We start from the raw sequence: 72,089 nt of genomic DNA, 5'->3' as shown, positions 1-72,089 counted from the left end.
ATCAGTTGAGCTTGAGTAGGCTGAGGAAGATTGTGCCTAAAGAGCACCACTTATATAGTGCTCTCCAGGCACAAACATCACCAGGGATACAAACTTACAACAGCCGTGCTCGTCATGGTTATAAGTTGCAGTCTAGTGTGTTAGAAGCTGTTTGTCAACATATTCATAAGCCTAATCTGTGTGTCCAGAAGGACAGCATTATTCGTTTGAAATTGTTCTAGTAGCAGCTTGTTCTGTCTGTTTGGCCCTGGTTGGCCATGGTTTCATATCTTGTGTCACAGTATACTAGTAGTCTTTACAAGTTCGTTAAGTGCTTTCGCAGTAATTTCCTCTTATTACCGTAGTGCTAGGATTATCATTTTCATAGGTGTTGTTTCTTCTCACTCCATTTCTCTTCATTAGTATCTTTCTGGATTTTTTTTCATTAGTACAACGTAGCTTCCTGAGGAGTGTTGTGCGAAAACTAGTTCGAAGTACTATTTTTTGTTCATCATTTCTTCCATATCACATTTTTTCTTTCTTCCATGTTCTTCACTGCCTTCGTATCCACTCGTTTTTTGAATATAATTAAGGCCTTTGTGAAATGTCGGTTCACCTCGTTCTGTTGATCGCAATTCTAAAAATGATAATAATAATCCTGGTAGATTTTTCGGGATCTCCTGGAGAGAACCCGTGTCCAGGTGGCGCGATACCTACAAGCCCACCCAAACGTGCCACTGTTGGCTGCTGTTAAGCGCCATCACGACAATGATGTGACGACAATCAGTTACACGTCAAGCCTCCAGACTTATGGGTGAACTTGACCTACCCGACTTGGAGACTGCCACAAAAGTCATTGTCAAGAAAGCCTGGCCGTTATCCAAGGTAAGCCTCTCCATGGCCAGTTCTGGAGACGAGCTTCTGCCGCTCGCTTGGACCTGGGCTTGAGTTTTAGCTGGCTAAAATCGCCAACGATCAGGCCTGCGACAGATGGACTCATGCTGGCTGTACAGGATCAGGCCATTGCGACCAGGCACTTTCAGGTCACGGTCATTGGACGGGGAGAAATTGTGGACATTTGTCGAGTTTGCGGCACTCCCGGAGAAACAGTTGATCACATTGTGGCCGGTAACCCAGCCCTAGCCAAAACACTATACATCGAACGGCATGACACGCTGGCCAAGTGGGTGCATTGGGCACTATGCAAGCGGCATGGTCTGGGTCGGCCGGGAAGCAACCCACTGAAGCATCATCTTGTGCCTGTTACGGAAAATCTTGACATGAAGCTCCTGTGGGAGTTCAATATCCCAACGGATACCCAAGTGCGCCACGACCGTCCAGACCTGGTGTTGCGGTCCAGCACACAGGTGCTGCTGATGGATGTCAGTGTTCCATAGGACCAGAATGTGCCCACAAAAATCGCCGAAAAAATAACAAAGTACACTCCCCTTTGCCAAGAGCTGCGGCGCATCTGGCATGTGGATGATGTCCGCGTTGTGCCCCTCGTTGTTGGGGCGCTTGGTGGACTGACTGGTCCGTCCCTGTCACACTTTGTGTTGGCATTGGCAGGCACTCTGCGCATTGAAAGGGGCTGAGCAATGTGCTATCTTGGGCACGCTGAACTTCATCAAGTCGGTTCTTGGCATTCGGCATTAGGCTCCTCATGTTAGAGCTAGTCTGTATAAACCTCCAATACCGCATTTGCTTTGACATCCATGAATGTGCAGTAGGACGGTCCTCACAACCTTATTTTTCTCTTGCCATTTCAGTATGTCCGGCATTCATCTCTTCCTCTATTTCTACAGGTCTATTCCTGTACTGGTAGTCAATTTTTGTGATTACTATTTTTGTATTCGAATATGTCCTGGCCTCCTCCATCCTTTTGTATTCGAATATGTCCTGGCCTCTTCCATCGTTCTGCATATTTCGGTTCGTGCCTCAGTTTCTGCCTCGGCTTTCAATATTTTTGCTTTGGTTTTTACAATCCTTTTTGCTTCGGTCTTCATTGCGTTGGCCATTTATCTATTTTTTTCTCTCATTACCCTTGGTCTCTTTTGGTCCGGTGATGGGATTCTTATCTCATGTCATCACGTGAGTGAAATAAAGCCAACTCCATAATAATGTCAGATGTCAAGTAAAGTTAATGCGATTAATAGTATAAGTGAAGCGGACATTACAAAAATGATGAATGAGAATACATGTATCTAAGATGGTTGTTCCTAATCGATTTTCTTGAGACTATCATCAGGGAAAAATCGTCTCACAATAGAGGCTGTACGGAAAAACAAACTACTTATAGGTTATAGGATAGTGGGAGTATACAAGGTGAGGTGTGAAGAAAAAAACTTAAGTGGGAGAGAAGACGAAAGAAATTAGCAGAAAAGATGTGAGAGGGTTCAGACGGTGTGAGCTACTACAAAAGGTGAGTGAAATGAAGGCGTGGAAGCAGGTGAATGTGATAGAGTGAGGAAGTGTGAGGTGTAGGTGTATGCGAATGAAAATGTCACAAAATTGAGACTCTTCACCTAGCATTCACACACATATTCATTCGCATACACCTACACCTCACACTTCCTCACTCTATCACATTCACCTGCTTCCACGCCTTCATTTCACTCACCTTTTGTAGTAGCTCACACCGTCTGAACCCTCTCACATCTTTTCTGCTAATTTCTTTCGTCTTCTCTCCCACTTAAGTTTTTTTCTTCACACCTCACCTTGTATACTCCCACTATCCTATAACCTATAAGTAGTTTGTTTTTCCGTACAGCCTCTATTGTGAGACGATTTTTCCCTGATGATAGTCTCAAGAAAATCGATTAGGAACAACCATCTTAGATACATGTATTCTCATTCATCATTTTTGTAATGTCCGCTTCACTTATACTATTAATCGCATTAATAAAGTTATTGTCTCCTCGTCGCCTTGTCAAGTAAAGTCGGCGGAATAGCGCGAGCTCCGGTGTGGGGAGCAAACCCTTTCCATAATAATAATAATAATAATTCAAAGTACCAGTCGGGGAAGTGAACTGCCTGAAAAGAGAAAAAAAGCGCCAGACCCACCAGGACTGGAACCTGGGACCTTGCTTGTCATTAGCAATGCTCTAACCACTGAGTTATGGGACCCGGCCGAACCTAGAAGGCGCTGACAAGTTATTCAATCCAAAGGCAGCTCACAACACGTGGCACACATACTGATGGCACTTGGGTCTTTTTCCCTCCCCAGGGGATCAACCACGGTCAGTTTCTGGACCCTACCAGAAGTGAAAGAAAGTGATTGCATTTTTTGAAAGGTTTGGGAGAACATCAAATTCAAAGTATCAGTCGGGGAAGTTGTCAGCGCCTTCTAAGTTTGGCCTAAAATACTAAGAACTGTCCTTAACATGTAGATGCACATCTGCTGGGTTTTCATGTTCAAAAGCCAAGAGACTTGAATAACGACTGATAAAGATATTTCCTTTGTAATCCCCATAACAACATCAACGTCCTTATCATTTTTACAATACCTGTCTTTGTACAATACCTGTCGTTGCAAATTCTTTGTTATTGTTTTTATGTTGAAGTTTGGATTGAGTTTCTTTCCTTTCTTCCTCTTCCTTCCCCTATTTCTTGTCCCTTTGGTTTTTGGCTTTTTTCACTTTCTCTTTGCTGTCCCACCCATGGAAATATTTCCCGGTGGGTCTGGCTTATCGCCTTCGAAAGAAGTGAACAAAGAATACATAATAATATTCCGTCTGTATATCGTAGATAGGGTACGCTGCACGTAAGCAAACCGCTTGTGGAGCCGGCCCTTGTAAAACACGAAAAAAAAAATCGGTGTGGGTAGTCATGTGGACACACTCTCTCTCTCTCTGGACACGTCGAAAGCTTTCCACAAAGTGCGTCATCATTTCCTGGTACAGGATCTGTTTGAGGTTCGCGTAGCTGGCAGGGCATTGTCATGGATTGCCAGCTATCTTAGCATCCGACAGCAGTATGTCCGATTTGGCACCCTCCAACGTGGCATGAAGTCGTGCACATGTGGTGTTCCACAGCGCTCAGTTCTTGCCCCCTGCTGTTCAGTGTCTATACTCGAGATGTCCCATCGGTTGTAGAGCCAGCAAAGTCAATCCAATTTGCTGACAACATTGAGGATCAATTCAGCCACACGTCAACGGATGTCATCTCAGCTAATCTGTTCACAGCAGTCACAAAGCTCAGTGACTGGCTACATCAATGTGGCCCCATTCTCAATGACACAGCGAGTCATTTCCTAGTAGTGTATGTCGGACACAAATAGCCAACACCACCGATCAAAGTCACCAGCGACAGAACACCCCTCCCAGAAGCCTCCTCATTCAAGTATCTCGGAGTGACCGTGGATAATACTTTGACATTAAAGGAGCACATTGATAAAGCGGCAGCCAAGATGGCTCAGAAGGCCGGAGCACTCTGGCGCGTAACCCGCTGCCTCAGTGAAGCTGCAAGGGCATGGTACGTGACCTCCGCAGTACTGCCAGACGCCCTATACGCCTCGCTCTCTTTCAGTGGCTCACTTTCGAGTGCTGAGACGAGGAGTCTGCAGTTTCTACTGAATCGGGGGAGTCCGCACTGTCAACGGTGTGCCCATGCGACACTCTGCTGAACCTTTGCTGACCCGGCTTGGAGTTTTCCAGGTGTCGGAGCACTTCCACCCGAACACATTAGCTCTTGTGTGGAAGAGACTCAACTCTGAGACATTGCAGTCCGTCACAGAACTAATGAACCAACAAATGGCCAGAGAAACCTGCCTTCAGCAGCAGGACGAACTCAGTTTCCCAGTTGCAAAAACTAACGCTGGTTAGTCGAGGTACGCCTTCAACGGTATGCAATTGCTCATTGACTGTGCCTAATGTATTCCCTGTTAAATGCATGCAACAGTAGCAAATGCAATGTTTGACAATGGACCCGTAGTTTTGATCCCCAGCTGACTATCACTTCCAGTGTAAACACTTTTTTCTCTTTTTTCTTCCCCCTTCTTGTTTGAAGCAGCGTGTACGGTTGTCTAGGGCTGGTCGTGCATAACCGTAAACAATTGTAGTAGAGTAGTAGTGGAATTTATTATTTTACTAGGGAACTCTCAAAAGGCGTTGCCTTTGAACACTGCAGGTAATAGAAAGTAGTCACAATGAAGAATATGCATTTAAAATGGGACCCGCTTCACGTCTCAGGATGGAAATCGTTAGGAGTCTTCCATCAACTTGATAATTTCATGATTGGGTTTTCCACAGAGTACTCAGCCTTTGTCAGATGTTGAATGCATCTGTATCTGTGTTTGTTTGTCCTTTGCATATCGCCAGTCATTAGATGTCCTGTGACACCTGAAATTGTAAACGGCTACGTCACATCTTCAATGACCAGTGTCACTGTGAGATCAGCAAATGTATCCTGTCTGCCAGGATATTTTATAATGGGACATTCTACAATCACTTGTGACGGCAGTGGTCAGTGGACTACTAGTGTTTCTCTTCCAACTTGTACATGTAAGTTGCTTTATACTTGTGACATGTACAATGCAACGCGGCATTGACTGGTGAGGATTTGAGGAAATACAGCAAAACATCTTCTTCTCGCTCCGCATATACTGGCACACACACACAGGCATAGACAGCAATAGCGACACACACAAATGGGACAACTTACGATTATATTTTTAAAAAACGCTTTTCAATATTTTGTCTTATGAAGGAAGCTTTAGTGCTTAATCAGCATATCAAATGAAGCGTAATGAAAGGTTTGATCCACCAATCATATTTTGAGCGATTTATGTATTATATGTTGCAAGTCCATCTTCTGATTGGGTGATTGACAGTGGAATCATGTGCGGCCTTTTCCCCGCCATCGAATGGCTTGATTGTAAACACCTCCACGTCGCCTTATGGAATCACAGTATTCGCATGCAATGCTGGATACAAAATGACTGGAAGCAGTGCAACTGTATGCTTGGCAAGTGGCACGTGGTCAAACACAGCGCCAACATGCACAAGTAAGGTTTGTTTTCGATCAACACACACAGTGATTTTCACTTGAAAGTTATGTATGCTGTCTTTAACATGCCAATCATTGAATTTTGACAATGTTATATTTCACTGTACTCGTATCATTATCTCTGAAGATTGCCTCTTCATGATAATTCGATAAACTTTTCTGAAAGAGTAGTGTGTCTCCGTGTATCGTTAATTCAGAAGTCACATGTAAACCTCTCAGTCCTCCCGCAAACGGTGCAATAGTGAGCAGTTTGAATGACGTTGGTGGTGCAACATACTTCACCTGTAACTCAGGATTTACATTAGTGGGCAGAAGTGCATCCGTATGCGACAAATTTGGATCATGGGCAGAACCTGTGCCATATTGCCAAGGTTAGCATTCTGTTCTCTTTGCCGTATTGAACTTCTCTCTAAAAGAGACTTCTATTCATGAACATACTCTTGAAACATTCAACACACAATGTTGTATGTTGTTTCTAGACGAGTATTTTGGGGTCATGTCTTCGACACTTCTAGACTTCTTTTCTATGTCCAGTTGTATATTTTTCGAAAATGGCAGCCTCATTTCAAGTTGAAATCGTTTTTTTTGTAATCTATCGGTTATTTGTAAGACAATATCCCTGGGGGTAGGTGATACAGCACCTAGTACATTGGTATACTTACCTACTTCAAGTTGTTGTGCGATGGAGACATGCCCCCGCTTAAATCTTCCAAACATCTATCCGAAAAATGAAACCAACATCGGAGAGATCAATTTGGTCACATGTTGTGGTAATTGCCTCAGTTACTGTTTTGAGCCACATGAGATGCGAGTGCATGAATTTATTATGTTTTGGAATTTGTCGTTAAAGCAATTCATTGCGCTGCCAATCCAACTCCTCCTGCATATGGTGCTGTGTCTACTGGTAGTAGAAATGCTTTCGCGACTAGAACATACTCATGCAATATTGGATATCAACTTTCTGGAGCAACAACAACTGTCTGTCTAACAACTGGAGCATGGTCTGGAACACCACCAACATGCACCCGTCAGTACTCCTTTTTAACTTGGTCCTTCCTTAGTAGTTCTAGAATAGCAGTTTGTGAGTGTTTAATGTTACTCTTTTCATTGCGAAGTGACTATGGAAATGTAGATAGACATGATGAAAAGAACAATATTTATACAAGCGTTTCGAGATACGAAACGCAAATAGACATCTGCAAAATAAGAAAATCCTCCAATCCCACCCATGGCGCAGCCTTATCAGCCGGGAGTTCGTTGCTCAACTCTTGTACTAAAATTGTTCAAAACGTTCTAGAAGTTTTTTCTTGCTGGTCAAATCAGCGAGTGAGGGAGAAATTTATAAAGAAAGGCAAGGTAACAAATGAGAATTGAGACTAATACAACAGGTGTTTAAGCCTGAAAAAAGTTGCATGATCTAAAAAAGCAGGCTGTCAGTCCACAATATTTTGATAAACACTTAGACACTTTGGCTTGAGATGAAAATAGAAAACAATAATAGATGGAACTGAAAAGCTTTTATGAAAGCTTGCTCACAACCCTGATCAGTTTTGTGCATTAGGAAAAGAGGATTGAGACCCGGGTTCAGCGCTCGAGCAAGCGCTCTCCACACACGCTGTTCAGAGCAAATGATGGAAACTCATTGGTGAAGGTGTGGATTATAGAGAACAAGAGTCGTAAAATAGCAGCGATTAAAAATATTGTGCGTTCATCTATTGCGTGGATGTCATCGCAGCAGAGAAGGTTCAGCTTTTTCTTAAGACTTCGAAACGCACGCTTCCCGTGTGCATCCACAGTCTACATAAATTGTATCCTTCGATTATAAAAAAGGGTGACAAAAACCACCGGTTTCAGGGCTCTCCGAAAGGAGTGTACTTCGAAGTAGAATGAAACCACGCACATCTACTCAAGTACCTCAGCCGAACATGAAACGATTCCCCACTCGTTTGCTCGGCGTTTAAATACTGTCCTTCCACGAGTTTCTGACACTTACTCTGTCTTCTGCACAAACTGGCAACTCCATCAAGAAAACAATGCTCCCAACTGAACAGCGTGGAACTGTAATGATCTGATCTTCAGGTGATGAATGCAAAACAGTAAGGAGAATATATCTTTGCACCAACGGAGTTGACACATAGTTTCCAGGCTGTGGCCGACCCACTGTCGTCATTTCCTAACGCGAGAGAGAGAGAGAGAGAGAGAGAGAGAGAGAGAGAGAGAGAGAGAGAGAGAGAGAGAGAGAGAGAGAGAGAGAGAGAATGCACACGAGGATAGAGAATGAGATTTGTAGAGGGAAATGAAAGGGAAACATAGAGCCTTTGATGAATGTTCTTCCGTTCTTATTGGATTGACTGCAAATGTCTGAATGTTTTTTCGTGACCTTTCCCTTTTCCTTAAACCATTTCCTTGGGTAACATGTCCAGAGCCTCCCATGCGTAATGGGAAAGCGACCACTGTCCCTTTTAGTGGTCCACAGCAATACCAATTATCCTGTGACACTGGATTTCTACTCGTTGGTTCCAGCACAGTCACGTGTCCTACTAATGGTAGCTTTCCGACACTTCCCATCTGCCAAGGTATATGAATACAGTAATAGGCTTCCACAAGCAATGCTACCTCCTCCTAGTGAACCGTCTTGGAATTTGGAATGCAACGCCCTCTTGAAATTAGCTTCTATATCTTGTCAAGGGGAAGGCGGATTCTTTACATCTACCAAGTTTGCTATAGACCAATGGTTCAAGTGATAATGTCCGATTATTAGCGTTGTGAAGTCCTATATTCCCTGTTTTCAATATCGTATTGAACACGGTGGTGTGTACCGTCCTCCAGGCACTCCTGTGCAATTCTGGCAAGACTTGACGAATGCACTAGACACTGTCGTCTCCACACTTCCCACGCCACCTCTGGTCATTGTTGGAGACTTCAATGTCGATGTAAGCTCTCGCGACAGCCCCCCAGCTAAACAGCTTGCTGCACCTGTGTATTTCTTTCGACATCAAGAACCAAGTGGACAGTACTACCAGAGGTCGACCCAAAGGCAGCCAAACAACCCTGGATCTCGCTCTGGTCGGAGAGGATCATGTGAACTCTTGTTTCGTAGTACCTTGTACAATCAGTGACCACTTCGCTCTGGCACTTGATTTGCGACTCACAACGTCCTGCACACCGACCGTGCGACGTGGCCGTAACATTGCAAGAATTGATATGGGTCAATTTGCACATGACCTTCTAAATAACGATCTAGAGAACTTCTGCTTTGCGCGGATGGAAGATGAAATGTGGGATATTTGGCTGCAGAAACTTGTCGCTGCCTTGAACACTCATGCTGCTATCCGTCTACACCGCGCAAAAGCCCCTACCCGGAAATCCTTCCAATGGAAGACGCCAGCTCTACATGACCTAGTCCAGCGACGTGACGCGGCCCATCGACGGTGGAAAGCATCACCTGCAGACCCGGTTCTACGCAATGCCTTCACTTCTGCCCGAGACGAAGCCAAGCGTATGTCACGACATCTCCGAGCCACCTACTTTAGGGACCTTCTTGCTGCTAGTCAGGCCAACGCACGAAAACCCTGGCAGACCATCAACTACCTCAGCGGTCGTAACAAGTCCGCAGTTCAACCAGCCGTCAGTGTCTCACAGCTCAGTGACCAATTCAGCGGTGTTGTGTCAGACCCAACTAGTCCACTACGTCTCTCAGCCCCATTGGGTCCCACGAAGAAGGAATGCCTCGAAGAATTTGCTCCAGCAAGTGTGCAAGAGATCGCTAAGCTGCTCTCCAACATCGACGTGCGCAAAGCTGCAGGCAGCGACCAGGTTCCAGCTGCAATCCTCAAACACTGTTCTCCTGTCCTTGCACCGTCCCGCACCATACTAATCAATGCATCTCTGGCGTCTGGTGTTGTTCCTGCATCTCTGAAGATTGCGGATGTTCGTCCGCTCTTCAAGTCAGGCGACAAAGCTGTCGCTAAGAACGATAGACCAATATCGTTATTACCAATATTTTCCAAAGTCCTAGAACGGGTAGTCCACACGAGACTCTGTAAGTTCCTCTCCAAAAATTCCTTATTCCCCGCAAACCAGTTCGCATATCGCCCACTTCACTCCACAGAAAATGCCCTGACATTGGCTGTAGACAGATATTTGGAGGCAGCGGATCAGCAGCGCCATACAGGTCTTGTACTTGTCGATATGAGCAAGGCCTTCGATAAAGTCAAACACCAATTTTTGGTTAAAGATCTATTTCAGCTTGGTATTACTTCAACGGCGCTCAGTTGGTTCATGAGCTACCTAACTGACCGCCGTCAGCGAGTCGTCCTGAGCAATGGCCAGTCGTCCGCCCTCTCTCCCTGTGAGTGTGGTGTTCCTCAGGGAAGTGTGCTGGGTCCTCTCTTGTTCTCCATCTACACAATGCAAATAGAACAGATCACAGCTCCAGCCCACTCACAACTGTTTGCTGATGATATCCTGCTAGACGCCTTCAGTCAATCTGTCGAATTCTTGAATTTAACCCTCTCCCGTTCGGTCTCCAACCTGGCCAACTTTCTGGAAGAAAGAGGCTTAATACAAAATCCCTCCAAAACCAACATTCTGGCCCTTCATGCGTCTCGCAGGCAGCCCTTGTTACTCGACATAGAATGCAATGTAAATCCCCTAGCTCAGACCACAAATGCTCGATATCTAGGTCTACATCTCGACTCCCAGCTTCGGTGGGAGACTCAAGTTGCAACTATTACACGGAAGACCTCCCAGAAACTGACGGCGCTGCGAGCCATTCGCTCCTGCTTAACTGAGCAACAAGCCCTGCTATTATACAGATCGTTAATACTGCCAGACATGTTATATGGATCTAATGCCTTCTTCTCGGTTCTCCCTGCGCACCAACGGCATCAGCTTTCGGTCCTCGACAAGCGATGTAGCCGCTGCGTTGCCAACCAGCCATTCCCCTCCCACACAGATCCCATCTACACCCGTCTAGGCCTCATTCCCATCATCCAAAACGCCCACTGTAAACTCCGCCTCCTCATGCTTCGTATCCACACCGCCAGAATTAGTAATCTCCTGTCCAAGCGTCTACGTCGCCAGACTGAAGGCGTCACTCGGATGAACAATCCAAATGCATATGTTGTCCCTGCCACCAGGCGAGTCTCTGGTGACTGTCGGCCGCTCGTTTCTGCTGTTAGATTATGGAACGCCCTGCCCCAAGAGTTCAAGTCCCTCGCCTGCCATAGATCATTCAAGAGACCCTTTAAAGGTTTATATTTATGGCTAGCCAGCATCTAGGCTTGGACTTGGAGTCGTGACTCTACTGTGCTTTCTTCTTCTTCTCATTTTCTTTTTCTTCCCTTTCTCTGTTTCTTTTTGAGTATTTGCAGTCTGTGTTGTCTGTGTTTTTCTCTCTTTCGTGGAGGCTTGCTTGTTGCATCCTTGGCTCTCGGTCGTTACTTTATCGCCATCATTATATTATTGGGCACCATTGCCCGTTTGGTTTGCGATACAAAAATACAATTTCAACAAAAACAAGAACAAAACCACACAAGTTCCACATTTGCAGCCTGTAAACACCACTTGAGTTTGTCGCGTTCCGTTAGGTACAATCGTTTCTCTTTTGTAATTCAAATATGAGTGATCGAATGGCTTGCAATTACAGTTTACATCAATTTTATAGGCTTAGTTCTGCGGCAAACTACATGCTTGTATGTGGAGACCACATATTGCATTCAAAAAGCAGGTTCCAAAGAAAACCAAAATTTAATATACATCGCGAAAATAAACGATTTTGAAAACAGCTGAAATGATGTGTCTCCAGCCTCTGAAATAATTACATGCAAAAATCCGAAATGCTTTGTAGAATATGTATCGATCGATAAGGGGCCAGGAATAGCTCTGGGAATGGAAATCGATATGAATCTGCCTCCAATAGCTTGCTACATTCAAGATGAGGTTTCCACGCAGTACTCGGGTCCTGTCAGAACGAGAATGCATCAATATCTGTGTTTGTTCCCTGCGTCTTGCCAGCCATTACATGCTCTGCAACGCCTGCAATTGGAAACGGGTTTATCAGCACTACAGTGGAAAGGTTCAGAAGTGGAGGCACAGCAAATGTGTCATGTCTTCCCGGATATCAGATAAGGGGGCCATCAATAATCACTTGTGACAGCAGTGGCCAGTGGCCTTCTAGCGCTTCTCTTCCAAAGTGTACTTGCATACCTGCCAAGTATCCAGATTTTTTCGGGATTATCCAGCAATATTGGATGAACTACTGCGATCCCGAAATTCCTGTCGATTATCCCGAAATTCACTGTACAAGAAACAAGCTTGATTATTGTACTTGGACTGAGCACTTCACATGACTTGTTACAGGCTAGTAGTTGTCCTTATTGATTCCGGACCACCATAGCCTGCAGTACCAGTGCTCCTTCCGTAAACAGTCCCTGAAAAATCTCCATTTTTGCGTCTTGAAGGACTTCCTTCACGTCATCGAAATTGTCGCAGTTTGACCTTTGGTGTAAAACGCGGTATTTACTCACCAGCACTCGTACCAGAGACAAGGAATCGGACATAGGCGATAGTCATCAGTATAGGGTGACGGCAAAGTTCTATTTTCTGTTATTGGAAGCTGGAATTTTTGAACTAGACGCAATTTTTCTTCCCTGATGTCGCTGCGCTGGTAATTTCGACTCGCTGAGATCAGTCAGGCGTTGCAGCCTGCACATTTCTCGTGCTTATGGCCATTCACTCAAGCCCCATCACTGTTTTACCTTAGCTGGGGTGAGAATGACTTCGTGGAACAAGAGGCAGCGCTTGGAGAAACATCGAGGGGTCGGCAAACTAAATGCCTGCAACAGCGATAAAATGTGTCGCTCTGGCTGAGACACTCAGTACTAGTCAGTGACATGCTTGTACCTGCAAGAGCCGTGTAGACTCTACACGTTGTGCTAGTGATGCAGGCGCAGGTGCCGTACCATGGTATACCAGTGATGCTGAAAATGAGGGCGCGCTAGCTGGACGTGATACTACACTTACCTGCATGAGCTGTGGGCATGCCACGGCTAAAAAAAGTTCATTTCAAGATCGAGGTGATTCCGAGGTGATTCCGCCGACGGTAATCAAACGACCTCGCAACGATCGTGTATTCTTACTAGGCTTCGTTGGTGGTGAAGTAGAAATCATCCAGAGCTAGCAGACGACAAGCATAGCAGCTCTCGTCCTGTGGAGAAAGTCAAAGCGTTTGAGATGAGGCGCGACCAACTTTCAACCTTCCTTGAAATATTTCGGAACGATATTTTTGCGTCCATTGACATCAGCGACGACGAGGACTTCATCTCTGCATGAAAACTCTCAGTGCAATTGTCCTGGAACGTTACTCTAGTCTTCGGACTATCATACTGTGTAATAAGTTTTGAATGGCTTAATTTATGGAGTTGTCAGTAACAAGTGACAAGTCACTAGTCAAACTGCGACAATTTCGATGACGTGGAGGACGTAAGTGTGATCCGATAAGTTCATTTTACAAAAAGTATGGCATTTAACATACTACAGTACATTATAACATTAACATGTACAACGAAAATGTACGTTTCATCTTTTTAATCTACACTCATCGAACACTGTGTTTACGTAAACGGCTGTTTTGCTGGTCCCTTTTCAGCCATGGTAATAAGGTTGTCCGTGTCATGTCAAGAACTGCATTTGTACAAAATATTATTGGAGCTGGCGCTGACTGCCTGACACTTAATGACGCACTTCATCACTTTGATTGTGAGCTCCAGTCCGCCTTCCGTCGTCACCTCACCTCATTCGGAGCCACCCACACTGTGACATCTCCACGACCCCGCATGCAATCTCCACCATGGGTTACTGCTGAGCTCAGGTCTGCTGTAAAACGCAAGCGTGATCTATATAGTGTGTACAAAAAATATCCGACAGCAGTAAATCATGCAGCTTATAACCGACAAAGGAATGCTGTAAAGCACCTGTCTCGGCAAGCACATCGTCAATTATACGCTCCATCCAAGCATCACTAACGTCACCGAATCGACCTACACTCTTTCAGTTTGTGCGAGCACAGCGGCACACTTCCGGCCGTGTCATGCCCCAAACGATGATAGCATCCGACGGTACGGTCGCCACGTCCCCCAAGAGCAAAGCTGATGTTCTGAACACTCAGTTCACCTCATTTGGGCTACCTGACGATCCTTCGTGGCGCATTCCCCCTTTGTCCAAGTCGCCTTTCATATCTGTTCCGTTCCGTACAATCACTGTCACTACGTTTCAAGTTCGGAAATATCTGAAGCGCCTGAAATGTGGAAAGTCTCCCGGCTCAGATGGGATCCCGAATGAAGTGCTGCAGTCTCTTTCACCATCAATAGCCTATCCTCTCGCCATTATTTTTAATATGTCATTTCGAACTGGTACATTCCCACAGGATTGGAAATCCGCCATCGTGACACCGCTTTACAAGAATAAAGGCTCCCGTGCTTGCCCGGCAAACTACCGCCCCATCTCTCTGCTGCGCACGGTTTCCAAACTTTGTGAGCGTATTGTATTCGATTCCCTCTACCTGCACATCGCTCCGGCTCGCTTACCAGCTCAGTCGGGATTCTGCCGTGGTGACTCAACTCAATACCAGGTGACTCGACTTGTCCAAGACATAGCGACAAAGAGGAACTGTGGGGAGCACGTGGGAATGGTGTTTTTCGACTTGGCTAAGGCATTCGACACCGTTTGGCATCGTGGCTTACTTGCCAAGTTGGAGGTCACCTTCCGGGTGGAGGATGCTGCCTTGCGTTGGATATCCTCGTATCTGTCTGCTCGTTCTCAGGCTGTTCGCTTGTCCTATTTCTTGTCTGACCCCCTCCCTGTATCGTCTGGAGTGCCCCAAGGTTCCATTCTGGGTCCTTTGTTATTCTTGCTTTACGTTAATGACCTACCTTCAGTTGTCCCCGATGTTAGTTTGTATGCGGATGACACTGGCCTTATCTGTTCTGATTCCTCCCCTGCAAAATTACTCCTTACCATGCAGCATCGCATCAACAGCACTGTCATGTGGATGCAAACGTGGAAACTCCAGCCCAATTTAGACAAGACAGAAGCCATGTACATTTCTTCATCCCCTCCTGATCAACCATTATACTTCCCTGACTCGACTATGCCTATCCGTGTTGTTACTCAGCACAAACATCTAGGTGTGATGTTTGACTGCAAACTCTCTTGGGCTGCACATGTCAACTGTGTATGCAAGCGAACCAGTTCAGCATTAGGGGTACTACAACCACATTGCACTCATTTGCCCATCCAGTGCAAACTATTATTTTATCAGTGCTATATTCTCCCTATATTCGACTATTGCGATACCGCTTGGTGTGGCCTTTATGACACAACTCTGTCCACCATAGATTTATACTTAAAATTCTTTACAACAAGGATCGATGTTTTCCTTCGGATGCCCTTTATCGACTTGCACACACTTCTCCTCTCTCCGTTCGTCATAAGCACCATCTCTGTACACTGGTTCATAAAATATTTCTTCATAAAACCCCTTCACACATGATGAAGTACAATTGGTTTTCGACAAGCTCAACCCGTAACGCGCTCAGCCTGCCTCTTGTTAAGTCAGCCCAGTATCTAAAGTCCCCTTTGTTTTCCGGCTACTCTCATTGGTTATCATTACCATACGGTCTGAAAACTTGTTCTTCTATTGGTCAGTTTAAAGATCTACTATCACAACTGAACTAGACGAAATAATTATCATCGAAGAACATTCTCGAATACCTGGGTGATGCACGAATTTTGATAGTGCTCGCTTCCGTTAATCGTTTTTCTTTGTAATTTTCCATTCATTTTCTGCTTTAATTCATATTTGCTTTGTTTTCCTAGCTTACTATTGCCGTGGCTGGCTCAACGCCCTTGTCTCAGGGGATCCTGTCCCTGCATTAGCTATGCTTGTCACATGCTATGAGATTGTGTCTAATAATAATAATTGACTGACCCAAGGCAGATGTCTGTAGCACCAGACACGAACACAGGGAAGTCCACTCCGCAATCGTAAGGAAGCACCATTTCTTGAACAATACGCAGTTTATCAGGGAATTCACCAATCACGATTTGAGCTTGAGTTCAGCTTGGGTAGTGCTTTCGAAAAATCTACTCTTCGAGAGCCAACTTACTTTGACGCTACGTTTCCAGCGCGACAAATACTTCCACATCAACTTCCAACAGCAGCCGAGTGTAAAGTCTTTTTTTTAATAGATAGCAATACAGTGCTTATGCGGAAAGTAAGCTGCCCAATTGGGCAAACATACTATTGTAGGTAAAGGGGCAAGCAGAAGCAGCATTCGGCTCGAGAGCGCAGTTATGGTTTAGCGATGGATGAAACTTTTTCTTTTGTGGATCTCCAAGAAAAATCGCTTTAATAATTATGTTGGACAGTTCGATGCTCCCAATATGTAATGGATTGTTCTTAATTATATGTTGGACTCAGTAGAGCGTCCAGCCCCTATATGATATCCAACCCCTATATAGAGTCCATTGGTCCAAAATCCACTGTACTGAGTCCAAACTTGGAATCAACTGTGAGCTCAAAGTTTAGATGGACATCACTCCCTGTATAGAGTCCAGCCAATTGGCTTCACCCCTATATAGAGTCCATTGGTCCAAAATCAACTCTACGGAGTCCAAACTTTGAAATCAACTATAAAGATTAAAGAGTCTTATGTGGACAACACTCCCTGTATAAAGTCCAGCCAATTAGGCATCCCCTATCGAGTTCGAAATTAGACATAGGATCTGCTGTAAGCAGTGAATATTAACCAGAAAACGGCCTCTCCCTTTAATCATTTACATCATTCACTTCTCAAGGTAAAAAATATGTATTGAGGCGCCACTGCAGCCACTTCATTACATGAAAAAGCCTACAAACACCAGCCTCAAATCAAGTGGTCTCTTCGCAGACGCTGCAAATTACAATATCTCAATCATGTAGTGTTGCCAAATAATTGTGCACGCACACACACACATGCACACACCCACACAACGCCAAGAAAATACCTAGAAAAAAAACAAGAATCGAAAGAGAATAATGGAGAGCCCAGGATTAATTATTTGTTTTCAAATTATTGCGCGCGCACACACACACACACACACACACACAAACTTATACAACGCCAAGAAAACACTAAGAAAAGAGTAGAGACACAATGCACACGCAACTCCAACAGCCATGCAAACGTCCACCCATTTACAAGTAAAGTCAAGAGGGATAACAAATAATTATACGAAACTAATGCATACAGGGACGGGTACACGCACGTTTACATACATGTAGTAGTGTAAGAGAGTAACATAGTGCAGTAGTCAGCATAATACTAGCACATGCTGAGAGTGCAATAGCAAGCTTCACCATTGCTCATGGCCATGCAAATGTTCAGCAGCACTCAGTTCCGCAAGCTTCTGAAGATCAGCACACCTGCAACAAATAGATAGCACAAGGATACGCTTATTACCGTAATGATGCATGGGAGCACACAACTACCAAGTTCTCAACAAATGTGATGCTCAATGAAAATCAATCCACTCAAAGACCTGTGAACAGGTGACGGTGGGGACAATAATCTATTAGTAATACGAGGAATAAGATCGTTTGTGCACACTCAAGACGCACAGACACATCACCATACATGTAGTGTACACAGTGTTTCACTTCACTGCAACTAAATTGAAATGAGATGATTTGAACAATCTGTACAGCGTTGCCGTCAGTCAGTCTTCCCCAAGATGGAAATACAATGATTTGTTGTCACGAGGCAGTTTCACTGACACAATGTCATGTTCGTGACATCAAAACGGTTACTTCAGGGAATACGAGTATTAGCTTGAGAAGCTTTTTCTTGTCATTGGCATACAAGCAATCCTCCTACTACTACTAGTACACTGGCACTGCGTTTGTGGATCCCATTGTATTTTGACATCATACTAGAGGAAGAGTGTCGTGGAGTTTCACATAATTATCACAGGGATAAAAATACATTTCTCATGAAATAATTATAATAATTGATGATAGCTAGACGATCGTATACGATTGATGCAAAGTCCTTGCAGTCCTTGAGGACTATTACGAAGAGGTTGATTTCTTTTAGGGCATTCATTCAAGCAACATCAAACAAACGCGATACGCTCCTTGAAAATGGAAAAAAATTCAAGCATAACGACAGAACAGCAGACCAATCGAAACGAGTAAAAGCATCCTTACCTCAGTCATCGTCCTGCCATGTAGTTGGACAGCCTTTTGACACGGTGGGACAGGCAGCTCTTGTCCAGTCAAACAGGGGTATCCTTGTGGCGTCGAACGAAAGAGAGTGTCAGTGTACTATCTGACTCGTCAGATTGGAACTGTGCTGAACTTTTCTCTTTCTCCGGTTTCTGCTTTCATCCCTCGCTCTGATGAAACCGTTCAAACGTCTTACTGGCAGCAATGGCCAGCCAAACAGGGGATCCTTGTGGCGTCGAACGAAAGAGAGTGTCAGTGTACCTGACTCGTCAGATTTGAACTGTGCTGAACTTTTCTCGTTCTGCAATTTCTGCTTTCACCCCGCACACTGATGAGACGTCTTCAGAGAACCACGAGACGCTTTCCAGATTTGATTTTGAACGTCTCCTTATCCTCCTTGGTTACCTCGTGACAGATTACTGTCAGCAACTTCACAGCAGAACCGGCAGCCATGGCTGAAGCGAAGAAAGGAATGCGCTGCCACGAGGCAAGCAAAACTGAAAAGGTGTTTGTTCTTTTTCGGGCACAACACACAGGACGGCGTGACTGGATAAACTGGACTCCTGGACTGTGAATAGGGGACTGGTAGAAAAAGTGTACTCCTTATAGGGGATTGCGCGGCAGGTTGAAGCTGATCAAAACTGAGTGGACTCCTGGACTCTGTATACATGTAGTGGATTTTGGACCAATGGACTCTATATAGGGTGCTGGACATCATATAGTGCATGGACTCTATACTGAGTCCTACATATATTTTCGCAATTTTACCTTCTTCTATTTGGTGACCGGCAGTGAGATCGTGTGCGACCCTTTCCCCACCAGGAAATGGTTTGATTGTTAGCAGCTCTACGTTGCCATACGGAATCACAGTATTTGCATGCAACGATGGCTATCTAATTACTGGAAACAGGGCAACTGTATGACTGGAAAATGGCACTTGGTCAAGCACAGCGCCAAGATGCACAAGTAAGGTTTTTATACGATGGACACATCGACTGCATTTCACTTCCATAATGAGTTCTGTAAAATAACATGCCAACCGTTTTAATTTGACATGTATACTAAAATTATTGTGAAAAGAAGAAGGGCAAAATGTTACGAGTTATGACTAACGTTGGTGGACAGTTAGTCATAACTCGTAACATTTTGTCCTTCTGTTCACAATCATTTAATTGCCTCACCATCCGAGTTACATTTTGTATACTAAAATACAACGATAATTTATCACTGAAGACCGGAGGGTCTACTCAGTGGGCTGACAATGCTCAACACCGCGGAGGAAGAGCGTATTACACACCAGAACAACATGTTGTTCTGTTCTATGTCACTGAACATGTATGACTGTCTCCGCAGAATTATTTTTTCTGCGTATTTGCAAATTTAGAAATCACATGTCCATCTCTTAGCGCTCCCGCAAACGGTGCAATAGTGAGCAGTTTGAATGACGTTGGTGGTGCAACATACTTCACCTGTAGCTCAGGATTTACAATGGTGGGCAGGAGTGCTTCCGTATGCAACACATCTGGATCATGGTCAGAGCCAGTGCCAATTTGCCAAGGTCAGAATTATATTTTGCATTGGAGATGTGGAGTTAGCAGTCATGTACGTACAGCTGAAACAACAAACACACAGAGATGGATAAAGATAACAATTGGGGTTTGTCCTCGACACTTCTAGAGGTGTTCTCATATCACCCGCCGTATAGTTCTGAACATTACTCGGTCATATTTTGTGATGCAGTCTGGACGTTTAAAAACTAAATGTCCTTTTCAAGATAATCATTTCTAGCGTCTGGTGGTGCTGGACCTCGTCTTTGGGTCTACTGGATTACTTCATTTAGTTATCCAGTAGGGGTCTACACTACTCAGACATCCTACAACATGAGTCAAGGTTTCCGTGATGGTGCATGGCTCAGAGAGGTTGTGCGTGTATACTGTGGTCGGACTAGTATGTGAATCTAAATCCCATGTGATATGTATCAGCTGTTTCTGATTGTTATTTCACTTTCATGAGTGTCTTTCAAAACGTTATCAAGGGCTCCGCACGCCTGATCTCCTTACCAAAGAACACCTAACTGCAGAAGTAACCGAAATCGAGAGATCAATTTGGTCACAGTTTTTTTTTCTGACAAGCTTAGTTAAAACACATGCGTTGCTAGGTCATGTGAGAGACATGTGTTTTCTGCAAAACAGAGAGTCACTGACTGAATGTCTGATGTTTCGGAATTTGCCGTTTTAGCAATTAATTGCCCTGCCAATCCAACTGCTCCTGTAAATGGTGTTGTAGCAACTGGTGATCGAAAGGCATTCACGACTAGAACATATTCCTGTAATACCGGATATCAACTTTCTGGAGCAACAACAACTGTTTGTCAAACAACTGGAACATGGTCTGCAACACCACCAACGTGCACCCGTCAGTATCCGTTCTAGAATAATCTGGTCCTTTCTTGCTATTTGCAGCACTCGCTTCCTTCGTCCCCAGGCGCTAAGCGTCTAATTACAAAGAGACGATGGAAATATAGCTGTACATAACGAAAATAGCATTTTACAATGCGAAATTCACAAACCAACATTGTCGCAGTCAAGGCTAGTTATTCAATCCTCAATTTTTCATGCTTTCACAATGATCAGGCAACAGCCACAACGGCGGTGTTCGCCACACTTTTTCACAGCGATCAACTATATTATTGGCAAAATAGAACGATAAGGTTCCAACGCAGGTATGAATTCTTGGAATGGCCTATGATTTTAGTTTGGGCTAGCGTTAGCTACGTTCGCCAGGCGTAGTGTCGCTGTCGATAAAGCATTTCCTTTGATTTTGAATATCATCAGCTTCTAAATCCATTAGCAAAAAGATGATCAAACATGTATGTCAAAGCAAGGTGTAGTAATATGCTGCTTAGTGAATTTCTAGTATAGTTTTAGCGATAAAGAAGACATACGATTTCCGAATTCTGAAGGACATGGATATCTTACATATTTGTACACCTGCTTGCGAAGAAAAAATGTACCTTGATCTGCGCAAAGCACCACAAAATTGGTTGCAATAATTTGATTCAGCGTGGAGGTAATGAAAACTGCACTTTTTAAACATTTATATCTTCCTGATTCCTGAATGGTGCAGGTGTCTTGTGCAGTATTCAAGTTGCTCCTTCTAATGGAGCTATTGCCAGTTTGTCCTTGGAGATATACGGTGCAGCGATTTTTACCTGCAATTCGGGATACAATGTAGTCGGTTCCAGCGCATCAGTATGTCTTCCAAATGGAGCTTGGTCGATTACTCCACCAACGTGTCAGCGTAAGTACATGACTATAGAATCTGATAACCATCGATTTACTAACCACAGTTAATAAGGGGAGATTAAGTTATGTATACGATGCTCACTTTGGCGTACCTCCGAGTTTCCGAGAATCCAAAGGAATATAATGGAGTGAGTATATTGTCAGGGCAATAAGTACATGAGAGGCATGAATAATAATCAGTTATGTGTGTTCTGTGAGGGTTTAATTGGGTGATGTATGGAACAATGATACAACTCTCATCCTTTCTATGCAGGTGTTCAATGTCCCTCGATCCTTGCATCACCTCTCTTTGGATCTGTATTGCCAGGAAGTAATGAGGTATTCAATTCCAGACAATTTAAATGTCATCCTGGTTATCAACTTGAAGGTAGTTCACACACAATTTGTCTTTCAACTGGTGCATGGTCTCAGCCAACACCTAAGTGCAAACGTAAGGAAAAATACTCGCATTCAACCATTTCCGCTCGGTGAACCTCCAAAAAGCACCACTCCCATGTCTCCATATAGTGTCTCAATACACAATGTCGTGGGGATCAATTACTCGCCAGTCGATTCTGAGTAGGCTAATGTTGTATTTCTAGCCGGCCGAGCGCAGCGAGATAGGCGAGAAATGATTTCTCGCCAATTGTTTTCAGTTATAAATACGGCATCTGGTGTGTTCTTTATTGTCGCTTCTTTTCCTGACTTCTTCAGTAGGTTTTGAGTCTCCCCAGTGTCCCTGCACACCCGTTTTTTCCTCACAACTGCGTCCGTTGGCGCGAGGGTTTTTTCGCGGCTGGCTGGGCAACTACCCTTCATTTTGTGTGTTTTCGCTTTTGCTGTCTATGTCTGTGTGTGTGCCAGTATTTGTGGAGGGAGAAAAAATTTATGTTCCGACAACACTTCATTATACTGCTTCCCGAGCTAAAAACAAGACTCGCACACTCACAAAAGAATGTTAAAATGTTTTTCTGCTTCTATTATATGCAGGTGTTTTGTGCAGCGGTCAAGTTGCTCCTCTTAATGGAGCTATAGCAAGTATGTCCTTAGAGATAAATGGTGCAACAATCTTCATTTGCAATTCAGGATACAATGTATCCGGCAGCAGTGCATCTGTTTGTCTTCCAAATGGAACTTGGTCAAGTTCACCACCAATTTGCCAGCGTAAGTCAAGGGCCAGAATTAATTCTGTGAACCATCCACCTCATACCCAGCGTTAGCAGCAACGTATACACAGCAAAGGGCGATATGGTAGTGGCGATATTTTGAGTTTATTTTGTCAATTTCCGAGATCTACATAAATACATCAGACAGCTGATACAGAGGTAAAGGCATGTGAATCTATAGTTCGCTGTTGTTTTCTGCTTCGATCAATGGTGTCCGATGTATCTTTTTCTTGCTATACAGGTATTACATGTCCAACGAGTGTTCCAACACCATCTTTTGGAACTGTAACCACAGGCATAAATGAAGTATTCAGTTCCAGAAAGTATATCTGCAACGCGGGTTATCAGTTGCAAGGTAGCTCACATACCCTGTGTCTCTCAACCGGCGCATGGTCTGGTCCAACACCTACGTGCAAACGTAAGGGCAAAAAGAACCAAATCAGCTTCGTCTTTAGTTGGAATATTATGGTCCTTTTGGCAAAATTCGTCAAGTCCTTCGGAAACAATATCACGGGCCCTGGCCAAATGTTTGAGTTCCGGCAACGTTGTCTCCAATTCTCAATCCATTGTTGCAATGGGCGCATAAAGGTTTATTTTTATCTTTACAAAGACCAGTTAAATGCCAAACATGCGATGCAGCTAGGAGAAGCACGCACGCTGAGACAAGGGACGCTTCCTTTGAATCCACACTGGCGGGTGTTACGCAGCCCTCACTGTGGATCAAAGACAGAATCTGGCGAAATATGTTTCTACTTCCGTACATTGCAGGTGTTTCTTGCAGCAGTCAAGTTGCTCCTATGAATGGTTCGATTGCTACGGCGTCTTTGGAGATTAATGGTGCAACAACCTTCAGCTGTTACTCAGGATACAATGTAGTCGGCAGCATTTCGTCTGTTTGTCTTTCAAATGGAACTTGGTCCAGTTCACCACCTATTTGCCAACGTAAGTCTATGGACTCGGGTGGAGAGCCAAGGATACATTTATAGTATAGAAAAAAGGACCAAGAAACTACAAATTACCCCTCTTCATTTTATTTCTATAACTTAGAACCTTCCAAGTTGGAAGGCTGTTGGTGTGCGTATCAAAGATGCGCTAGAGCTGCTAGGCAGTTAGTTGTAGAACGTCAGTACCGTCGATCAGTGTCGTGCAAATTTATCGCATGAACAGATTGTTTAGTACCTGGTGGTGTTAGTGGACATTATAGCGTACCTTGTAGTTTCTTCATCCTTTTTTCTTTACTATAAGTCCATGGCTTCCTTAGTCTGCTAGCCATCCCCTGCATATCCAACGTTTCAAATTTTATTTGTCAGTTTCCCAAATCAACACGGCAACCATCAGACAAATGATACAAGCCCGATTGAAGTAAAGAAAAGTTCTTTCATAGTTTACTATTGTTTTCTGCTTCCACGAAAAGAGCATCAGATGCATATTTCCTTCTTTTTATGCAGGCATAAAATGCCCAACGACTGTTGCCTCGCCTAATTACGGAAACGTCACCACCGGCACAAATGATGTATTCAGTTCCAGAAAGTATATCTGCAACGCTGGTTATCAGTTGCATGGTAGCTCACATACCATCTGTCTCTCAACCGGCAAATGGTCTGCTCCACCACCTACCTGCAAACGTAAGGGACAAAGAGACCCAAACACGTTCGTGGTTTCTCGTAAAAAAACCGCTTCATTCTGAAGAAAAAAGTTGACCGTCACCAGCCTTTCCATCAAACCAGCTTCGTTTTGATTTGGATTATTATGATCCTTTAGTTGGTCGAATGCCAAGGTGTACGCCTCAACGCGACAAGGCCCAGTCAGCACTACCTGTCGCAGACGTCGGCTGCTCTGGCTGGGCCATGTTGTTCGCGAAGGACGTAACTCAGCGTCCTACCAAGCACTGGAGATGGCAATTAATACCCGGGACATCAAGCGCCCACGTGGCCGACCCCATCTCAGATGGATTGACAATATTAAAAATGATCTAAAGCACGCCAATATTGATATTTCTGACTGTTTTGAACTGGCTCTAGACAAGAAAGAATGGCTGATGCTTGTGGAAAAATGTGCTGCGCTTGCGTAGTTGTTCTTACTGCGATACGTTCTAACAATAATGAGATGCCTTTTGTCGGCTCTTCTGCCTGGATTTCGTTGACAGATGCGTTAAGCCCATGGATCCTTCCATGAGTGACATGCGAACTGTAACTATTATTATTATTATTTAGTTGGATTGGTCATGTCGTTCCGAGGCAATATCTTCAAACACCAACAATCACGGGACCTGGTCAAATGCTCGAGTCCGAAAACATTGGCTCAACCCAGTGCGACAGCGGGCCAGAAATTACCTTTGAGATTTTGTGAGAACGAGGGTTCCCAGGGGTCGCGGAGGTCCTGGATATTATCGATGTTTTCAGACTTCGTAAAGCCTGGCATTGCGTTAGCAAGTAGCGGAGAGTTAACACACAAATATTTCTGAATGGCTTGCATATGTTTCAGTTCTTGTAATAACTATAAAAGTATTGACCAGATTCTCCGATTGACTAAAGTTAGATAAATGAATATCCCTCATTCCCTGTGGACTTTTATTCCTGCGTATATTGGGGTCCTGGATAATATCGATGTTTTCAGACTTCGTAAAGCCTTGCATTGCGTTAGCAAGTAGCGGAGAGCTAACACACAAATATTTCTGAATGGCTTGCATATGTTTCAGTTCTTGTAATAACTATAAAAGTATTGACCAGATTCTCCGATTGACTAAAGTTAGATAAACGAATATCCCTCATTCCCTGTGGACTTTTATTCCTACGTATATTGGGGTCCTTTTGATCCCCAGGAACAGTTTGGGTGGTATTCTTGCAAACTCTCCATGTTATGCAATAATTTTGCTGGGTTACCTTCCCATAGACCGAAACTTTGACCAAACTATACTTCAGTGGATGGAATCCATGTATTCGTTCACCATCAAAACTATCGCAATTGTTGCACTTCCCTCTGTTCTACTTCCTCCGTATACAAAAACTTCGTCACTTTTTTTGAAGTCTGCGCACAGCTTTGGAATTGTTCCGTTTTACTTGGAATAACACTCGTGGCATTGTCTACCTGTTTACAAGCTATATACAAAGAAAAAAGCAACTCAGACGAATGGGATTGAGTTTATTCAGAGTCTTAGTCGCTCCTGTCATAGTCACTTGACGACGCTGAATCCGCATCGCCAACAGTCGCTGCTTCCGCTCGCATTTCGTTCAGATTCTTTCCAGCTGCAATGATGATCCGACGCGGGACTTTGGCTACGTATTCTTCATTTCCAGAGCTGTGTACAAATCGGTGTCGACTATATTCAGTCGTTGCAACCCGCGACCTCCATTATGCCGTGAAACGAGTCGCTCTAACACATCCACACGCTTCGCATTTTCTCGGCAGGAGAATTCTCCCAGCATTCTACAACGGCTTTAACGAGGTCCCTGCGATTCCCCTTGGCGACAACGGAGACGTCTGACTGGAGTGGAGAGAGGCGAAGAAAGCCAGGTGGTCGACATTCCGATTCGGAGTCTGCGCTGGTTGCACGACGACTGAAATGTTTCATCTTGCCGTGCGAGCGAAACCGATTTTATGTTCTCACGCTGCGTATGGGGCTGCGCACCGCAAGTACGAGCCTGCATGGCCAGTTTCAGGGCGGCGAGTGCCGCGTGACTCCGTGTTCCAGCCGCTAGCTCCACTTCGTCACCATGTCAGTTTCGAGCAAGTAAGTGTTAGTTTTTTTGTCATTTGGCTGGTGAGTTCCTGTCGGCAACGTCCCCACATGCATGGCTTCCGTGGAGAATCTGTTCGAGATCAACAAAACCTACCTGTGGTTGTCGAGGACAGCCTTTGGCGCGGTTCGTTGAGCAGGTTCTTGCTCAAAAACACAGTTGAAAAAAGTCACGATTTTTTGAGTACGGAGGAAGTATGTTGCTGCGTCCATTTGGAGAAATCCATCATAAACCTCTAACCCAGACTATTTATTTATTTATCTCGCTTATTGTGTTGTTGAGGAGTACATGACGTGTCAGGAGATGTGATGCCGCAAACTAAAAATATTTCAGAAATCATACCCCTGGGGTCCGTTTGGACCCAACAACCCGGAATGAGGGATATTTATGTGAATAATTTGATAACCTTTCTGACGGCTGAATTATTCTTCAGCGTATTTGCAAATTTAGAAATCACATGTACATCTCTTAGTTCTCCCGCTAACGGTGCAATATTGATTGATTGATTTTATTTTACTTCGCAAGTTCAAACGGGTTCCTGGCCCAGTTATATGAAAGCGAAGGATAGAATTTGCCAAAATCCTAATGAGCAACAGCATAGGCAATATTATCATAGAAGTGGAGTACTATGCGAGCGAGAATACTGAGAAGAAAGGAACATGTCAGAACCTGACGAAACACAACCTATTACAGGCAATAGTGAGCAGTTTGAATGACGTTGGTGGTGTTATTTCTCTAACTTAGATTTTCTATAATAGTTCAATTTTGTTTTCAGTGTCCTTTAGTACAACGAAGATTCCTGATGAGTGTTGTACGAAAACTTGTTTGAATCCCTTTCTTTCTCTACACAATTTCTTCACATTTTCATCGTTTTTTTGCACATTGTCTCCACAGTTTTACAATACATGAATACAGTGTACACAAATGTCGATCCAGCTTGTATTACTGATTACGGTTATCAAATTGTTGTCTCCTCACCGTTTGTTCAAATTATTATTAGTATTTCGTGATTCAATCTGGACGCTTAAAAACCTAGGAGAGCATGTCTGAGAATTCCAATGTATGTGTGCAAGTGGATCTGTCCGATTTCGCTCAAACTTTGCGGGTATGTTCCCTTTGGGGTGTAGATCGATTGTGCAAAGCCCTTGAAAAAGTTTCTGAAGGGAACCTTGAAACTTGCATACCCCTCAAAATTGGCCGAAATAGCACACTATTTATGGGTCTATAAACGAGTCACGCCACCGCGTATACGAACAAGTAGCCCTTGGCGGATTATGCCGGCATAATATTTGGCATAATCTTGGGATTTCGTCAAAAAGTTAAACGGATTCCAACGTGTAAGGTCGGCATAATCTTTCGGTTTAGACAAAAATAATATTATTATGCTAATGGCATGGCCGTGTGTGTATGCGTGGTTTCTCAATCCTCTATGTACAGCGTGAATACATAGTAGAACCGAGCATAATTCAGCATAATTCAGCATATTTGTTGGCATAATTGTGGCATAATCAAAAGCATAATTTGACGATTGACCGAGCATAGTCCGCCAATGGCTGCGAACAAGCTACGAACAAAACTTCATCAAGCCAACATTGCCTCCCCTTAGAAGAGTTCCTGGAGCAGTACTGTTAAGCCACGCCAGGATCCCAGAAGACCAGGGCCATCACCCCCTGACGCCACAAATGATCGTCTTGAAAATAGTCAATTTACAACCGCTGCAAAACAGCCAGCTACGTCCTCAAATGGCAAGAACTATACACCGGCAGATAGTAAAAGACCTCTTCTAGCGCTGAGGACATGTCCACCATCTTCTTGAAATAAACCTTTTGGAATTTTTCCACTCGACCATGCTGAAATACGGTCAAAGTCATACCTGCGCAGGAAAGCTCGCCCCTCCGCGATGTCTCCGCAGCAGTTTCTACTCCCAGCTCTGCAGACTAAAGTGTATTGTTGACTCTGACAAGGAAAACCAGCGGTGATCACGTGGTGCGATCGTTGATGCAAAAGTGACTGAAGTCCTGAGCGCAGCTTTTGAATTTTTATGCAAGATGCACGGTTAGATCGCGTGCTTTGTGATCAAGGGCTCCGCACGCCTTATCTCCATACCAAGGAATACCTAAGTGCAAAAGTAACCGAAATCGGGAGATCAATTTGGTCATACTTTTTTTCTTTCTCTGACAAGCTTAGTTAAAACACATGCGTTGAGAGGTCTTATGAGAGACATGTGTTTTCTGCACAACTGAGAGTCACTGATTGAATGTCTGATTTTTTGAATTTTGCTTTTTAGCAATTCATTGCCCTGCCAATCCACCTTCTCCTGTAAACGGTGCTGTGGCAACTGGTGATCGAAAGGCATTCACGACTAGAACATATACCTGCAATACCGGATATCAACTTTCTGGAGCAACAACAACTATTTGTCAAACAACTGGAACATGGTCTGCAACACCACCAACGTGCACCCGTCAGTATCCGTTCTAGAATAATTTTGTCCTTTCTTGCTATTTGCAGCACTCGCTTCCTTCGTCCCCAGGCACTTAGCTTCTAATTACAAAGAGACGATGGAAATATAGCTAAACACAGCGAAAAGAGCATTTTAAAATGCATCATTCACAAAACAACAAGGGCAGTCAACGCTAGTTAGTCGATACTCGGAGTTTCATGCTTTAGCAATGATCGGCCAACAGACACAACTGCAGTGTTCGCCGCACGTTTTCACAGCGATCAACTACAATATATGCAACATAGAACGATGAGGTTCCAGCGCAGGTATGAATTCTTGGCATAATGGCCTGTGGTCTTAGTTTGGGCTAGCACAAGCCACGTTCGCCAAGCGTAGTGTGGCTGTCGATAAAGCATTTCCTTTTGATTTTGAATATCATCAACTTCTAAATCCATTAGCAAAAAGATGTCAAAACACGGTGTAGTCATATGCTGCTTATTTAATGGCTAGTGTAGTTTTAGCGATAAAGAAGACATACGATTCCCGATTTCTTAGGGACACGAATGTCTTACATAATATTATTTGCAAACCTGCTTGCGAAGAAAAAAATGTACTCTGACCTTGGTCTAGCTCCACTAAATTGGTTGCAATAATCTGATTCAGCGTGGAGGTAATGAAAACTGCACTTTTTAAACATTTATATTTTCCTGCTTCCTGAATGGTGCAGGTGTCTTGTGCAGTAGTCAAGGTGCTCCTTCTAATGGAGCTATTGCTAGTGTGTCCTTGGAGGTTTACGGTGCAGCAATTTTTACCTGCAATTCGGGATACAATGTAGTCGGTTCCAGCGCATCAGTATGTCTTCCAGATGGATCTTGGTCGATTTCTCCACCAACGTGTCAGCGCAAGTACATGACTATAGAATCTGATAACCACCGATTTGCTTACCACAGTAAATAAGGGGAGATTAAGTTATGTATACGATGCTCACTTTGGCGTACCTCCGAGTTTCCGAGAATCCAAAGGAATATAATGGACTGAGTATATTTTCAGGGCAATAAGTACATGAGAGGCATGCATAATCATCATTTATGTGTGTTCTGTGAGGGTTTAATTGGGTTATGTATGGAACAATGATACAACTCTCATCCTTTCTTTGCAGGTGTTCAATGTCCATCGATCCTTCCATCACCTCTCTTTGGATCTGTATTGCCAGGAAGTAATGAGGTATTCAATTCCAGACAATTTAAATGTCATCCTGGTTATCAACTTGAAGGTAGTTCTCACACAATTTGTCTTTCAACTGGTTCCTGGTCTCAGCCATCACCTAAGTGCCAACGTAAGGGAATATAATCCCATTCAAATACTTCCCCTCGGTGAACCTCTATAAAGCACCACTCCCATGTCTCCATATAGTGTCTCAATACACAATATCGTGGGGATCAAATACTCGCCAGTCTATTCTGAGTAGGCTTATGTTGTATTTCTCGCCGGCCGAGCGCAGCGAGATTGGCGAGAAATGATTTCTCGCCAATTTTTTTCCATTTGTAAATAGGGCATCTGGTGTGTTCTTTGTTGTCGCTTCTTTTTCTGACTTCTTCAGTAGGCTTTGAGTCTCCCCAGTGTCCCTGCACACCCGTTTTTTCCTCACAACTGCGTCCGTTGGCGCCAGGTTTTTTCGCGGCTGGCTGGGTAACTACCCTTCATTTTGTGTGTTGTCGCTTTTGCTGTCTATGTCTGTGTGTGTGCCAGTATTTGTGGAGCGAGAAAAAATTCATGTTCCAACAACACTTCATTATACCGCTTCCCGAGCTAAAAACAAGACTCGCACGCTCACACAAGAATGTTAAAATGTTTTTCTGCTTCTATTATATGCAGGTGTTTTGTGCAGCGGTCAAGTTGCTCCTCTTAATGGAGCTATAGCAAGTATGTCCTTGGAGATAAATGGTGCAACAATCTTCATTTGCAATTCAGGATACAATGTATCCGGTAGCAGTGCATCTGTTTGTCTCCCAAATGGAACTTGGTCAAGTTCACCACCAATTTGCCAGCGTAAGTCAAGGGCCGAAATTTATTCTGTGAACCTTCCATTCATACGCAGCGCTAGCCGCAATGTATTCACACCAAAGGTCAAAACGAAAGTGCCGTGATTTAAAGTTTCCTTTGTCAATTTCCGAGATGAACACAAAGACATCTGACAGCTGATACAGACGTAAACGCATGTGGATCTATAGTTCGATGTTGTTTTCTCCTTCGATCAATGGTGTTGTTGTTGTTGTTGTTGTTGTTTATTTATTTTACATCGCAAGGCAAACGGGCAGTTCTGCCCAATATTATGGAAGCGATGACAACCAGTAAGAGGAGTCAGAAATGAAGAGAAAAATAAATGAAAATAGAAATACGAAAATGGAAGTAGCAATGAGGGGAGGCAGGGTCAAGACGAGCAGAAAAAATGGATCTCAAATTTACAAGTCGGGTCATCGTAGCATGATTCTATCGAGCCTCATCAGCAGGTTACAAAAGCCATTACATTTAACCGAAGTAAAATACGCGCAGCATGCGTTTGAATTCACGGACAGATACTATGGACTTCATACAGTCGGGCAGGCCATTCCAGAGTCGGCAGCTGGCTAGAAGCGGTCGGCATGCGCCAGAAGCACTGTGGGCCAGGGGGAGGGGAAGGTTGCGTCCCAATTGACCTCGAGTGGTCATGCCTGTCGGCGGGCCTTGCAATACAATTCGGGACGACAACAGCTCACTGACGATTCCAGAACGGATTCTAAATGTCAGGAGTCGGAGCTTGCATTCTCCTCGTTCCAGCACTGAGCAGACACCCAGCCTGGTGTACAGGGGAAGAGTGTGGGCCAATGGGTGCTCATCGGCCACGCAACGGATACAACGTTTATCCAGTTTGGCTACTGTGTTCCGCTGCTCAGCGGACAGTCCTGGGAGAAACGCATTCGACGCATATAGAATATCCGGTATGACAAGGGCAGAGTAATACAGCATCGCCTGCCTCACTGTTAGGCAGTGCCGGATCTGGCGGAGGATCCGCAGCTTCATAGCCGTGCGTCGGACGATAGAGGTGACTTGCGGTGACCAGCGAAGATTTTCGTCCAGAGTGACTCCGAGGTAGCGAGCCGTACTGGTCTGGGCAAGAGGCGTGCCAGTGCAAGTAATGTGGAGGTCGAGGTGTGCCTGCCGTCCAGCTTTGATTGCAAGCACTTGCGTCTTTCCGGTGTTGAGGATAAGCCCTTTGGCATCGAGTAGCCTGGCGACAGCCGACACTGCTGCGGAAAGGGTGATGTTGATGGCGTGAGCGCTAGCGTGGCTCAGGTACAGCATGATGTCGTCCGCGAACATTAGTGTACGCACCGGGTCAGCTACTGATGCGACACATCTCGTGTAGATCGCGAATAATATCGGACCAAGCACGCTTCCCTGGGGGACACCGCACGTGCAAGCTGTTTCCTCTGAGCGTGTACCGTTGGCAGTGACCACACACTGGCGTCGTGAGCTGAGGTAGTCCGCAAACCAGTCCAGTGCCGTAGAGGAGACACCAAGTTCGAAGAGATCCTGGAGCAAGGTCTGATGTTGGACCTTGTCGAAAGCTTTGCTCATATCAATGAGCACCACGCCGGTATGCAGGTGCTGGTCTGCGGCTTCGTAAAATTGATCTACAGCCAACAAGACTGCGTCCTCTGTGGAGTGGTGGGCTCGGTAAGCGAATTGCTCTTTGTTGAATGCATCTTTCTTCTTGCTTCACAGGTATTAAATGTCCAACGAGTGTGTCTTCACCTTCGTTTGGAACTGTAACCACAGGCATAAATGATGTGTTCAGTTCCAGAAAGTATATCTGCAACGCTGGTTATCAATTGCAAGGTACCTCACATACCATCTGTCTCTCAACTGGCGCATGGTCTGGTCCACCACCTACATGCAAACGTAAGGGAAAAAGAACCAAACCAGCTTCGCCTTCAATTGGTGTATTTTATTTTATTTATTTATTCAACATCTCCTGGCCCGTCCGAAGACTGCCAATAAACATGAGAGGTCAGGTGATAGCCAACCACGGCAAGCTAAAAGGGAGAAAAAGAAAGATGCTGTCAGAGAGGGAAAGGAGATAGGGAGAGAAAAAGAAAGGGAGGCACATTAGTAATACATGGGATCACTTCGGATGAGACAGTGTGGAAAGCTGGACTTTGAATTTCCTGATATCCTGGCATGTCTTAATGCTAGTAGGCAGGTTAGACCAAAGGGAGTATGCTGAGAAGAAAGGGGATTTCAAAAACAGAGAGGAACTAGCTCGGGGCAGTGATAAGGCATTGCGTGTTGGTCTAGTGGTAACGAACCAGTTGTACTTGGCAATATGTTTCGGGACTTGGGCTAGGAAGATTTTTTGCACAAGGATACAAAGATGCTGCTGATGTCGGGCAAGAAGAGGGTGCGTGGAAGCAAGTTTATAAAGACAAAGGGAGGCAAATGTTTGGTCTTTTCGAAACAGAATTTTCAGAAGCAAGCGTTGATGTACTTCCAGTCTGTGGTATTACCGTAAAAGTCCGTAAATAAGTACGTATTTACTTTCGAATTTAGTGACCACACCCGTACTAACTTTCGGGCAGGTACTGACTTTCGGGCACGAACGAACTTTCAGACCTGACTTGTGTGTAGTGGAGAAGTCGTTTTCATGTTGATGTACATGCTACACGCTGCATGTGCGCATCGTACTGGTACTTATTTCGGGCAGTATGTTTATCGGGCTTGACTTGACTTCAACAGACAGAGCCTAAAGAATGAAGGGGGTATTTCTTTCGGGCAGGTACTTATTTACGGACTTTTACGGTATGGTCCTTTTGGGAAAATGCGTCAGGTCCTTCGCCAACGTCACGGGCTTTGGCCAAATGTTTGAGTTCTCCCCCCCCCCCCAACGATGCCTCAAATTCACAACCCGTTGTGGCAGTGGGCGCAGAAAATTATTTTATATTTACAAAGACCACTTAAATGCTATGAAATGTAGCTAAGAGAAGCACGCCCGCTGAGATAAGGGACGAGGACGAGGGTTCGTAAGGGTCGCTGGGCCCCTGGACCTTATCAATGCGTTCCGACTTCCCAAAGCCGGACATTCCATAGGCGAGTATCCGAGGTATAACACACCGAAATGTGCTTAGTAGGCATTCACTGGTTTGAGGGAAAGCTGAAAACGGGAAGAAATTGACTGTCACCACCAGGACTCGAACCAGGGATCTTGAAGCCAGCGAGATCCCTAACCACTGAGCTATGGTGCAGCTGTCATTCCAGCAGGGAGTGTTCAACATTTCCTTCAGACTTTATAACTCGCGCTTCCTTTGAATCCGCACTGGCGGGTGTTATGCAGCGGTCAATGTAGGTCAAAGTAAGAATCGGGCGATTTTTTAAAAATATGTTTCTGCTTCCGTACATTGCAGGTGTTTCTTGCAGCAGTCAAGTTGCTCCTATGAACGGTTCGATTGCTACAGCGTCTTTGGAGATTAATGGTGCAACAACCTTCAGCTGTTACTCAGGATACAATGTAGTAGGAAGCAGTGCGTCTGTTTGCCTTCCAAATGGAACTTGGTCCAAATCACCACCAATTTGCCAACGTAAGTCCATGGACTCGGGTGGAGAGCCAAGGATAAATTTTAGTAAAGAAAAAAGGAACAAGAAACTACAAATTACCCCTCTTCATATTATTTCTTTTTTCTGTAACTCAGCAAGCGCGTACGGAGGTGGGTTTTCCGTTGCCCGGAACCCCATCCCGAAATGTACCAAACGAACAACTTGTTTGCCTTTTGGGCATATTTGGGTACGGCGAACGATCGATCTGGCAAGAATGCAAAACTTCAACAGATCGTAACCCAGTCAAATTTCCCTCAAATCCAGCGATCCAAATATCTAGGTTGACTAGAAAACTCTCAGCTGTCGCTGCGAGCAATGCCGTTTGAGATAAATCGTTCGTAAGTTGACCCTCGATCTCGCAATTTCCAAAGCGCGCATGTGCGTCTCGAGTATCGAGAATTTGAAACTTTTCGCCCTGATGACTAGCTCAAATTTGCAGGAGCTTCACTTCTGATATTTTCAAGAGTACACAACGAAAAATTGAAACTCTGCGATCAAAACGAAATCGCTGCAGCAGGACGCGTTTGGGCCTTTGACCCAGTTCGGGGCATTTTTTTCGCACCATCGCTGCACTCTACCGCTATAGCATATAGCGCTGGATATGTATAAATTATACATGGCTGTACTGTTTCCTGGCATTCATGGTCGACCTCATTCTCTCCCGGGTACATTTCCACTTCCAAGAAGCCCAAGATAATGAAGATTGAGTGAAAAAATGCATAATTTTGAAAACTTCCTAGGGCTCTTCTTCCTAGGGCAATTCGGTTGGAAACCCCCCTAGCGGGGACTCTGCGTACGCGCAGCCTTCCAACTTCCAACTTGGAAGGCAGCCTTCCAACTTGGAAGGTTATAAGTTCAACGTATAACCTTCCAAGTTGGAAGGCTCTTGGTGAGCGTATCCAAGATGTGCTAGAGCTGTTAGGCAGTTAGTTGTAGACCGTCACTACCATCGGTCAGTGTCATTCAATGGTATCGGATGAGCTGATTGTTTATTGCCTGGTGGCGTTAGTGGATATTATAGCATCACTTGGTTCTTTTATCTTTACTGTAAGTCTAAGGCTTCCTAATTCTACAAACCATCCCCTGCATGTCCAGCGCACAACATATGAGCCACAGAAAAGTACGTTTCAAATTATATTTCTCAGTTTCCCAGATCAACATGGTATCCAGCAAACAAATGATACAAGCTCGATAGAAGTAAAGGCATGTCCCTTTGATAGCTTACAATTGTTTTCTACTTCCAAAAATGGCATCAAGTGCATCTTTTCTTCTTCTTATACAGGTATAAAATGCCCAACGACCGTTGCCTCGCCTAATTACGGAAACGTCACCACCGGCCCAAATGATGTGTTCAGTTCCAGAAAGTATATCTGCAACGCGGGTTATCAGTTGCAAGGTAGCTCACACACCATATGTCTCTCAACCGGCGTATGGTCCGGTCCAACACCTACATGCAAACGTAAGAGAAAAAAAGAAAGAAACCATCTTCACTGGTTTTATAGAAAGACGCCCTGGGAAGGCGCAACCAAGAGGAGCACCTTTCAACGTTTATTACATAAACTTGAGCCTCCCAAGTTGGGTTGTCTGTTGCTTTGCGTCGTCGAGTCATAGTAAGGCCGGTAAGTCCACTAGTCTGACAAGTTTCGTCATCCAGTAACTTTCGGCATTCTTTGTTGCCGTGATGCGTAGCTCGTGCTCTTCTTGGTTGCGCTTTCTTTCCCCTCTTGGACCTTTCCAAGCCTGAGCCTTCCAAGTTGGAACGTTGCTGTTTTGCGCCTAGCATAAGTGTTGGAGCTAGGTGTCAGGTCGCCGAATGTCTCAGTACATCTTTTCAGTTTTGTGCCATTGTAACGCAGTCGCTGACTGTATAAGATCTTAATGTCTGTATGCCTCCTTTGCACCATGGCTGGAAGCTCGGCCTATTTAGCTCGTAGCTGTACTGATGACGCCTTTATGGCCGAAACAGCTTGCTGTCTTCAGCATTGGGTAAGATCTGGATACGCTTGTGGACAGTTAGTCATACTTGTAACATTTTGTCCTTCTCCTTTTCACCATGATTCACCATCACCATCCGAGTTAAATAAAGTAATAATGTGTATTGTGAATATTGTGTCCTTTGAGCAGTGTATTGTGTCGTTCTAGCCGTTTGTTACAGTTCGCTGTATAAATTCAACTACGCAGGTCCGTCTTATGCAGTAACATCTCTCACACTCTACAATTAGGTTTTCGCACACGTTGTATTTCTCGCCGGCCGAGCGCAAGGAGATAGGCGAGAAATGATTTCTAGCGAAATATTTTCAGTTGCAAATATGGCATCTGGTGTGTTCTTTATTGTCGTTTCTTTTCCTGGCTTCATTAGTCAGTTTTGAGTCTCACCAGTGTCTATGCACTCCCACCTTTCATATCTGTGAATATTATCATTACTTTTTTATTACTTTTTGCCGTGATGTGCTTGCCATGCCTATAATTATGATGCCTAATCCCCATTGGGGATATGCATCATGTTTTTTTCCCTCATGACTGCGTCCGTCGGCGCGAGGGGTTTTCCCCAGCTGGCTCAGTCCAGAAAAATTAATCTGACGGTCCCAACTGGTTCTGCATCATGGCCTATTTCTGCTATCCACTGGCACGCCTATTCTATCTAAGACACTCTGTTCTCAGTCCTTGCTTCCATACCTCACTTTTTATCCGGTTCACATCTGGCTGCGGCCAACTACCCTTCACTTTGTGCAGTGTCGCTATTTCTCTCGATGTGTGCCAGTCAAGCGAGAATAACATATCTTTCACAACGTTCTCGCATTCTGCGATAATACAATCCCCATACAATCCGTGTTGACATTGATATTTTTGTAATTTCCAATCAGGACATTGTAGCATAGTTCACCACATAATTACAATAGTCGGTATGTTCTCTAATTATTGGATGTAATTTCACTGGTGACTATCGAGGAGAAATGCTTATGAATTGTTCTCGCATACTCTATTTCGACTATCGTGGCATTATGTTGGCACCACTTCTGATATTCATAGCCCTGTTGAATCTTTAGGTGCGAAACGTTTGTTGGCTTCCATGCTTTGCAGGTGTTTTGTGTAGCAGTCAAGTTGCTCCTATAAATGGTTCGATTGATACTGCATCTGTGGAGATTAATGGTGCAACAACTTTCACCTGCTATTCAGGATACTATGTAGTCGGCAGCAGCGCGTCTGTTTGTCTTCCAAATGGAACTTGGTCAAACGCACCACCAATTTGCAAACGTAAGTCTGTGGATTACTAATTCTGCATGACATCCACTACATATCCAGCGTACATATACATGATAGTAGACACAGAAAGGAAAGTTTCCGGCGTATTTCCCTGGCTCCCAAAGCAAGAGGACAACCATCAGACAACTGATACGTTTCCAATATGGGTAAAGGCATGCTGGTTGATAGTTAACGATTGCTTTCTGTTTCCAACAATGGCATCAAGTGAATATGTCCAATTTTCCTATACAGGTACGCAAGACATAGAGCACCATGCATCATTCATTACAATTAATAGTTTCATGCCCATGCAAGTAAGTAAGATAGCTCTATTTGAATGAATATTGAGCACTCTACCGAGCCGTATGACTCTCATTTGTTGTCCTATACAGGTATAATATGTCCAACGACTGTTCCCACGCCTACTTATGGAGCCGTCACCACAGGCACTGATGATGTATTCAGTTCCAGAAAGTATAAATGCAACCATGGTTATCAGTTGCAAGGTAGCTCACATGCCATCTGTCTCTCAACTGGCTCATGGTCTAGTCCAGCACCTATATGCAAACGTAAGGGAAAATTGAACAGATCCAAATTTGCGTCGTTTTACTGCTGTACAAGTACTTGAATTGTGATAATAATAATTATGTCAGCACGTATTCTGTCCCATTCTAGTAATCTGCAACGTCAGCTGCCTTGATTGCAGTGTTCCGCGATCTACAGTTATGTTTCTTAAAAACCATTCATATCCTTGGCATTCTTTAGAAGTAGAAACGACCACCAACACCTGAAATAGGTTGATTCCCAGGCGCCGGCCGTCCTCAAACGATGGAATCTACACGTGAACAACTCCGAGTCTGAGGATAACACCCTAGTACAAAATTAAGGCAGGAATAAAGCTGTAGGTCCGTTGGAAAATTGAGTTCACTCTTTGGAGTTGCATAATATGCCGCGGGGAAACGTCAGCTAATGTTTGCAATTGCACCTTTCCGATCACTGGACGACGTGTGGTCCAAAAAGTTGACCAACAGCGACTGAGTTTGTACAATGCATTTATAGTCCCAGTTCCTAGGTTCAGTAGAGGTGCTAGGGGACTAACACAAGCTAAACTCTCGAAGACGGACTCGTATCAACGTTTTCAACCCGGCTATCATCAACATGCGATAACACAAGCTCCTATCTAACGCCACGCTGTACCAGCGATGTAACGGTGACCAACTACGACTGCGTTTGTACAATGCATTCATAGTCCCAGTTCTTATGTTTAATAGCGGTACTAGGGGACTAACACAAGCTGAACTCTCGAAGACGGACTTGTGTCAACGTTTTCAACCGGCAATCATCAACATGCGATAACACAAGCTGCTATCTAACGTCAGCTGTACCAGCGATGGTACACCCAGAAAAAGAACGGCATGATCCAGCGCCTGCGCCAGAGACTCTTTGGTCATGTACTCATCCTCCCAAGTGACATTCCCGCGAATTAAAGAATTTGAATTGGCACAATATTCCCTCTCCGAAACAATATATCTGAAACAATGACAACTAGCTGTCTACAGATTTGAGTATCTGAAACATTATTTACAAGCCATTCCCGGTTGTTGTTGGCTGCTTCGCATTCTTGTTCAATAATTATTGGTTTGTAACTGATCTTTCTTCGCTATGTTCCGCACTGTACACATTCTTCATAATTATTTGATATGCGCCTTCTCTGTCACTCTCTCTCTCTCTCTCTCTCTCTCTCTCTCTCTTCCGTGCTCTCCCTCTCTCTCTCTCCCTCTGTCTCTGTCTCTCTCTGTCTCTCTCTCTCTCTCTCTCTCTCTCTCTCTCTCTCTCTCTCTCTCTCTCTCTCTCTCTCCCTCTCTCTATCCCTCTGCCTGTGTCTCTGTCTCTCTCCCTCTCTCTCTCTTTCTTTCTTTCTCTCTCTCTCTCTCTCTCCCTCTCTCTCTCTCTCTCTCTCTCTCTCTCTCTCTCTCTCTCTCTCTCTCTCTCCCTCTGTCTCTCTCTCTATCTCTCGCCCTGTCCATGGACAGACTTTGTGACTGGTTACATTAGGCGTGTCGCTGTTACTCTTTTCTGCCTTTTTCAGGTGTTGTATGCAGCCATCAAAATCCTCCTCCTAATGGTGCTATTGCTAGTGTGTCCTTAGAGATAAGTGGCGCAACAATTTTCACCTGCAGTTCCGGGTACAAACTTCTCGGTAGCAGTGCATCAGTTTGCCTTCCAAATGGAACTTGGTCAAACACGCCTCCAACATGCGAGTGTAAGGCTAGGTATCAATAATTCTGTTGCCACACCCTACGTATCAGGAATGCAGTAAAGGGCGTTCCGGTGGTGTGTATAAGCGCCCCCCCCCCCTCCCCACACACACACACACTAGGCCTATGCGGATAATGTCGGCAGAAAAATCGGCAGAATTCGGGACTTTTTCTGGTAAGTTCCATGCATGTTTGGTATGTGGATAAAGAAATGGAGCAGAATTCGAGGAATTGCCCGCCATAAGGTTTGTATGGTTCTGCCAATTTCACTGCTTTTCGAGCAGAATCTGCTACCTTTTCGAACATTATCCGCCAATGCCTACCCCGCACACACATAGGCACACCCCCCTCCCCCCCCCCCACACACACACACAGAAATATACACACACCTATTACTAGACGGCAGGCGTACAGAACAGGCAAATGGTTTGATAATAATCATTACGGAACGAATAAAACTATACGTGCACTCATGTCACAACGATAGCGACGAATAAAGTATTCCACATCGTTTTCTTGCCACAATTATTAATGGAATTCCTGACTACAGGGAATGATGAAACTACATTAGGATTTATACACTTGGAGTGAAAAGTCACGAGGATACAAGAAGAGTAAGAAAAGATAGCACAAACTTCGGAAAAATTTGCACTGGCACTAAACACTATCCAAGTCAGAAATGATAGGGAATTCAGGAAGTGCCGTGTGACAATGTACATACATGTGCAAGTGTGTGTGTGTGAGTGTGAATATACTGGAAGAGTGTAAGCGCGGTCACATTTTATTTTTGTTTAACAAGATTTGAATCATGAATGCGAATGTAGAACTTTCAACTGCTTGAAACTATTTGCAGAACGAATACCACTGAACCAAGAATCATCAAAACCTTTTTGATAAGTAAAACGAATTTATATTCAGAACAATTGAAACTCAGAGTTGTGACAAAGCTTCCAGTCTCTCTCTCGTGTACAAGGCTCTGCCCTACATGGGTATTGAGCACCTTTCGGACAATGAAGCACACCACTTGACTATTGAGATCAATTGTGCACACTGCAGAGTTCGATCTTTCTTCATAGTATAATTAGTATTATAGTATAATTATTAATGTCCAACTACACCACGGGGGTGAATACTTCGCGTGAGTCCGGATGTCCATTAACGATCAATCATTGCTAAGACAAGTTAAAATCCAAATGCCTCGTGTTTTGTATACTGTATGTATCTCTGGTTGCTGTATTTCAAGCAACATCAACGCAATGTCCTGCCAATCCACCTCCTCCATTTAATGGTATCGTATCTCCTGGCGGGCGAAATGCTTTCACGACAAGAACATACTCGTGCAATACCGGATATCAACTTTCTGGCGCAACAACAACTATTTGTCAAACAACAGGAGCATGGTCTGGAACACCACCAACATGCAGACGTCAGTAAACTATTCTATACTTTTTCTGTGCATACTTCTTTCACCATGCTATCCGAACGACTGAAGAGTATTAATAATTGACATGTGACATTAGACATTCTTTGTTGCCCGGAGACAAAGCTCGTGGACATCTTCGTTGCGCTCCACCTCCACTCATTGGAGCGCTCGGCAAATGGGCCTTCCAAGTCGGGACGTTGTTGGTTTGCCTTTTGTAGATGTGTTGAAGCTAGATAGCAGATCACTGAGTGCCTTAGTACCCCTTTCATGCTGTGTCTATTATAACACTTTTACAGTGTGTTGTCGTTGAAGTTGTTCTACCTCCTGTTTTTGTCTTCAGGTGTGGTATGTAGCAGTCAACATGCTCCTTCTAATGGGGCTATTGTTAGTATGTCCTTGGAGATTTATGGCGCGACAATTTTCACCTGCAACTCGGGATACACTTTAGTCGGTAGTAGCGCATCTGTTTGCCTTCGTAATGGAGCTTGGTCGACTTCACCGCCAATTTGCCAGCGTAAGTGTCTGACCAGATTCCCTGCCTTCTGTGTTCTTGCTTTTCAGAGAGCTCTAGTATGAAAACTATGTGATGTGTAAGATGCCTCAGACCTTACACCTAAAACAAAATATGAGCCGCGCCAAGCTAAAAAGTGGCTTAGCGTTTTGCCAACAAATCGAGAAAATCACCAAAACGTCACAGACGGCAAAATTCTACTCGAGCGCAGTCGCGAAAATATTCACTTTCGAGCATCCTTTCAAATTCAAGTAAATAGTTTGCAAGTGGAGAAGAAGGAAGAGGCCTTTTATTTTTGAGCAACACTTCTTCAGTGTTCCCTCTTTCATCGTTGAGTGGATTTCTCGGCGCTGCCAGAGATCGTAGTGGAGCGTTCTGGAGAATGCGGAGGCGAGCTGGATGACACTCTGTCTCCGTGTGCGCCCAACCCTAGTTGACGAGGAAAACTCGCTCATTCATAGTGGCTATGGTTCTCATCGTGGCCATGACTAGTCTAGAGCGTCTGGTATACCTATGTGGAGACGTCTACAAGCCGTCCGGCCATCACTCCGACAAGCTCCCTAGTGAGTTGGATCTTGCTGCGATGTTTCACTTTGTTTCGGGGACCTTCAAATGTTCATGACGTGGCGTACTGTACTCCAAAAATTCCTCATTTCAAGGACAATAGCGCGACACGACGAAACGATGCATTGACTCTACCTGCTAGCATATCGTCCTTTGGTGCTTATACCACTACCTACACCAGGGAAGGAGAATGATATGGACTAGGACGGACAAAGAATCAGTGCCGCCTTTTAGCGATGTGGAGTCAGTTGGACCTACGTGCAAGGGACCAATGGAGCTCGATCTCTGGCACAACATTTCGAGCTACAGGGAAGGATAAATTCATGTTGGCGTAGGTGATTGGAGAGAGGATGACGGACTGCCTTGGTAAGATGCGACGTTTCCCAGCCCAGCGAAAAATATAGTCACAGACTCACAAAATCATTGAAGGATATGAAAATTCGTGTTGCGTGATGAAATGACATGAGATGAATAGATCAATTATTTCTTCTTTCTTGGATCTTCTAATCAGAACACAAGTGCTCGTTCCTCTTGTATTGCTTCCACACCTGCTAAGCTCTGTCTCTACTTGGTGTCCCATGTTTTCTGGAGTAGGTCTTCATAATTATTATCTTAGTTTCATTGATACAAGGCATTCTGTGACATGTGCAGGCAATGTATGCTTATTTATGGCAAATTTCCTTGATGGAAGTTGGATAGGTAGGCATCGCTTTGGCATGAAAAAAGAAATTTCCAAAAATTATGCCTAAGCCACCTTTTTGCTTGGCTCGGCTCATATAATATTTTTTCCGCATGTGTTGTAAAAAAGCACGTCAAATAACAGCAATACTGATTTTTGCCCGTGATTGTATCATGTGCTAACGTTGAATTCTTCCATCCAATATTCCGAGTAATTTTGGATCTTTTGATCGCCGGGAACCGGCGTTCTTTGAGTAGCAATACTACATAAATCTGATAGTCTCCCAACGCAAATTCAAGTGTACATCAGAAACAGATTGGTCTATAGTGACTTTGGTCTGCTGATACGAACAATGGCACACATTGAGCATCTCTTTCTCTGCAGGTATACAATGCCCAATGACTGTTCCTGCACCAACTGATGGAAATGTTACGTCAGGAACAAATGACGTATTCATCTCAAGACAATACACCTGTAATGATGGATATAAACTGCAAGGAAGCTCCCATACTATTTGTCTTTCAACTGGTGCGTGGTCCGGTCCAACTCCTACCTGCAAACGTAAGGGCTTGAAATCGAGGCAGTTTGACTGAAACCCGTGTTCTCCATGTCGTGTCTGAGCTTACATGACCATGAATTTAGAACACGCATAGTGCTCAGCTTGCTGTATTCGGACATAGATGTCTGACATGGTGGGTGGCTGCGTGGAATCGACAGGAATTCGAGCAGTGTGCCCAACTTGTGATACGATAGATAATGCGTTAGAGGGTGAGGAGCAGGTAGCCATTGCTTGTAGAATCAAACACGTGGTTACACGGCATAGCTGGTTCCACAAGATCCAGGTCCACACGAGGAACATTAGCTTTGTTCATTGCCATCGAAGTAAAACATTTCAACCGTCCCTTTGTTTGAAATTATTCGGAAGGGGTTTCTCTGATTGTCTTGTCAGTGTGATCTTCAACACACATCTACATCCGCCAATATTCTTCGCAACTGAGACTTTCAGCTCGTCCTTGTCTTGGTTGCGCTGACCTTCCCCTCCTTTGTTATTCCCGACTTAGAACCTTCCAGCCTGGAAGGCTGTTAGACTGCGCATCCAAGATATGCTAGACCTGATTGCCAGTGATGCGGAGACCGTCAGTACATGTACTGTTGTTCCTTATCGTGCAATGCTATCTGGTAAGCTGGATGTAAAGTAACTGGTGGTGTTAGTGGACTATTCGGGGTAAATCTCCCAACCATGAAGAAATGACGTTTTGCAAGTTTCAGCCGACGCCCATTTTGGTGTCTCTTCGCCGATGTCTGCAGTTGAACAATGTAGTGTGGAGGCAAGGAACAAAAACATCCAATAACCTGGCCTGCCAGTTCTACTCTTCATGGTGTAAATATTGTTTTCAATGTAATCGTGATATTTTTTCTTCAGGAATAACATGTTCAGAATCATTAGTCAATCCCACTAATGGACATGTGACGGCACCAGCTAACACAGTATTTAGTGTGTCAACATACTCTTGCATGCCAGGTTATGAGTTGGTCGGGCACGCAAATACCATTTGCCTGACATCTGGTCAGTGGTCTGGACAAGTACCAACATGTAGCAGTAAGTTTCGTAATGTTGTCCAAGTTTATTTAGAAATACATTGGTCTCCATCGATACTAAATAGTTGAGTGAAAGCGTGCGTAGTTCTATCACTTAATTTCTCGAGATCATAGGGAGAGTAACCGAGACGCTACGAGTATTAACTCGTATCCGTACCATATTTGCCAACATCCGCTTTGAACCCGCTGGTTTCATTCCTTCCAGAGTTTCTGTAACATGACACGAATTTTATGTCTGATTTCTACAGTACGTATTATTTTGTGATAACCCTTCCTCTTCTCAATCTATGATGTTATAATTTGGCAGATATACTCTCAGTAAGCAATGAACGGAGACCCCCTCGACTTAGGCCTCGGCCTTTGGGGAATCCATAAAATAAATAAATAAACATAAATAAACTCTCCCCTCGACAATACATATCCCTCCGAGTGCTTTACTAACCAAGATCTGAGGGGAAACCCTCGTCGTTGCCCAGCTTCATATTTTCCATTATATTGCCGGGATGTAGGGAGTCGTAATCGACTCGTTGCTGCATTCGGAACACGGTGTGCGAGTTATAATGAGGATATGGAGTTCGATGTCAAAATGATGATGTGTATTCCCGAACGTGAATAGTTTGTAGAGTACATCGCCATAGCTTAGCTGTTTGTGATACATGAATAATAAAATGGGGAATGATAATACAGAGCACGCAGAAGGAGAGCAAATTATTACGCTACGACATCGAAATCTAAAAGGAATGGGAGAAACGACGTCTAGGATCATTACCGTCGCGGGGAATGTCCTCATTTTCTAATGTAACAAAAATCATATAGAATGTTATTTGTAAAAAAAGGGTAGAAACACATTAGAACGAGTTATGCAGTAACTATCCATGACTGTAACAAGATGATTAAGAGTTAGAAAGGGCGATATTAGGGCACAAAACTGACCGGCTACTGAGAAATTTAGTGACCCGAGACCTAGCTCGAACACATCTCCAGTGAGCAAACCAACAGACTCCCATTTTAGAAGTTTCATGGTTACGTAGAACCGAAGAGTCCCATGTGTTTCTTCTTTTTGACAATCTTCACTGTCTCAGTATCCGATAATGTTAATTTTTCCTTACTACAGCTCCATTCATCGTTCATTTCACTTAGCGTCAAAAATGTGAACTGCGATACCTCTCAATCCCAACCAGAGATTGAGTTGAACAATGGGAAAAATATATTTAATTTTTAAGTGTACATTCATCGCACAGCCCCGTGACAGTTGGAGCCAGCACCACAGTGCGCTAACTGCGACGGTGGATGTCATTGAAGTGTTATAGGCACGCTGGCAGCAATAGAAAGTCGTAGGGTATGAAAAATATTGAGAAATACTTTGCAGGCACAATGGTTCACAAGGTCTTTATTTACTTCCTTCGATCATGATGGTTCCTTGCATACATTTTCCCAAACAGAAATAGCATGTTCATCAACCCCAACTGCTCCTACAAATGGGAGTCTGTCACCTGGAGGAAATGATTTTCTGACAGTTCGCACGTATTCCTGCAATCCTGGATTTCAGCTGATTGGCGATAGCACTACCATGTGCCAGGCAAATAGACAATGGTCCGATGCTACAACAACCTGCAAGGGTATGTATAAGCTCCTTGCATCCATCACTTGTCATTAACGGCCATTTAGTTTTGTTGTTAGGAATGCGTACTACCTAACTTGTCGTATACGTTTCTTCACATTAATATATTTCAAGATCTGGAATATGCTTCCTAGCATGTCAGAGTTACGTATTCCATGTTGACTCTGTTTGAATTGATCAGGTCCCACGGTGGAATGAAAAATGTGAACTACATTCACAACCTATCGCCGTTATTTTTTCCAATGTGCACTGCAGCTATTACCTGCAATGCTCTTCCTAGCATTGCAAATGGCAATATTTGGCCAAGCCAGTCACCGCTTGTACCAGGCAGTGTTGCCTTTGTGGACTGTGATAAAGGCTACGCACTGCAAGGGAACACAATAACTTGTCTCCCTTCACGGAATTGGACAATTGCACCGACATGTGCACGTAAGAGTTTATACTGTTTTAGGAACTTTTAACACATACTATGGCCAAAGGTAAACAAACCAACCGTTGTTGTGGTTCCTCTAATTGTTGTCTCTTACCCATCCCCTACCACGCTCATATTCTTCGTCCATCTCAATTTCCTAGCTATGTCCTTATAGAAGACGTTATAATTTCAGTGAAAATTGTGTACCCCGGGGAGTGAATAAAGGTACTTCGTGTTCGAGGCCTTTCTTATCAAATGTTCTCTTCTGGAGTCCTGAGCCACACCGATACAATTCTGTTGAAACGAAAATGAGCATAAAAGTATCGCTAGTAATTAGCACCTAATTTACATAGGGGATACGCATTGAGAAAGTGCACTAGGCACTCACCTGAGTCTTGAGCCTTCAGTATTCAATGTGCTCATTATAGTATTCGTTACCCTCAAAAGTATCATTCACTCTCCAAATTCTTTTCAGGAATAAGGTGCTTGTCCCCGCTCGCTCCTCCGATAAATGGCAATGTCTCCAGTGGTAATGCTGTGTTCTTCAGCACGCGAGAGTACTCGTGCAGTCCTGGCTATGAAATTTACGGTGCAAAGTCTACTGTATGTCAATCCGATGGCAACTGGTCAGTCTCGTCTCCCACATGCAAAGGTATGTTGCTCCACTATGCCTTCACCGGCAAGTGCATATTTGTTTAGACACCCGAGAAATTGAAATCTCTTTTTAAGCCACTAAAATCCCCTTGCTGAGCATATCATTACTGAAAAGATACGATGAATCAAAGAGTCGCAATTGAAACAATAATATTACAATTCCAGTATACGCGACGACAGTTGCTTTATTTGACATTTTCCATCATTCCCTGCATTAACCCATGATGAAAAGGGAACGATAACGTTCGGTTACTAAATAGGCTTACTTGACTGTGTGGATTGCGTCGGTGCTGACACCTTTTCTTCGAAATTGGGTAGGCCTCCAATTTTTTCCTCACAGTTATTGCTGTTTGTTGTTTCATTTACTTTAAGTGATGTAATTCGCTGGGACAAAGCAGCACATCTTCAATTAATCACGCTTAATCAAAGTCCACAGGGATCCTTTTCATTCTTCAAATACATAAGAAGATACAATAAACATGATTGTGATTTTCCAGTTCGCATTATTATGTCCATTCATATGCACTCATGTGCTCTTCCAACTTCATCGTATGACCAAGACTGTAACGCCGTCACATTCATTTTGCGTTTACTGTACCTTACCAGAGATCAAATGCGACAACCTTCCGTCTACTCCAACCAATGGTTTCCTGGCTGGACAACAGAACTGTCTGGGCTCTACACGTGTGTTGGGCTGTGATGAGGGATATATACTTCATGGATCTGACCGAGTAATTGTGTGTCAAGCAGACAAAACCTGGTCAACGACTAGTGCCACTTGCGTTCGTAAGTCTAGTATTGATTGATTGACCGAATCATGATGACTACTTCTAGACGTATCCAGTAGAAATTTCACAGATTCAGATTTCTGAACTTTACATTTGGACAGCATTTGCATAAACTGCACAGTACAAATAGAACAATTCAAACGGCGCTGTGGCACATCCTTTGCACATTTAGTCCTCAGACATTGCAAGTTTGCAATTTCCTCAACCTAATGAATACTACTGTCTCGTTATTTTCCTCCACTATTCCAAGCACTACAACCAAGCAATTATAGTATGTAGCTGACGTGATCATACTGTGAGAGTATAAGTATGGCTGACCTTTTATAACAAGGTCGACTTCTGGTGCAGGTGATTTTCACGCCTTCTTTTCTTGACGTTGATTCGTTCTGACTTAAACGTTCATCCTTCATAGTATAACTCTGCCATGAATGTTGTTGTCGCTTCACAGTTCAGCCATGCCCTAAGCCACCCAATATCACTAATGCCGTTGTCAGGGCTAACCTGACGTGACCCTACGTATACGGTGACAGCGTGTTCGTACATTGCAACACTGGACATAGTGGCAGTGGCCACATCAGCTGTACATCTACCGGAAAATGGAGTCAGATCATGTGCTCTGGTAAGGGGTTGTTTTGCTGTGTTTATACTCTCCCAATACCTGATTTATTTAGGGCGCGTTCGAATTGTCACTCTTTGACTTTTCGAGGAGCTTCGTTTTTCTGAAGAGGTGGCCTTATTGGCCTCTTCAGAAAAACGAAGCTCCTCGAAACTCCTCGAAACTCTTCGAAACTCATCCGATGGGAAGGTGGATTAGTTTCGAAGAGTTTGGAATAGCTACGTCAAGTAGTATGTGGAGATGGTCGATCTGATCGGACGTCATCATCGCAATGGCAATTCCACTGAAAAACTCTAAAATGATAGAAACTGTTCTAATGGGACACTTCCACTAATCTCCTTATAAAATTTGTTAGAACAGTTGATGAAGACAATTTGAACGCGCCCTAAGTCATTAGGTAATATACTCACTTTGATTGGTACCTTTTGGCAGGTATTTCCCTAGAGAGCAGTAGGGATTACTATTACTCTCCTTTTTGGTTTCTGGCTGCCCTTGTGTTGATGGGAGGTTTGTTGGAGTTTTGCTTGGATCCTTTTGCAATTTGGACAAGCACGCAACCTCATTGAGCCTTAGCTAGGGACTGAGTTCATTTTTTGCCTCCTGGTTGCAATGCTTGAGTGCATTTTCTTTTTTTGCATCATCATTTTATACAGTTAATAAAACACGTTTCCAAGTAGCGACTACTGATCTCTTTGGTTCGCTCGAACCGTTATAGTTATGCGCTAAACGTCACGGTTACGGTATTGAATTCGTGCGGCCAAAGTGCGCAGGAAAATGGAGGCCTCCGTGCTAGAGATGCCAGCTAAAGTGCATGCATCGTGTTAACTATTACTTAATGGGAGTTCAGGTCTTTGAAATGTGCCAGAAGTAGACACAGGTGGCGCAAAGACTGGTGCCTCTTATACATACTTGTACTAAATTTTACTAACAAAATTACTAAATTTTGTGTGCATTATTCGGTCATTGCTTTTTGCAGCAAGAGATTGCAGCACGGTGGCAGGCCCCACCAATGGCATGGTGTTTCTGACTGGCTACACTGTTGGCGCAACGGCTTCATTCATGTGTTCCCATGGTTACACACTGATCGGCTTTTCCTCTGCCACTTGTAATCATGGAGGAGTCTGGTCCTCTCCAACACCCAACTGTGATCGTAAGTAGGCAGTCAATGCGTATGTGACTCGGATTGATCGTGCTGGACATAATAATTATTGCGACAGGTTCACACTTTTCACATGTTTTCTCACAATTTATCAGCTACGCTATAGTACCCGCCTTGTACCCGATCGGCTACGTGATACTCTAGCGATAAAAGCTGACAAGGTTGTTCTTCCATTGGATAGCCGTGTCTCATGATAAATTCTGGAAAGTATATGTACATAATACTACATACAGTTGTGAAATGTAAAAATGATTTAATACAAACCATTACAGTACTCCCGAATACTGCGGGCGGAGAAAACATGCTCCTTTCACTTTGGCATTCGGTTCTGTGGCTCTCTAGAGGCTATGAAATGACGTATTCTGCAGTTTCGGTGGGGTTCCTAACTTTTGTAGCAAGCCTAATCTCTACCGCGCTTGCTAAACTGCATCTGGTTGGTCAAGGAATATGTATCCATAGCATGGCCACTATTGTTCGCCTGAGAGTACAGTCAATCGCCGTATGCGATAATGTCACAACGTTAACGTTCTTCGTTCTTGCTCGTCGCAGGAGTGATGTGCCCCAACGTCAATGCGCCTGCAAATGGAGCAGTCTCCACTGGTGATACCGAGGTGTTTACCGTGCGAAGATTCACATGTGACACCGGGTTCAATCTTGTAGGTAATCCAGCAACAGTGTGTATGGTAACTGGCACTTGGTCCGATGGTACACCTCATTGTATTGGTAAGATGGCCGTGTTGATGTTGGTGAAATAATTATAATAGATTCATCTTGCGTCTGGATTCTAGGTCTGGTATTGGTGCGAGAAGGGAATTCCCAGTACACGTGTACTGATCTATTAGGTAGGCCTTGTTTGGATAAAACATGGCCGTTAGTTGACAGCATGTTACAAATGTGGAAGACGCACAGTTTTCAACCCAGTGCGTCCTCCACCTTATAACATGGTGCCAACCAACCAACACGTACTCATCTGACTCCCGACTGGTGTAGTACATACTGAATGTTAACTGCGAAAACTAAATATGCGGATGGAGCGGATGCTTGTGGACCGTGTTACTGGTGCTGCACCCATTGAACAATGTTTTGTCCTACTCCAGAGTGTTCGCTTCTTGAATGTTTCCAGACTTCTTTGTCTTTGCCATACTGCCCTTGCCTTACAGAGAAAACAACAACCTGCCCGTATTTGCTGGCACCGGCCAATGGATTCATAGATAATGGAAGCCTAGATGTTGGGTCCTCCCGCGAATATTCTTGTTCAGACGGATACATAACAACTGATTCAACGCACACAGCTTGCTTGAAAAACGGACAGTGGTCTCAGTCCGTTCCATGCTGCTTCACCAAACATAGTACCGGTGAGCCATGATGACTTGTAGTCCATCTGTAATGCTTGTTCTGGATGAGTCGAAAAGGCGACATGGAAAATGCATGAAACGTTTTACTCAAAAGCATATTGGTTGTACGTTGGAAGGGGATTGTACGTTGGGAGGGAATTGAACGGCGATAAAAAAGGCAGGCCAGCTCACTTTGTTCGGTGCAACGTACGAATGACTACATGCAGCAATCTCTACCTGTTCGAATATCCAGCAAACCACATATATATGGCGTACCAACGTGCATCCAGAGTTTATGCATATCATTTTGAGGTTGTCCCTGATTGCATTGACGAGTGGCTGTTACACGGAGATGTACGATATTCATGTATTTACAGAATGCATATGCCGGGAACCAGTTGAAAATTGAACTGATACCATGTCCTGTTCAACCTAACTATTTTGTGCTAGTCGCGCATCATTAGCCGACATCGGTAGGTGAGCAGTTCTAGAGCATGTCTCAGAATACCAAGGTATCTGTGCAAGTCGATCTCTCCGATTTCGCTCAATAATTTCAGGCAGGTTTCGTTTGGAGTGTTGATGAACTGTGTAAAGCCCTTGAAAAAAAGTATTCTGAATTAAACCTTGAAACTGGCATGCCCCTGCAAAAATCTAGCCAAATTATCACATTGTTTACAAGTCTAAAAAGAGTCACGCCACAGCGTACATGAACAAACTACGAACAAAACTCCATTAAAGGGGAACTCCGGTCCAAAATCACCCCCATTTTTATTGCGGAATCCATTAGAGTATGTCGTATATGGTAGAATGGCGAAAACCGGAAGCTTCTACGACAAGGATAACATACCTAAATTACCAATTGCAATATATTTGCCATGAGGGGGGCCCCGCCCACCCTGTGACGTAAAACGTTCTCACTGAGCTCCAATTTTTTTTATTCAAATGGTAGATCTACTGGAATTTTGAAAAAGGTATTCACTGTTTTTCTTCAATCAATAATCCTTGTACTAGTATTCATTCCACCATCATGTTGGAGGAAGAGGAGACCACGGGAGGTGTGGAGGTGGACGCCTCTTCAGGTTTAGCAACACTGAGGCCTTTTAGGTTCGAGCCGAAGCGCGCATCAGCGTTTGCGAAACTGTCTACAAGTAGTATTTCTGAGACTACAGATGAACGTGAAGAGAAAGCTTTGGTTGCACGTGCTCGCGTGGGAAGCATTGCTTGATGTCGTTGCGGACAATGCAGCCTGATGTGGAGCGAGGTCGGTAGTACTTGTTGTTGGGAGGTTCCTGCAGCTTTCAGTAAACGCGGCGAGCAGGAAGGGCTGCAGTGCGTCATGCAGCACTCAGAGTTTGCTGTTGTTTGCCTGCGAAAATGAGTGCTCGAGGTGGCATTGCTTTCCTTCGAAGAATTTTGGGCAAGGTGTGGACCGTGGTCAAACAGGTGAGGATTCACTGAATCGGTTTCATTATTTTCTTTCTTTCCACGTTTCATGTACTGGTACAGTGTACACATGTAGATGGGAAGTGCTGTGTAATGATTTTGTGTACAGTATTCAAATTCACCAACTTCCATCACACAATCATCAAGTTCTATTGCACCCATGCCAATCTAAATATACTGGTACAACGATCTCTTTCATTTATACTATTACCACTTGGTCCGCCCAGTTAAAATTGGCGCTTATCTTCTCACTTGGTTTGTTGGTGTTCTGCCTGTGGCACACGGCATGGAACCACCGATTCACCATCCGAACATGACCATTGACCATTCCATCCGACGACATGGCAGCACAAACCATCACAGAAGTTGCGATCGGTTCGTTTGAGTCTTTTTGACGGAGCTGCCGCCGACGAACACTTCCGTCAGCGCAAGAAAACACTGCAACCTCCGCTTGAGTCCGTAAAATAGGTCAGGATGTTCGCTTTTCAGAGCGATGGAAAATACAGTTTCTGTCTACTTCCAGCTGTCTGATGGCAAGGATTGTTTACCCTGGGTAGGTGTAGAAAAGCTGAAAAAGCGCTTCGCGAGCTTGAATTTCAGTGCTTGCACAGTACAGCGCCTAGTGAAGGGCTATCACCAGCAAATCGCTGACGAAGAAACTGAAGCTCATGTCGATGTCTCCAGTAAGTGAGACCAATCCGGCGGACACACTTTGAAGCTCACAGAGGACAGGGCAAAGGAGCTAATCAAAGGAAACACCAAGTCCTGAGAGAAACACTCGTGCAAAGGACTTTCAGGAAACTAGCAGAAAAGCCTGGTGCACGGCGTTGTAGGTGCAGTACGCACAGGTTTTTTTTTGTTTCTTTTATTTGAATTCGTTTAGAGCACAGGCAATTCTGCCTTCTTACCAGAGGAAAAACCTCCGGTTCCTGCTAAGAACGAATATAATATTATGAGAGAAGGAAATATTAAAAAGAATCATAACATGATAATTCCAAAGCACAAAGTTTGTATATAATTCAAATGGGTGTGTGTATGTGTAAGCATGCAGTGAAGAAAACACCGAGAAAACATGCAGTAATGTTTAGGGATGCCGAGCAAGGTGGTTACAAATTGCAATTAATTCTGTTCAGAGCCAGTTTAAAGGCAACCGCCGCACTGTGGAGGCGAATATCGCTGGGACGGGCATTCCAAAGAGTGCTTCCCACAAATGTCAATGACTGACGACCGGAAGGTCCAGGAAGGAAAGGCACTTGCAGTAGCCGCTGCTCCTGTCCTCGAGTAATTCGGCGATCATCCCGGGATGCTTGGCCTGTGTTAGCCATCAACTGAAAGTAGGTGCAGAAAAGAGGACCTGCAAGACCATGTAGGCAACGGAAAACAAAAAACAAAACCTTGTAGTTAAAAATGTGAGTTAGGGATCGAATAGATAAGCGCACGAGGAGGGGGGCTGTGGCTGCACGGCTGGAGAGTCGGAAAATTGCACGAATTCCGGATTTGCTGGATTTGATTAAACGACTCTGCAGCTGCTGTGTCAGCGACGGGAAGAATGCATTGGATGCGTACGTTAGTCGTGCTTGCACAATGCCAATGTACCAAAGTCTGCGGGCTCTTATGGGCAGAGATCGCCCATGGCGCCATAGCTGGCTGATGGCGACTGACGCCTTCTGCACAACACTGGAGACATGTGGCTGCCAGGATAGCTGGTCATCAATGGTTACGCCAAGGTATTTGGCAGTGGAGGTAACAGTTAAGGCTTGATTCTTACATTTCACGACTGGTATGTCGCCAGTGAGCCCCCGAGGTTGAATTACCATGACTTGGGTTTCAGCCGGTATTCAGCAGAAGCCCAATTTCGGAGAGCCAGTCAGACAGACGTGTCACAGCCGTAGTCAACGTCTTGCAAACAGTGTCCAGATCTGAATCAGAATAATCTAGGATGATGTCGTCCGCGAACTCCTGATGAACAACAATGCAAGGTATGACGTCGGAAATGTCACTCGTGTAAAGGACAAAGCGAAGCGGCCCAAGAACACTGCCTTGGGGCACACCTCTTGAGCTTGGGACTGCATCAGACAGAGCCTCACACACCTTGACACGCTGAGTACGACCAGACAGATAGCTAGCCAACCATAACAACACTCTGCCATTGACTCCCAGGGTGAATAGTTTATCAATCAGACGTTGATGTTGGACACGGTCAAACGCTTTTGACATGTCAACCATCACAATACCTGTGTATTTTCGCTCTTGTTTGGCCAACAGCCAACGGTTGGCGGCTAGAACTAATGCATCTTCGGTAGAGTGCATTTTCCTGTAGGCAAACTGACTGCTAGGTAATATGCTATGTTGCGTGAGGTATGCTGTGAGTTGCTTCTTTACAAAGAACTCCAAAATCCGGGACAGAATAGGGAGCAATGACACTGGTCTATAGTTATTAGGGGATGTTGCATCGCCACTCTTGAACAGTGGACTAATGTGTGATGTTTTAAAACACACTGGCACAGTACCTGATGTCAAGGATGCATTGACTAGGGTGGTAAATAGAGGTGCCAGGACATCTGAACACTGCTGCAGTACAATTCCAGGAATGTTGTCACTCCCAGATGCTTTGTGAGGACTCACAGTTTGCAAGCATTGTGCAACATCAGACACGCTTACCGGCTGAAATGTTGAGAAGCTAGATGCAGAGGCTGGACCATGTGGTATATGCAGTTCAGGTTGCCGCATAGGGTCATGCACAATGTCTCCAAACAATTTACTGAGTGACTCAAGCGGCGCTTCAGGTTCTTTCCGTGTCTTCTGTCGGCCTGTGACATCGTTCATGACAGCCCAAAGTTGCCGTTGATCTGATGTATCACATCTCTTAGTGAAGTACAAGTTGCGCAGACTCCTGTCCAACTTCCGTGCTTTGGAGCGAGCTGATCGGTGTGCTTCTTGAAGGTTCTTATCGGTTTTGTCTCGGAGCCAGAGACGGTGCGCCCGGTTCCGTTCACGAACACTTGCCACTAACTCATCTGTAATCCAGGGGCAAGGACGTCGAGATTTGCGACGCCGTTCCCGAAGTGGAGCATTTTTGTCTAGAGTGGTCTGGATTCCCGCAGTGAGTGACGACGCAAGCACATCCACACAGACAGAGTCACAGGTAGTTAGCGTCTTCTCCAGGTCACATGTAAACATATTCCAATCCACTTTGTGCAAACAGCGAGTCTTGCGCAGATGCTGTCCCTTCAAGTGGTGGACAGGTGCTACATCAAGCGGAAGCTATCACTGCGCTGCATGTACATTGTACAAGCACCAGCGGTTCGCGTGGGTACGGGTGCTGATCAGCAAGTACGACAAGCGCAAAAGGCGATTTGAAAAAAGGACACTGATATGGCGTTGCCTTTTTGTCTCAAACAAAGTCGCATTATTGCGACGAACGGGGATAACACTTACAGTCAACATGAGGGCAGTCTCACTCAGCTTCTGATGGGAAGGTGACAGGCACGCACTGCCTTTGAGCGTGATTCGAGACGAGGAGAAGCGGAACAAGCTATGAAACGACCCGTGCAGCAGCTGTCCGGATCGTACGTTTTGAGCTCTTCCTCCAGCGACGATAGTGGCGAGGAGGATGTGTAACTTGCTTGAATTTTCGACTGAGTTGCTTACTGACATGTAAATAATCATGTATACAGTGCTTTGTGATCGTGGCTTGCTTCAAATATTCGTATTTCTTTCCTGAGACAAGTGTGAAGATAAGCGCCAATTTTAACTGGGTGGACCAAGTAGTACTCTAAGTGTTTCAACTGTGTGTAGAAGTGATATAAATTTGAAAAAAGGCTAAAGTGTCTTTAGTAGCCCATAGAAATAATTATTCGAATCTTAAACTATTTACACTGAAACTATTTACTTTTACACAATCATGAAGACACTCGTGTTATGTGTATCTACATCTCTCCAACTGTTTTGTGCAGGATTTGGAGACATGTGGCGTATAGACAATACACATGGTTCACCCATGGGTACTTCGGACGCAAGCAGCGGCGTGTGATACCATCTTGTGTTGTATCAAGGATAAAGCAGCCGTACCCAGAAGCCAATGCAGATGCCCACCGGGGCTTTGAGGAAGCAGTTGGACATGATGATGATGCATGATGATGCTTTTTGGCCTGGTTGACTTTCACATAATTGTTGGTACATGTGCATGCAGAATGTAGAAAACAGTTGACAGACACGATAATAATTAGTATTCTTGCCTCGCGCAATATTTGTGTTTGCGGGTAGGCGCATGCTTTGCACCAATGGAACTGCATGGTATAGTTGACAGATACAATGGCACAAGACTATTGTTTTCGGGAGCATGTGGTTGTCCAGGTGTCGTGTGCCGTCGCGAATGTCGAGAGTGGCTGTATGCACATCGTTCGACAGGTCCTTCAAGAAGTCAAGAAATTCTTGGCCACCCTGTGCTTTGGGCTCGTGGTGCATTCCAGCCTGTACCTGAGCACACCCTCCTTGGTTTTGGCCTGCGCTCTCCCTATATTGGCATTGTGGGACACACATGCCAACTGTACCCGTGCTCTCATGCCATTGTACGAAAAGTGGACACGTTTTGGTGCCCACTTCAGCATGCCAGCATGGAAATATTCCAGACTGCCTGTATGGCAAAACTTGGTGAGCTGCTTCATATTTGATTGATTGATTGATTTTTATTTCACGGATCCTCCAGAGGCAAATAGATGCCTATCGAAGGGAGTCTCCTATATAAGTATGGAAAATGAGAAAGTATGTTCGTAAGGGAGAAGAGGTAGAAGATACATTAGAATATAGAGTACAGAAGAAGTAAATTCAGTACTTCGGGTAGTACATTGCATGCTAATCATAATGAGAATTAGAAAAGCAGCATTGCGGACTACTATAACTGACATATACACAAACTATTGAAACTATCATAGATGTGGTTAGCCTAGACACAAAAGTCAGGAATACCTTTCAAAGAAAACATAGATTGCGAATGATACCGCCGAACAGCAATACTAAATTTCGCTGTTGTAGAGAGTGAACGAATATCTTCAAGAAGTTTATTCCAGGCAACACTCAAAGAAAAAAGGGTTGATTTACGAAAGAAGGTGCCAGCTTTAGGAAGAATTATGGATGAAGGGTGACGACTGCTTTGGGATATATCGTTGAGCAACGTCTTGTCCATGACGATGCTCTCCAGGATTTTGTGCTGGTCTGAACCCCTTGTCAGCCATGCTCTCTCCTCATCCTCTTGTGGCACAAAGATACAACAAATACATGCCATCAGGTTGCAAAATTTGAAAAGCACCGTATATTTCTTATAATAATACAAGGCCAGGGAATGGTAAATGATGCAAAATCACTATACCTTGTATTTGTGGCAATGTAGCTGCAACCGGAAAGTAACGCAATGGAAACTTACAGATAAAGAGAACCGAAATAAAACACATGATAACGTTCCATGTACATTACATCAATCCTCGACTTCACTGACTAGGATTTTTAGTAGAGGACTTTGAGTAGGACTGTAGTCGTTTAGAACTACGTTCTGGACGGCACAAAATCATGCCGTTCACTTACCTCATCGTGCTCACGTTTCTGGAAGTAAGTCGAAGGTGGTCTGCTTTTGCTGGCAGCAGAGTTAGAGGAGCTACTACTACTAGTATGACATGTACCGCAAAGTCTCAGGGATGGCACAGACCCTGGCTTCAAGCGTTGTTGCTGCTTCTGCTTATAGTCTCCAATGCTTTGTGCAAACTCTTGTTGGAAATCTCTTTCATAGCACATCTCAGTGAAATACTCAGTGCAGACACGATTATTTTTCGTCAAAGAAAATCCTTCCAACATACTAAGCTGTCGTCATGTTCGCGTCAGTCAGCGGAAAGCCATGCTACGACAAGCCGGCAGGGGCCTCTTTCTTCGTGTCATTGTCGCATCCTACAAATTGGTATCGCCGTCCACAGCTGCATCAAATAGATGGGGCTCCTCTCAACGGTACCGATGTGCTGAAACATCTGGGAATTCGCTTCACCGCTAATCTTAACTTCCACCAGCATTATATAGATATGAGTGGAAAATTCAAACAGAGAATTACGTTGCTATGTTACATGGCCCAGCGCCTTACTCCCAAAGCCATGATGCTCCTTTACAAGAGCTACGTTCGACCCGTTATAGAGTATGGTGTTGTGGTGTGGGCGTACCGGCTACCTGCTTCTGATTTGTGTGAGCTAGACAAACTCTAAGCAAAATTCATCATGTCGTACTTGCGACGGCGTAAGTTTCGATTTGCCTTCGACACGCCAAAGCATGATCTGAACGCATTCGCCAAACTAGAATCCCTGCAGTACCGTAGACAATTCATTAGCCTAGTTAGATTGCACAAGTTTATTTTCAAATACCGGAACACCTTGGCTCAGTTCAGTTTTAATATTTCCTGTAGTGAGAGACGCCCCAACAAAATTATCCTCCCCAACGCCTAGACAACATCCAAATCACTTTTTTTAATTCAAAACCTCCCTTTTATGGAATTGTCTCCCACCCACATTGACTTCGGAATCTTCTGTCCATGTATTCAAGAGAGAGCTGCGCAAACATTCTTGTCAGTATTCAGGTCCACTCGCTGGCATGCCGGTACCCTGTTCATCGTAGTCCCCCCGCCCCCCCCCCCCTTTCCCAATCTGTACTCTCTTGTACCATCATCTTTCAATGCGACGGTCCCCACGATAGGCGGTCAGCCTTTGGGTCATGCCAATTAAGTTATTATTATTATTATTATTGACTGGTTTGAGGGAAAGAGACAAACGGGAAAAGTCTGAAGAAGAAATTGACTGTCACCACCAGGACTCGAACCAGGGACCCTCGCTTGTAGCCAACGATGCTCTAACCACTGAGCTATGGTGTAGTCGTCATCCCAGCAGAGGCCGTTCAACATTTTCTTCAGACTTCGTAATTATTATTATTATTATTATTATTATTAACTGGTTTGAGGGAAAGAGACGCAGCAGCGAGTCGTGACAATAAATCGGGCATGGCACAGAACAACAAATGCGAGTCGTACTTCAACAACCAAAAAATGTAATGGCGAAGGACTTTTCATTTTTGCTTCAATTATTTGAAAATTTCATCTGAGTGGACCGGACTGAGAACGTTTTACGCCACACAGGGTGGGCGGGGGCCCCCTTATCCCAAATATGGAAAATTGGTAATCCAGGTATGTTATCCTTGTCGTAGAAGCTTCCGGTTTTCGCCATTCTACCACTTGCGACATACTCTAATGGATTCCAAAATACAAAAATGGGGGTGATTTTGGACCGGAGTTCCCCTTTAAGCTACCATTGTCTCACCTTAGACGATTTTCTGGAGTAGTACCGCTGTACCGATCAAAATAGATATTTTCCAGAAATCGCCAGAAGGAACATGGGTAACATGTCTTCAATGGTTGAAGCGATGTAAGGTGAGTAGCTCAGACCCACCACCAAAAGTGGTCAAAGGCCAAACTTCCTATTCGTTGCATCCAAACTTGCCTCGTGCCAGGTCACGAGGTCCTAATTGACTGTGGTTCTAAGCACGGCTGGACAAAATCCTTCCGCTCCCAAGCAGGACTTGAACCTGGCACACTGTGTTCGCAGGCAAGCATAGTGTAATGACCAAAGGCCATGATTAAAAAACAGAACTGATTCTATTGTCGGCAAGCAAATGGAGAAATTCGTCAGAAGAGTCACGCGATTGCTACTAGCTAGTCTCCGATTTGCTGTAACTTAAATCAAAAGTTGATTCATCAACTATGGATTTTGTATGTAATATCAAGCTCTGATTTGACGCTTTTTGTTTGTGATACAGGTCAACAAGCAGGTGCATCTTCATCATCCTCAAATATCATTGCAGGTGTCATTGGCTTCTGTATTGGTTTGCTAACACCCAGTGCTTTGATTGTAAGTTACATTGCGCGTTCCCGACGCAGGAGTCGGCGGATCACCGTTACTGACAACACCGTCCAGCAATCTGCTCTATTTACTAACACGTTGACCAGGAGTGATGTGTACCAGATGGACGTGACCACGATCGAACCAAACCTAGAGCCACAGTATGCGTCTTTGGGCCAAATTTAATCCACCATCATTTGCTTCTCTCACTCACACTTATTCAAACGACGTACATCTCTTTTTGTTTTCATTTATATTTTTGGCAGCGGTTATTGTAACTTCCACATGTAAAACTAAACCCGGAGGGAAAGTAGTGAAAGAAAGGATTGAACATATCTCACATTTCTCACAAGATCGTTTAATGATCAATAAATGCTCTTTCACACGATCCCGGACATTATGTACTTTTCAGAAATAAAGATAAAACCAGAGTTTTTGAATAATTTTGGGCAAAGAAACACATCCATTTAGTGCTCAATTTCAACTCAATCTGCAGTCTGTATATTGTGTATGTGCCGCATTTGTTGGTCTCTCGTAGCCCACAAGTTACTGTGTTCAATTCTGAATAGTACGATGAGCAGGGATATGAGTTAGGGGGCTTACGCCCATCGTAGTCGTCTTCTTCCACGCCGTGCGGGCCTGGTGATTTGGCTTGGATTGAAGGAGAGATCGTATTCTTGAATACGCTCGGAACAATTTGGCAATAGTTTCAACATACATGTAATTAATTTGTCTTCTAACAATTTCTATTGAATTTAAAGATATGAATCCCCTTTCACCACGTACCCGGTTCTTGCTTTTTTGTGATATTTTGCTTTTGTATCGACGTTTCTTGATACGATTGGCATGGCCCTCTATCCGTTTCTAAACCATTCTTTAATATTACTCAAAGCTTTTTGCTGCCATATTACATGGGCTAGGGTTTCGGATACGGAGACTCCCTCAATTTGGGCTAAGGCCTGTGGAGAATCCATAAATATAAATACAGGATGGGAGCGGAGGAGGAAACAAAGCGGTTGATTAGCTTGTCAACGTATATGTATGAGATCCCACCAGTAGGTCAGCTTCTCCGCAAAATCTGGCAGAGTAGCGCTGATTACATCACCTCAGTAGCTGTGCTTTGCATTATATTCGGGAGTTTATCGTGAGCTACACCAAGGCAAATAAGGGGCGCTAGTCCAAAACAGGTGTCACAATTGCCATGAACTTGATTACTCGACGTTATGATTGTGTTCACACGTGTTGCAGCTGAAAAACACCCTTAAGTCGTTACCATATACGTGAAGCAAGCTAGGACCAAGACTGTTTATTTGTAGGACGCCAGGCTGGATTGGGCACCCTTAGCAGTTCCAGGCCCGGACCTTTGCGTCAATAGTATTGCAAAACATGCTCTTCGCGAAACCCAGAAATGGTGCACTGCTATCGATACAGTTTGGTTTTAGACTAAATGCCTACCGGTAGTTCTTTTCACGTTGGGTGCTTGGATGAGTTCATTGTTTACAAGCAATGGTGTTTGGCCCTTTATTCGCTACATCATTAGGGCTACTCTTACGGCTATAAGGGAGTCGTGCCGCCGATTCTCGTGCAGAAGTTGAAGGTCCTTGACTAGCATGTACAAAGTTGCTGCATGCCTTAGGTTGTACAGTTTCAACCTAACCATGGGCTATGCTCGACATTTTTTTCTGAATACGAAGTGATCAGTGTTTCAAGACGATACAATTTGTTGTGTGTTTCGATACAGGTAAATAGGTTTTTGCAACCTTTTGCGTCACCTGCATTGTAGGCAATGGATCAACAGAAGCCCTGGTGAAGGCAAGTGAAACTGAAATGTCCGGGACTCGGATGGAGAGCCATGGATGAGTTCTCAGAAAAAGAAAAGGACCAAATAAGTACAAGTTACACTACAATGTCCACTAACACCACCAGTTACCAGTTGGAAGGCTGTTGGAGTGCGCATCCAATATTTTCTAGAGCTGTTAGGCTGTTAGTTGTAGAACGTCAGTGCCGTCGGTCGGTGTCGTGCAATGTTATCCCACGAGCTGAAGTGTTCTGCCTAAAACATTTTCCTTACCCTCACTGGCTCATAGTGTTGATATTCTAACCAAATAGTATTAAACATGTGCGGAAGGCTGCTTTGTTGTGATGCACAAAAGAGGATGTTTCCAGAGTTTGGTGTTGATTGCGATTGTGTTTAGACTTGGTGCCGGTGAGAAATATTCGCTCCTTACAATCATGAGGACCAAATAAGGCTTGGACAAGAATGATAACATGTGGGGCGCAAGACGAGTTTGCCTTAGAGAGTCCAACGTATTCTCAATAATCATCGCTGGTTTACTGTTTGATGCCTGGTCCACTCCACACGTAAAATGGAACTAGGCTCATGTATAATGTAGCAATATCATGAGATCTATAGTGCCAGCCCAAGGTAAACAAGCACGGTGATTGTTCAACAGCATGGTGCGTTCTGGTACGAAAGCTTCCAAGTTTGTGTGTTCTTCATCACCTTGCACAGAAGAGGTCAAAAGCGTAATGATGACAGGACAGAGTTCAAGGATCTGGTGTGCATTATGGAAATGGCTTCCAACTACCAGGGTACGGATTGGTTCCATGCTCTAATTTCCAAATGATCGCATGGACTAGATAGTTGCCTTTTCATCGCGATATCGGAATTCAGTAGAAATCCAGCAAAACCAACAAAACATAACTGCTAGGTGTTCGGTGCCTGTACAAAGTTCAATCCTTATATTACTCAGATGGTTAGCAAAGGAAGGTTTTGTAACATGGGAATTTGTGGCCACAAGCTATGCGTTTTTGGGTAGATTGTGCACGTCTGACTGGTCAAAATCTGGTTTAGTTGGTGGACTCGATCGCATAACTTGTGCTCACAATTTCCCTTATATTACTGTCGCGATTATGTTCAGGCTCAATTCCTAATATTTAAGCCTTTAGGGCCCACAATTATTAATTTTCAAGAAATGAACTGCATACGCGAGCCCAGGTACTTATCTGTTCGTTACTTTGGTGTCCTTTGGCTGATTTTGGTTACCTTGGGCTTTCTGGAAAGCTCTTGCCCAGAGGAACACAGCGATAGCCAGCAAAACATCACTCGATCCGCAGAACCAGCGCCGCAGCGCGATACGGCGCTCCAAAGCCAGCATTGCGAGCGCCCAACTCAGCTTCTCCGCCATTTCAACAAATTGCATCGCAGATCGCTCAAATTTCTTTTACTGGAGAGCTGAAAAACATGCTTTTGCGATGACGTCACTTATCTCTAGCTGCGTGCGCCGCGAGTCAGGGAAAACGCCTAAAAACGAGTTCAAAATGCACGCGCTCGAGTTGACTCTGCTGAGCGAATTTAGTTCGAGTCTCGTATCTCCGCTTTCCGAACTCGGATCGCTTTCGGGTTTTTTCGAGACGATAGTTGAGAAAAATATAAGGTCGATAGCACTTTCGATTGTCCAATTTGGTCAAGGTACGGCCGAGTTACGCCAGGTTGCGCTTTGAAAAGTATGCATTGTACACTGGTACGGATATATCCGTAATATGGATCTCAAAGGGTTAAGGGACTTGCTCTGATTGGCTTTACCTCTCCACCCCTAGAGAATAGGCTATATTGATAGTCGTCCCAAGTTATAACGAGTCCGGTTAGTATATAAACCTCTGTTTTCAATAGAAGTCTGAAATGCACTGGCGAAACGTGGTCTATACACTCCACCCTTACCATGACAGTGTTCTAAAGGAATTTTTTTTACAAGGGCAGTCAGCACGGCCTACCCGAGTTTGCTCAGTAGTTTATCGTTCTCCGATTGCCATAATTGTACTCATTCTCCTGTGGTTTCCACCTGGCAATGATTGGGGCGTGAGAATGTCCGTTACAGCTGGAATGGTTCCGTTTTTGCCAAATAGATGACCTGTTTCACCGCACGATGTGCGGTTTACACTTCGGGAACAACGTACCGACGATCATTGCGCACAGAGGTTAACCTTGTTGGAAGTAATCTCTTGAATGCCGTTCGCAAACTTTATCTAGAGCGACAAAAGGACCTAGAAGTTACTTGTTATGACTACCACTTTATCATTCTTAAATCCCTGTTCCACCTCATCTGGAATTCTTCTACAGCTCACCAGAGGTGATCAAGGTAAGCGCACTTATCATTATCAATTTAGGCTCTTTTATATACCGGACCGGACAGATGTATTAAAATGTAGAAAGCAACAGACTACTTGTCGTGTTGAAGTCGTCAACAATAGTGTCATGCATGAGGGGTAAGGCTAGATTTTTGCATTCGGGTTTGTGCAATTCGTTATCGCAAAGATTCCCTTTCCTTTATCTCTGATATTGCCAAACCACCCAAGTCGGGTGGTGTTTTATTTTGCTGTTTCGAATTGTAGGTAGACTATCATGTTATGTCATAATATCATGTTATTAATTGGTGACGTCATCTTCCTGTGACGGTCGGCATTCTTTTGTTGCCGTGAGACTTAGCTTGTGCACATTTTCGCTGGGCTCACCTTCCCCTCATGGGTCCTAGTTCGGAGTACAACCTTGAAAAGGCTGTTGGTTTGCGCACTGGACATGTGTGTTAGAGCTGGGTCTCAGGTCGTTGTATGACTCGGTAGTCTGTCCCTTGCGTGCTCATTTATCGCTCTTTCTGACTGCATATTATCTTGTTGTGCTCGTGGATATTTGCTTCACAACTCGTTTTATGTGATTTCTTCTACTTTGGACTTGGATGGAGAGTCACTGATAAATTTAAAGAAAATAAAAGGAAGAATAAACTACAGGTTTAGGCTAGCCTCATTGAGCCACGCAAGCTGTGTGGAGTGTTATCTTGCGTCCTTGAATCGTGGTTTGAACGTATTGTCCAGTGGTCTTGCCAGTATCGTCATCGACATGAAAGAGCATACGCCAACGTCCTTCACAGCTGAGACTTTCAACTCGTGCCTGTCTTGGCTGCGCTCACCTTCAAATATCACTTAAAACCTTTCAGATTGGAAGGCTGTTGGAGTGCGCATCCAAGATGTGCTAGAGGGGTTATCAAGTTTGTTGTAGAACGTCAGTACCGTCGGTCAGTGTCGTGCAATGTTATCGCATGAGCTGATTGTTTAGTAGCTGGTGGTGTCAGTGGACATTATAGCGTATCTTATAGTTTCTTGGTCCTTTTTTCTTCTATTTTAATTATATTTCCTGGCTCAATATTCGGGTCACATCAAACAAGTTACATAAAACGTCGCACTTACTGACTGTATAAGATCTGGTTACGTTTGTGGACAGTTAGTCATAACTCGTAACGTTTTGTGTTTCTCCTTTTTTTTTACAAAAGAACCGTTAGTCTTAACTCATAACGTACACGTACCTTTCTCTTTACATAATAATTACATCATTTTAGCTATTCCGGTGGATATACGTGTTTTTTTGGAGGCCGGAAACGTTTTAAAGGGCATCATTGCTCAGCCGATCAACATTTTAAAGGAAGCCTTACCGCATATTTGAACTAACATCGCAGACAATTACTTGCTTGGGTTATTTAGAATGAAATTGGAGGAAATCGCGTACTTTGGCCGTTCAAGAGATGCAGTCCATCCATGGTCAAAAAACCGCTTCATTATTTTGAAACTCCGTCTTTGGTTCTGTTTGGTCCGAACGACTGGCTGATTTTGACATGGCGTTGTTGCCACTTTTTCATTAAATCCAGCGCCCAGTCGCCAAAACTTTCAACAATAGCGTTTCTAATTGTCGACGCTTATTCAAACTTTTGGGATGAGGAACGCTCATGAAGTTTGTTCCTTCCCATGTCTTACAGGAATTGATCCTGTATTGCCAACAAGATCTAGAGCGTTGGTATTTGTTTGTGTGTGTGGGTGTGACTTAGAGTGTGAGCTTGTGTGAGTGTGAGTGTTGGTGCGAGTGTGACTATGAGTGTGTGACTCCGTGTTTTGGCATATCCATGGGTATGCTTGTATGCCTGTGCCGAAAGCATGGTGCAATTATTATTGACCATAAATACACTTGAAATATGCGTATTAGCATTTCCATATGTACACATTACCACCTTCATGATCCCACATATCCTTGCTCCCAAACGTATTCTTCTTTACGTTATTCACGGGTAGTTTTAAGCCCAATCTGTCTTCTTATTGATGACTGTAGTATGTGGAGTCAGATCAATATCGTCCACGGATGTGTCCACGCAATGGTGATGGTTGTGTGCAGGAGAGTCTAGTCGGCAAAAGAGCGCAGGTTAATGGTGAAGGTGACTCAACATTTTCTTCAATGGCCGAGAGCTCTGTCGCACCCTGTAATAATATGATACGTGCACCGTTAGCATTAGAGCAAGAAGAGGGACAAGACCAGTCAAGGGACAATCCGGAGGACGCAATACCATACGACCAACTGTTTGTTTCCACAAATGTTATTGTACCGTCGACACAGCTCTGACGACGATATTGGGTGAATGCCGCGGGGCCTCCTAGCGTGTCAGCGGCAGTGGGTGATGGACAGATAACAAGGTAGCTTGGGGACAACATCGGTGGCATGAAGCCTAGTGACTGTAAAGCGTCTTTGCACGACGGGCGAGCAGTACAGTGTCATGCCCCAGGGTCTGCTGTGACTGTCGACGTCGGCGGGTCGTGAGGTGTGTTCCCAGACCTTCATGGCACTCGGATAACTGCAATACTAGTACACAGACTCTCACTAGCTACATAGTATCTGATTCTGGCATGTTATTTCTGCATTGAATAGTGATTGATTTTCCGCTGCATGCATGTCCAAAGCGCGTCAACAGTACTTCACACTTTCCTTTTCCCGCGTTATCACCTCAGCTGTGCCAGTTTTGTATGTGAAAACCACCTATATACAATGTAATAGCAGTTTGGTCTATATTTTTAATCATTCAACATCTGAGCCGCAATCAGCGAAAACGACCCTTAGATATTTCGTAATTTTTTCGAGAAAAAGGTCGATTTGTGACGTTCAACGATTGTTTTGATCGCGCTGCGAACAGCGCGACGACTTCTTGAACTCCTTGCTTGAAGTAATGTATTTTGAAGTTAGTTGAAGTGGTGTCGAGTGGCGACTCCAGTGTTCCTTGATCTTGCTGCGATGGATGCGGACGCCAGAGCTGTTCGCAGCGCACACACGGCAGTCATTGTCTACAGCTAGATTGAGCCTGGTGGGGATCCGGGAGTGGATGCTGAAGTAGTCGCTGAAGTTCAGAATAAGGATGAGACGTTCTTTCGTTCCGACATCCGCATGTCGACAGCGAGGCGGAATCGCAGCCATCATCTCCTGCTGCGATGCGGCTCAAGGTGGCCGACGACTCGTCAGAGTCCGAAGATGAGGAGTCGTCACCTGAGATAAATTCTGAGTCTGGGGCTAGTGACGGCAGCGACGTCGTGTCTTCAGCTGCGGAGGAAGAAATGGAAGACGAGATTGCGGAACGACTCCACGCAGGATGCAGCTGCGAATATGTCGATCATTTCTCAGCACTCATCAGCTATTCTTTGTCATTATAGCTGCTTACTGCACTATTTCAAAAGTATTCAAGCTGCCCACTCACCTTCTAATGCTGAATATTCATTGTACACATACATCGTATACATACATTGCACCAATTTGGGGTACACCTTGTATATTGGTGTATACACGCGTTTAGAATCGGAATATTGAACTTTTTCTTGGCTGAGGTCCTTCAGTAGATATGGTTCAACAAATTTCTAACCAAAAAGGAATTTTGAAAATGTTGACCCTAAGGGCTGTTTTCGCAGGTTGAGGCCCATCTATCTTTACCTGGTGGTTGTGTACAGGATTGTCTAGTTGGCTAAAGAGCGCAGTGGTGGAGGTGACTCAACATTTTCTTCAATGGCCGAGAGCTCTGTTGCCCCCTGTAAACAATATTAATAATTATAGGTATTAAAATTCTTCTCCTGTCACGGAAGTCTTACGGTGTTGTAGCCGATAATTATATTTGATGTACATTGTATGATTGACTGCATGGAGAGATCACGGAGCGCTGTGTGCCCCACGTGACCACCAAGTATTGTCAGTGAAGTGGAAAGTCCAGAGCAAAGCTCCATATGGGGTAGCAGTGTCCATGTAGGTCACAGAGGGAAGCATATGTAGCTCCGTTTTGTATTGTACTATTGTACGGAGTATTGTGTTTTGTATTGTACAGTGATTATGATTGTGCACTTGGTACTAGAACGTGCGTGTGGTTTGAGACTCTGTAAAGCACCTGTTATTTGGTTGCGTGCGCGCGTCAATGGAACCAGCAACACTTAAAATTAGCCACTATGACCAAGACTAGTCCTACTCCCAACTGCTTTGGCGAATAAATTAGCCTTACGACAGGTCATTACAGGGTGCGACAGAGCTCTCGGCCATTGAAGAAAATGTTGAGTCACCTCCACCATTACACTGCGCTCTTTTGCCGACTAGACCCTCCTGCACACAACCATCACCATTGCGAAGACACTTCCGGAGACGATATTGATAAACTCCTTCAGACAGTTGGTTCGCTGATACATAGCTCATCAGTGAAGATAGATGTCGAATGATTAAAATATATACCAAACTGCCATTATATAAGGTTTCCATATACCAAACTGGCATAGCTGAGGTGATAAGGCGGGAAAGGGAAAGTGTGGTCGACAACATGAACAAACACACGTACACCAACATGCATTATACACATGCACTTTCACCCAATAATCGAGTTATTACAGAATCTGCGAACAGAACTATGTCGTCCTTTTTGGAGTCTGAACCTGAAAGCAATGAATTTTCTCCAACGTAGCTTGCCAGAGTGCTCAAAATGAAAAGTTCGTGAGCTCAGCATAACACAAATCACCCCACAGCCAGGAGAGTGACCATTGTTCAAGAGCAGGAGCGAAAAACTTACTCTGCGTGAGATTTTAAGAAAGCAATAAAGAGAACAAATTCTGCTTTCATCGCCAGACAACAAATACACCATTAAATTTGTTATCGATATTTTTAATGTCACTTTCATCAATGGAATGTCGTGGCTGAAGAACAATGGTTAAGTATACATTCAATAATGATTTAAAATCTTGTAGGACGTATCACGTTATTTATTTATTTTTTATTTTTTATTTCGCCTACCTTCGCCCAATATTTCATTATGCAGATACGTCTTGGGTTGGGTTATCCTCATCCGCTGCTGCAAAGCTTGAAATACATCACAAGAAAATCCTTAAAATTCTCCTCCGTCAACCCCGCATGCTCTCATCATCCGCCCTTTATAAAATCGCTCACACAACCCCGTTATCACATGGACGCAGTGCACACCTGGCTTCTCTTGTCCATTCTATTAAGCTTGAGTTGTGCCCACCTCATCTCATGTGTTTTAAATGGTTCTCTTCTCTAAGAACTAGAAACTCACTCTTACTCCCTAAGTGTAACTCATCCACTCTTTTGCGCTCCCCTCTCTTTATTGCTTATTCTGTTTGGCTCACTCTACCCAGAGAAGTTAAGGACCTGACCTCACTCCGCCTGTTTAAGATCCGTGCCGCCCCTTATTTACTACGACATGCATAGCTCATTATCCACATGTCCTTTGCGTCTCTGTGTTTTTCACTGTTTTTATTTGACATTATCTTTCTTTACGGAGTTGTTGTTGCTGTTCGTTTTGCTACTCTTTCTTTTTCCCTCCCCTTCTTTCTATTTATCGCCATGGTTGGCAATCACCCACTCTCGTAATATTGGCCGGTGTTTCCGCCGAGTCTTGAGATGTTGCAATAAATAAAAAATAAATAAAAAAATCACGCAGCTTCATAAGTAAAAAATTGGTTGTGAGCAACACTGGTTCACACTCAAATCACTGCTTTTCACCAGAAAAATGTTTTATTTCAACGTTTCGGTCATGAAAAAAACATCATCAGGAATGAAGTGGGCACACCGGTTAGGATGGCTTAATAAATGAGGAGCACTGCGAACTGATAACAAATCACACCTGCATGCACTTTTACGAGAGAGAGAACAAAAGGCCAAAACATCACCAAAAAAAATGGTATAGAAATAACGCAATACGCGACAACTCTAAATATGGCACAGGTACAGGCAACAAACAGAATGAACATGTGCACTAGGTGCGTGCAGACATGTAATTGCAGGCGCTAGCAACAACAGTAGTAGTAACAGTGCACTAGTGCAAGGGGACAAAACCACCACTATCCAGGAAAAGCGAGTACCAGGGCCAGAAATATGTACAAGGCAGTACTTCACCAGAGACTTCACAGGAGGTCCCACCCTGCGTTATTGTTTATGCTGGGGCTCGTGTCGCGAATTTGTATTACTTCACGTATTCTCCTCCTGGCCGGATCCGACTCAGTGGCAAGGACGCGAACCTCTGTGAATGCTGACTCACCAAGCGGCAGTACTTCGCCGCCATGGTGAAGTCGGTAGTGCTCGCACAGGGCTTTTCCAGACGTCTTGTTGCTTGAGTTATCATTGTGTTCTTTTGTTCGCGTTGCTACACTACGGCCAGTCTCTCCAACATACTTCTCCGAGCATTTGCAGGTCAGACGATAAACCACGTTGCGTCTTGTGCATTCTACCTCGCTCGATTGGCATGCAACGCAGGCGGCTTTAGGCCTTACTCGTCGCCTCGGGACAGCGGGGTCCACCCAATTACGGCAGCAAGGTCCAGTGAGGCTGGACTTAGTGACGCTGTTGGAAAGACTTGCATTCTTGTAGATTATCTGCACATTTAGGTTGTATTTGTTTAGAAGACGGTGGACCCTGTAGTGGGTGGCATCCGTTTTGAAAGGTAACTTCAACGTGGATCGATAGTCTTTCTTTTGTTTAGCAGGTCGTCTGGCTCGTTCATGAGCAGTCGCGATAACTTTGTCAGGAAAGTTGTTGAATTTTAATGTGTCAATAACCACAATGATAACTCACGCAACAAGACGTCTGGAAAAGCCCTGGGCGAGCACTACCGACTTCACCATGGCGGCGAGGTGCTGCTGCTTGGCGAGTCAGCATTCACAGAGGTTTGCGTCCTTGCCACTGAGTCGGATCGGGCCAGGAGGGGAATACCCGAAGCAATACAAATAGTTGAGGGCAATTGCTAGTTAATCACCTCCAGAAAAAGATAAACTCCACCATTTCTTGGATGTCGACTTGGACGCTGAGACCGAACACTAGTAAGACCAAAGTGATGTTCTTCTGTAGCGGTGCTAGTGATCAGTTCTGTAATGTGTCTTTATCATGTCCTGGCAGCTCATCGACCATAGAAATTGTCCATGAACATAGGCACCTTGGTATAATTATTGACGACTGTCTAACATGGACTCCTCATGTAGACTATATTTGCAAGAAAACTAGTAGCG

The 72,089-nt window shown here is 44.3% G+C and overlaps 2 protein-coding genes across 2 annotated transcripts; both read left to right on the top strand.

Moving 5' to 3' along the window:
* The first annotated feature begins 19,684 nt into the window (after nt 1-19,684).
* Nucleotides 19,685-23,538, top strand: LOC135820176 (E-selectin-like). Its single transcript, XM_065333488.1, has 7 exons — nt 19,685-19,811; nt 20,492-20,668; nt 21,380-21,553; nt 21,812-21,988; nt 22,528-22,701; nt 22,945-23,026; nt 23,472-23,538. Exons 1-7 carry the CDS (start codon nt 19,742-19,744, stop codon nt 23,536-23,538), a joined length of 921 nt encoding a protein of 306 aa, XP_065189560.1. The 5' UTR covers nt 19,685-19,741.
* An 8,933-nt stretch (nt 23,539-32,471) lies between these two features.
* Nucleotides 32,472-61,561, top strand: LOC135820174 (P-selectin-like). Its single transcript, XM_065333487.1, has 13 exons — nt 32,472-32,520; nt 32,649-32,762; nt 37,596-37,769; nt 38,150-38,326; nt 39,847-40,020; nt 41,259-41,441; nt 41,779-41,952; nt 47,300-47,476; nt 48,085-48,264; nt 49,859-50,032; nt 50,591-50,764; nt 51,202-51,396; nt 60,658-61,561. Exons 1-13 carry the CDS (start codon nt 32,472-32,474, stop codon nt 60,924-60,926), a joined length of 2,214 nt encoding a protein of 737 aa, XP_065189559.1. The 3' UTR covers nt 60,927-61,561.
* The last annotated feature ends 10,528 nt before the right edge of the window (nt 61,562-72,089 follow it).

Source organism: Sycon ciliatum, chromosome 6 (assembly GCF_964019385.1).
Source record: "Sycon ciliatum chromosome 6, ocSycCili1.1, whole genome shotgun sequence".
In the NCBI taxonomy this organism is placed as follows: domain Eukaryota; kingdom Metazoa; phylum Porifera; class Calcarea; order Leucosolenida; family Sycettidae; genus Sycon; species Sycon ciliatum.
The sequence above is the reverse complement of the archived record's forward strand: the minus strand, read 5'-3'. Positions and strand labels throughout refer to the sequence as shown.

Excerpts from the sequence above, each read along its gene's own strand:
- LOC135820176 (XM_065333488.1), top strand. The coding sequence starts at position 19,742 with ATGGTGGGCAGGAGTGCTTCCGTATGCAACACATCTGGATCATGGTCA. Across the intron at positions 20,669-21,379 it reads AACACCACCAACGTGCACCC|GTGTCTTGTGCAGTATTCAA; the intron begins GTCAGTATCCGT and ends TGAATGGTGCAG. Across the intron at positions 23,027-23,471 it reads GAAGTATTCAGTTCCAGAAA|GTGTTTCTTGCAGCAGTCAA; the intron begins GTATATCTGCAA and ends CGTACATTGCAG.
- LOC135820174 (XM_065333487.1), top strand. The coding sequence starts at position 32,472 with ATGTTGGACCTTGTCGAAAGCTTTGCTCATATCAATGAGCACCACGCC. Across the intron at positions 41,442-41,778 it reads AACACCACCAACATGCAGAC|GTGTGGTATGTAGCAGTCAA; the intron begins GTCAGTAAACTA and ends TTTTGTCTTCAG. Across the intron at positions 51,397-60,657 it reads CTTCACCAAACATAGTACCG|GTCAACAAGCAGGTGCATCT; the intron begins GTGAGCCATGAT and ends TTTGTGATACAG.